Source organism: Symphalangus syndactylus, chromosome 6, assembly GCF_028878055.3.
Source record: "Symphalangus syndactylus isolate Jambi chromosome 6, NHGRI_mSymSyn1-v2.1_pri, whole genome shotgun sequence".
Classification (NCBI taxonomy): Eukaryota; Metazoa; Chordata; class Mammalia; order Primates; family Hylobatidae; genus Symphalangus; species Symphalangus syndactylus.
In genome coordinates this window covers 37,194,816-37,266,904 of record NC_072428.2, presented here as the reverse complement: position 1 = coordinate 37,266,904, position 72,089 = coordinate 37,194,816, and the positions used below count along the sequence as shown (strand labels likewise).

At 39.6% G+C, this 72,089-nt stretch overlaps 1 protein-coding gene across 4 annotated transcripts; it reads right to left on the bottom strand.

Moving 5' to 3' along the window:
• Positions 1 to 48,573: 48,573 nt before the first annotated feature.
• Positions 48,574 to 66,657, bottom strand: MRGPRX2 (MAS related GPR family member X2). Of its 4 annotated transcripts, none has more exons than XM_055281300.1 (4): positions 66,533 to 66,657; positions 54,710 to 54,876; positions 53,567 to 53,680; positions 49,533 to 50,544 (listed from the first exon to the last, which is right to left on the bottom strand). In XM_055281300.1, exon 4 carries the CDS (start codon positions 50,517 to 50,519, stop codon positions 49,533 to 49,535), a length of 987 nt encoding a protein of 328 aa, XP_055137275.1. In that variant the 5' UTR covers positions 50,520 to 50,544; positions 53,567 to 53,680; positions 54,710 to 54,876; positions 66,533 to 66,657. The 4 variants fall into 4 exon arrangements, with proteins under 4 accessions (XP_063497856.1, XP_055137276.1, XP_055137275.1 ...); XM_055281299.2 differs by lacking the exon at positions 66,533 to 66,657 and adding an exon at positions 66,018 to 66,064; XM_063641786.1 differs by lacking the exon at positions 53,567 to 53,680 and having other exon boundaries at positions 48,574 to 50,544.
• Between the last annotated feature and the right edge of the window lie 5,432 nt (positions 66,658 to 72,089).

The following is a 72,089-nucleotide window of genomic DNA, read 5'->3' as shown; positions in this document are numbered from 1 at the left end:
GAATTCCAAGCCATGGAGTCATTGATGAGTAAGTAGTGTCAGTAGCGGCTACATGGTTGCAAGATTAACCTTTGGCTGAGCAATGAGGAGTCATTGCCAATGTTGTCAAAGTCGTTGCAGAGAAAGAGTGGCCTGAAGATGAAGCAGAGCAGGTGTGCGAGAGAATGGCAAATGGTGTGATGGATTTCCTGGACACCGCTGATGTGAACTGAAACACCACAGACAAGACAGTTCAGGTAGGTGGCTGCATGCCATGTTATTGTATAAAAACCAATAGTGTTTCTATATACAAAACAAGCAGTAGGAAGAAATAAGAGAAAATGAACCCAACCACATCTTCTGAAAAAGAAGGGTAATGAGGATGGATGATTAAAACATAGTGTAAAGCCTGAATAAGCACAATATTGTAGTAGTCATTCATATATAGAAAAGCTAATCAATGGAAAAGTTGTAAAACTAACACATGCATATGGAAACATAGTACGGTCATATCTCTTATTTTTATAATTTTTTATTTTTGTAAATTTTTGTGGATACGTGGTAGATGTATATATTTATGGGGTACATGAGATGTTTTGATAGAGGCATGCCATGTGAAATAAGCATATCATGGAGAATGGTGTATCCATCCCTCAATAATTTATCATGAGTTACAAACAATCCCATTATATTCTTTAAGTTACTTAAAAATATACAATTCAGTTATTATTGACTACAGTAGCACTATTGTGCTATCAATGGTAGGTCTTATTCACTTTTTCTTTTAGTTTTTTTTTTTTAAGTTCTAGGGTACATTTGCACAACGTGAAGGTTTGGTAAATAGGTATACATATGCCATGTTGGTTTGTTTCACCCATCAACTCATTATTTACATTAGATATTTCTCCTAATGCTATCCCTCTCCCAGTGCCCCCACCCCCCACAGGCCCCTGTGTGTGATGTTCCCCACCCTGTGTCTAAGTGATCTCATTGTTCAGTTCCCACCTATGAATGAGAACATGCAGTGTTTGGTTTTCTGTCCTTGTGATAGTTTGCTGAGAATGATGGTTTCCAGCTTCATCCATGTCCCTGCAAAGGACATAAACTCATCCTTTTTTATGGCTGCATAGTATTCCATGGTGTGTATGTGCCACATTTTCTTAATCCAGTCTATCATTGATGGGCATTCAGGTTGGTTCCAAGTCTTTGCTATTGTGAATAGTGCCACAAGAAACATACGTGTCCGCCGGGCGCGGTGGCTCACGCTTGTAATCCCAGCACTTTGGGAGGCCGAGGCGGGCGGATCACGAGGTCAGGAGATCGAGACCATGGTGAAACCCCGTCTCTACTAAAAATACAAAAAATTAGCCGGGCGTGGTGGCGGGCGCCTGTAGTCCCAGCTACTCGGAGAGGCTGAGGCAGGAGAATGGCGTGAACCCAGGAGGCGGAGCTTGCAGTGAGCCGAGATCGCGCCACTGCACTCCAGCCTGGGTGACAGAGCAAGACTCTGTCTCAAAAAAAAAAAAAAAAAAAAAGAAACATACGTGTCCATGTGTCTTTATAGTAGCATGATTTATAATCCTTTGGGTATATACCCAGTAATGGGATGGCTGGGTCAAATGGTATTTCTAGTTCTAGATCCTTGAGGGATTGCCACACTGTCTTCCACAATGGTTGAACTAATTTGCACTCCCACCAGCATTGTAAAAGTGTTCCTATTTCTCCACATCCTCTCCAGCATCTGTTGTTTCCTGACTTTTTAATGATTGCCATTCTAACTGGTGTGAGATGGTATCTCACTGTGGTTTTGATTTGCATTTATCTGATGACCAGTGATGATGAGCATTTTTTCATGTGTCTGTTGGCTGCATAAATGTCTTCTTTTGAGAAGTGTCTGTTCATATCCTTTGCCCACTTTTTGATGAGGTTGTTTTTTTCTTGTAAATTTGCTTGAGTTCTTTGTAGATTCTGGATATTAGTCCTTTGTCAGATGTATAGACTGTGAAGATTTTCTCTGACTGAGGATTGTCTGTTTACTCTGCTTACTGTTCCTTTTGCTGTGCAGAAGCTCTTCAGTTTAATTAGGCCCCAGCAATTTATCTTTGTTTTTACTGCATTTTCTTTTGGGTTCTTGATCATGAAGTCCTTGCCTAAGCCAGTGTCTGGAAGGGCTTTTCCAATGTTATCTTTTAGAATTTTCATAGTTTCAGGTCTTAAGTTTGAGTCCTTAATCCATCTTGAGTTGATTTTTGTATAAGGTGAGAGACGGGGATCTAGTTTTTCTCCTACATGTGGCTAGCCAATTATCCCAGCACCATTTGTTGGAAAGGGTGTCTTTTCCTCACTTTATGTTTTTGCTTTGTCAAATATCAGTTGGCTGTAAGTATTTGGGTTTATTTCTGGGTTTTCTATTCTGTTCCATTGGTCTATATGCCTATTTTTATACCAGTACCACGATGTTTTGGTGACTATGGCCATACAGTTTGAAATCAGATATTGTGATACCTCCAGATTTGTTCTTTTTGCTTAGTCTTGCTTTGACCATGTGGGCTCTTTTTTGGTTCCATGTGAATTTTATAATTGTTTTTTCTAATTCTATGAGGAATGATGGTGGTATTTTGATGGGAATTGCACTGAATTTGTGGATTGCCTTTGGCAGTATAGTCATTTTCACAATATTGATTCTACACATCCCTGAGCATGGGATGTATTTCCATTTGTTCATGTCATCTATGATTACTTTCAGCAATGTTTTGTAGTTTTCCTTGCAGAGGTCTTTTAACTCCTTGGTTAGGTATATTCCTAAGCTTGCTTTTTTTTTTTTTTTTTTTTTTTTTTTTTTGCAGCTATTGTAATAGGAGTTGAGATCTTGATTTGATTCTCCACTTGGTCGCTGTCAGTGTATAGCAGAGCTACTAATTTGTGTACATTAATCTTGTATCCAGGAACTTTGCTGAATTCTTTTATCAGTTTTATGAGCTTTCTGGAGGAGTCCTTAGAGTTTTCAGGGACTGAAATTTTCTTCTGTAAACAGTGACAGTTTGACTTCCACTTTACTGATTTGGATGCCCTTTTCTTTTTCTTGTCTGATTGCTCTGGCTAGAACTTCCAGTACTATGTTGAAGAGGAGTGGTGAGAGTGGACATCTTTGTCTTGTTCCCATTCTCAGAGGGAATGCATTAAACTTTTCCTCATTCAGTATAATGTTGGCTGTGGGTTTGTCATAGATGGCTTTTATTACATTAAGGTATGTCCCTTGTATGCCAATTTTGCCGAGAGTTTTATTCATAAAGGGATGCTGGATTTTGTCAAATGCTTTTTCTGCATCTATTGAGATGATCGTGTGACTTTTGTTTTTAATTCTGTTTAGATGATGTATTACATTTATTGACATATACGTTGAACCATCCCTGCATCCCTGGTATGAAACCCACTTGATCATGGTGGATTATCTTTTTGATATATTGTTGGATTCAGTTAGCTAGTATTTTGTTAAGGATTTTAGCATCTATGTTTATCAAGGATATCAGTCTGTAGTTTTCTTTTTTGGTTGTGTCCTTTCCTGGTTTTGGTATTAGGGTGATGCTGGCTTCATAGAATGAATTAGGGAGGGTTCCTTTCTTTCTTTATCTTGTGAAATCCTGTCAAAAGGATTGATACCAATTCTTCTTTGAATGTCTAGTAGAATTCTGCTTGAATCTGTCTGGTCCTGGACTTTTTTTGTTGATAATTTTTAGATTACCATTTCAATCTTGCTGCTTGTTATTGGTCTGTTCAGGGTATCTAATTCTTCCTGATTTAAGCTAGGAGGGTTGTATTTTTTCAGGAATTTATCCATCTCTTCTAGGTTTTCTAGTTTATGTGTGTAAAGGTGTTCATAGTAGCCTGAATGATCTTTTGTATTTCAGTGGTGTCAGTTGTAATGTCTCCTGTTTCATTTCTTAGTGAGTTTATTTGAATTTTCTCTCTTCTTTTCTTGGTTCATCTTGCTAATGGTCTATCTATTTTATTTATCTTTTTGAGGCACCAGTTTTTTGTTTCATTTGTCTTTTGTATTTTTTATTGTTTCAATTTCATTTAGTTCTGCTCTGATCTTGGTTATTTCCTTTCTTCTGCTGGGTTTGGGTTTGGTTTGTTCTTGTTTCTCTAGTTCCTTGAGGTATGACCTCAGAATGTCAGTTTGTGCTCCTTCAGTCTTTCTGATGCAGGCGTTTAGGACTATGAACTTTCCTCTTAGCACTGCCTTTGCTCTATCCCAGATGTTTTGATAGGTTGTGTCATTGTCTTTCAGTTCGAAGAATTTTTAAATTTCCATCTTGATTTCGTTTTTTACCCAATGCTCATTTAGGAGCAGATTATTTAATTTCCATGTATTTTCATGGTTTTGAAGGTTCCTCTTGGTGTTGATTTCCAGTTTTATTCCACTATGGTCTGAGAGAGTGCTTGATATAATTTCAGTTTTCTTAAATTTATTGAGCCTCATTTTATGGCCTATCATATGGGCTATCTTGGAGAAAATTCCATGCCCTGTTGAAGAGAATGTATATTCTGTGGTTGTCAGATGAAATATTTCTATATATCTGTTAAGTCCATTTGTTTCAAGGTATAGTTTAAATCCATTGTTTCTTTATTGACTTTCTGTCTTGATGACATGTCTAGTCAGTGCTGTCAGTGGAGTATTGAAGTCCCCCACTATTCTTGCATTGCTGTCTATCTCATTTCTTAGGTCTACTAGAAATTGTTTTATAAATTTGGGAGCTCCAGTGTTAGGTGCATATATGTTTAGGATTATGATATTTTCCTATTGGACAAGGCCTTTTACCATTATATAATGTCCCTCTTTTTCTCTTTTAACCATTTTAAAGTGTGTTTTGTCTGATATAAGAATAGCTACCCCTGCTCACTTTTGATGTCCATTTGCATGAAATGCCTTTTTCCATCCTTTTACTTTAAGTTTATATGAGTCCTTATGTGTTAGGTGAGTCCCCTGAAGGGAGCACATTGTTGATTGGTGAGCTCTTATCCATTCTGTGGTTTTGTACCTTTTAAGTGGAATGTTTAGGCCATTTACATTCAATGTTAGTATTGAAATGTGAGATACAGTTGCATTCATCATGCTCTTTGTTGCCTGTATACTTTGTTTTTTTCTTTTTTGTTTTTGCTTTTTAACTTGTATTTTAGTTTTATAGGTCCTGTGTGATTTATTCTTTAAAGAGATTCTGTTTTGTTGTGTTTCTGGGATTTGTTTCAAGATTTAGTGCTCCTTTCAGCAGTTAGTAGTGGTGGTGGCTTGGTAATGGTGAATTTTGTCAGCATTTGTTTGTCTGAAAAAGACTATCTTTCCTTCATATATGATTCTTAGTTTGCTGAATACAAAATTCTTGGCTGATAATTGTTTTGTTTGAAGAGGCTGAAGATACGGCCCCAACCCTAAACCCTTGTAGCTTGTAGGGTTTCTGCTGAGAAATGTGCTGTTAATCTGATAGGTTTTCCTTTATAGGTTACCTGGTGCTTTTGTCTCACAGCTCTCAGGATTCTTTCCTTCATCTTAACTTTGGATAACCTGATGACAGTGTGCCTAGTGAAGATCTTTTTGTGATGAATTTCCCAGGTGTTCTTTGTGCTTCTTGGATTTGGATGTCTAGGTCTCTAGCAAGGCCAGGGAAGTTTTCCTCAATTAGTTCCCCAAATATGTTTTCCAAGCTTTTAGAATTGTCTTATTTCTCAGGAACATCAATTATTCTTAGGTTTGGTTGTTTAACATAACCCAGAATTCTTGGAGGCTTTGTTTCTGTTTTCTTCTTTTTTCTTTGTCTTTGTTGGATTGGGGTAATTCAAAGACCTTGTTTTCCATCTCTAAATTTCTTTCTTCTACTTGTTCAATTCTGTTGGTAAGACTTTCCAGAGCATTTCACTTTTTTTTTTTTTTTTCTTTTTTTTTTTGAGATGGAGTCTTGCTCTGTCGCCAGGCTGGAGTGCAGTGCCGTGATCTCGGTTCACTGCAACCTCCGCCTCCTGTGTTCAAGCAATTCTTCTGCCTCAGCCTCCCAAGTAGCTGGGACTACAGGTGTGTACCACCACACCCAGCTAATTTTTGTATTTTTAATAGAGACGGGGTTTCACCATGTTGGTCAGGATTGTCTCAATCTCTTGAACTTGTGATCCACCCACCTAGGCCTCCCAAAGTTCTGGGATTACAGGCATGAGACACCATGCCCAGCCTAGCATTTCACATTCCTAAAAGTGTGTTAAAGTTTCCTGAATTTTTTTTTCTTTCAGCTATCTATTTCCTTGAATACTTCTCCCTTTACTTCTTGTATCATTCTTTGGATTTCCTTGCATTTGGCTTTGCCTCTCTCTGGTTCCTCCCTGATTAGCTTAATAACTAACCTCCTGGATTCTTTTTCAGGTAATAACTAACCTCCTGATTTCTTTTTCAGGAATTTCTTCTTGGTTTGGATCCATTGCTGGTGAACTAGTGTGATTTTCTGAGGGTGTTGAAGAGCCTCACTTTGTCATATAACCAGCATTGGTCTTCTGATTCCTTCTCATTTGGGTAGGCTCTGTCAGAGGGAAGGTCTAGGGCTGAAGGCAGTTTTTCAGATTCTTTTGTTCCACAGGGTGTTTTCTTGATGTAGTACTCTCCCCCTTTTGCTATGGATGTGGCTTCCTGGAAACTGAACTGCTGTGATTGTTGTCTCTTCTGTGTCTAGCCACCCAGCTCTGGGCTGGTACTGGTGGTTGTCCGAATGTGATGTGAACCATCTATGGGTCTCTCAGCCTTGGATACCAGTGCCTGTTCCAGTGGAGGTGGCGGGGCTTGGGGTGCAATGGACTCCATAAGGGTTCTTAGCTTTGGTGGTTTATGCTCTATTTTTGTGCTGGTTGGTATCCTGCCAGGAGGTGGCGCTTTCCAGAGAACATCAGCTGTGGTAGTACGGTGAGGAACTTGTGGTGGGCAGCACTCTAGAACTCCCAAGATTATATGTCTTTTGTCTTCCACTGCCAGAGTGGGTAGGGAAGGACCATCAGGAGAGGGTGGGGTTAGGTGTGTCTGAGCTCAGACTCTCCTTGGGCAGGACTTGCTGTGGCTACTGTTGGGGATGTGGGTGAAATTCCCAGGTCACTGGAGTTGTGTACCTAGGAGGATTATGGCTGCCTCTGCTGAGTCATGCAGGTTGTCAGGGAAGTGGGGGAAAGTCAGCAAGCACAGGCCTCACCCAGCTCCCACACAAACCAAAGGGCCGGTTTCACTCCCACCATGCCCTACCCCTCCAATAGCCCTGAGTCCATTTCCAGGCAGAGGGTGAGATGGGCTTGAAAATCTGCCCCAGGCTACCTGTCCCCACCGGCTGGAAATGAAAAGGGCTTGGTTCTACCCCCAACTGTGGGGTCTGAACACTGGATTTGCACTCTCCCCCAAGTTCTGGCCAGGAGGTTTCTTACCCTGTTCAAATTGTTACAAAGTTCAGCTAGAGATTTCCTTCTCTCTGTGGTGTTTTATCCCCTGCTCCTCTGGCACCCTCTGGATGGATACCTGTGGTGCCAGGCAGGAATGGCCTGCTAGGGGACCCAGTGCACTCCCAGGGCCTTTCTGCTGCTTCCTCTACCCCTATATAACACTCAGCTCTCCAAATTGACTCAGCTCCCCAAATTGACTCAGCTCCAGGTAAAGTTGGAAACTTCTCCAGCAAACGGACCTTTTGCTTTAGCAGTGGGGGTGTGTATTCAGGAGAGGAGAGTCTCCCATTCCCACTTCTGCAGTTGGGGTACTCACAGTATTTGGGGTTTCTCCCAGGTCCTTCAGGAGTAGTCTGCTTCCTTCAAATGGTCTGTGGGTCCTCTTGGGATTGTCGGTTTGTTCTTGCCACTGATCTGGAGCTAAAATTCACAATGTGAGCCTCCACATGCTGCTCTGTCCAGAGCTGCAGTCTAGTCCTGCCTCCCTGTTTCCTTATTGTTTATTTTTAAGAGATTTTTTTAGTATCTTAGATAACTGTCCTTTGTCAGCTGTATCATACAAAATTTACTCCAAGTTGGTGAGTTGTTTTCTTGTCATCTTGATGTTGTCTTTTGCAGAACAGATATTTTTAATTTTAATGGGGTCCAACTTATTAATTATTTATTTCCTATATTATTTCTTTGGTGTTGTATCTAAAAACTCATCATACCCAAGATCACCTAGGGTTTCTCCTATGTTATCTTCTAGGGGTTTTATACTTTTGCATTTTTATATTTATGTCTATGATCTATTTTGACTGAATTTTTGTGAAGATTTTCTATTTTTGATTCAGTGTTGGTGGGTTGTATATTTCCAGGAATGTATTTATTTTTCTAGGTAATTCAACTTGGTGTAAAAATGTTTACAGTGGCCTCTTATGATTATTAGTATTACTGTGGTATTAGTTGTAATGTTTTCACTTTCATTTATGATATTTGGGTCTTCTCTCATTTTTTCTTAGTGTAGCTACAGGTTGTTGATTTCGTTTATCTTTCCAATAAACCAATTCTTCTTTATTGATCTTTTCTATTGTTTTTGTATACTCTATTTAGTTTGTTATTTTCTCTGGTATTGATTATTTCCCCCTTTCTGTGGATTTTGGGCTTAACTTTGTTTTTCTTTTCCTACTTCCTTGAGATGTAAAGTTAGGTTGTTTATCTAATATCTTTTTTCCTTTATTTTTTTAAATTTTAAATTCAGGAGTGCATGTGCAGATTTGTTATATAGGTAAACTCGTGTCATGGGGGTTGTTGTTCAGATGATTTCACCACCAGGTATTAAGTCTAGTACCCTTTAGTTATTTAACATCTTTTATCTTAATGTAGGTGTTTATCACTATAAACTTTCTTCTTTGCACTGCTTTAGCTGCATCCATTAAGTTTGTTTATTGTGTTTTCATTTTCCTTTTCTCATTTTGAAATGTCTTCATTTTCATTTGTCTCAAGACATTTTTTGGTTTCCTTTTTGATATCTCCTTTGACCCAATGGTTTTCAGGAATTTGCTGTAAAATTTCCACATATATTTGAGAATTTTCCAATTTTTGTCATCTCTTTGATTTCTTGCTTCATACAGTTGTGGTCAGAAATGATATTTGGTATGATCTCATTCATCTTCAATTTGTTAAGACCTTTTTTACAGCCTACCACATGATGTATCCTGGAGGCTGGTCCATGTGAGCTTGGCTGCTTTTGGATGGAATGTTCTGTATATATTTCCTAGGACCATTTGGTCTATAGCATTGTTCAAGTCTGCTATTTCCTTATTGATTTTTCTATCTGGATGGTCTATCTATTATTGAAACTGGGGTATTGAAGTTCCCTATTATTATATTGCTTTCTGTTTCTCCCTTCTGTTCTATTAACAGTGTTCCTATGTTGGGTGCATATATATTTACAATTGTTATATCATCTCGATGTATTGGCCTCTTTATCATTATATAATAACCTTCATCATCTCTTATGGCAATTTATGACAATCTATATTTTGTCTAACATAAATACAGCTACCTCTACTGTCTTGCTTCCCATGTGAGTGGAATATCATTTTCCATTCCTTTAATTTCAGTCTTTGTATGTACTTGAAGCTAAAGTAATTCTCTTGTAAGCAGCACATAGTTGGATCAGGGAAGAAACTTTAAAATACTGTGGATTTCCATTTTACCCACAACTTTGGGTGAAGAGAGAGATGCTCATACACATTTCAGGAGTAAAGCAAGGACTGTCAACTGGGTGTCAGCAGCAGTTGGCTGAAGAGTTAATTGATAGTACCTCTTTTAATCCTCTAATTAGTCATGTGAAGTAAGTACTATTATTATTCCTCTCCTTCATATGAGAAAACAGAGAAACAAGGATATTGGGTAATTTGTTCCAGTTCTCCCTCCAAATTGGTAGAGATTGGATTTGAGCCCACAGGTCTGGATTACAGTCCTCACCCATTACCTATTCTGCTGCACCACATTGAAGGAAAATAAACAATGAAACTTTTACTCTTGGGGATTGAAAAATAGCAACTCACACTTTTTTTTTTAGTAGAGTAGGCAAATTTTGTAAATAGCAAGGAAAAAAACTCTTGAAATATGGAACACACAAAAGGTAGGTGGATAACAATGGAAAACAAATCCTGTAACTTAGCAGAGCCTTCCTATCTTTAAAAAGACCCCAGTTCATTCAGACTGCCCAGTACTGGCACAGTACAGGATGACCTGAGTGGCAGAAAGCAGCAACCTCTGGACATCAAGGACTGACTGCATCTATCACGTGATTTCTTAGTCCTTCCAGCCCTGATTGGCCTCATAAGAATGTGGAGGAAAACCACAACTTTGTCATGTTCCTTTAGGGAACCTTAGGCTTTTTATTCATGGAAGAGAACACAGTTTGCAGCTCATTTTTTAAGTGTATAGTTCTAACTGTATATTTTAAAAATGTATAAGAAATGATTTCTGGAAGATCACAAACCAAGTGGATGACTGAACTGAAACCAAAGCTCAGGGCTTCCCAGATGTTCCCTTCCCAACCATTCCACTGTCTTTTAGGCTAGAAGGCACAAACCAGAAACCTGAGGCTGAATTCAGATTCCAACTGGGTTCTGTTTGGCCTGTAATTAATTCAAATTAGTTTTTGTCATTTTAAAACATTAGGGAATTTCATAGTTTTAAAAATAACAGAATATTTGGCAACCTCAGGCTAATATCCCTACATGACAGTGACTAAATAGAGATGGAGAGCAGTTGTCTCCTTGAGGCAGGGCATGTCCAGGTTGCCACAGTCCTTGCTCTTATCCCCATTACTAAAGGCATGTGTTCTTTGCCATTTATCAAATGTTTGCTCAGTTCTTTCTCTTAAAAGGGAAAGTCACAAATTTCCTGTAACATTTTAAAGTATTTCTTACCTGGCCCCAGCTTGCTTCATTTACCTGGAACCTGTAAGCATTTGAGTTATTATCCTATCCCTTCCCCTCTGAACCATGCATTTCTCATTTGCAAAGTGAGGAATATAAATGTGATGATTCCAAGGCCTCTTCTGGTTCTGGCTTCCAGGGCTTTCCAAGTCTACACTTAAGAAATGAGTTTTGTGGTGTTGACAATACTTAATTGTTCCGCAGATGGTTTTTGAGGGATTGCTCACCCTTGACTCTTTTGTCCTATAATTATGATTTATCTCAGTCCTTGAAAGAAAATTTCCTCTTGTTTTTTTGGGGGGTTTATTGTTAATCTTTGAATAAAATGAGTACTTCAAAAATGCAGCATAGCTGCAATTGCTAAGAAGATGGAACAGCAACAGAGGCTGCCTGGGAACAAGACCATCAGAAAACTCTTACTTTACTTCCTACCTCCTTTCCCCCTTCTCTCTTTCTTTCTGTCTCTCTCAAAGGTATCAACCTTTTCTACAAAGACAAGTCTTAGTCAACAACAGTTTAAGTTGTCTTTAATCCAAAAAAATTCAATTCTAAAGACAACTCCCAAGCAGCCAAACAAATAGTAAAATAATCTCCTTGGTTTTAATTTTGGCTCTGCCACTAGACAGTCATTTGACCTTGGGCAAGTAATTTATTTTTCTCTGGGCCTTAATTTCCCCTGTGTAAAATAGAAGAGTACCGGAATGGCTGGATGCTCTTGCAGCTCCTTCTAGCCCTAACATTTTATAAGGAAACTGCCAGAGATTTAGAGAGTGAGGTAGCACCACAGGGTAACTTCTCTACAACTCTGAAACAAGGTAAGCCAGGTCCTGGGACCCCTTCACCTGGTAGACATAATATGCAACTCTAGGTCTTTGGTTTTCTCTCCTCTGACTCTCTGCTGGCTATCTAATAAATGGTAAAGGAGGGGCTTGCTTTCTACCTTTCTCACTGTATGTGATGTTCCCTAAGTATCACCTTTGCTTGGTAATATTTCTTTTAAGTTAGTTCCTGTGTTGTAGAAAGAGCTAATGACAAGACCTAAATGTCTTTGACTATTTATTCTTCAAGTCCCAAATCACCTTCAGATTCTTCAGGTGCTCAGCTTCAGAGATGATGAAGTGATGATTTAAGCAACATGTTCACTCCCTGGTAACCTATGTAAAAATTACAGAAATGGCTCTGTCTTAGCCTAACCCTCAAGGTAGGATAAAATGTACCTAAATGTCTTACAAAGTAAAATAAAGTCTACCAATGGGAAAGCTGTTGTGTCTGAGCTTGTATTTTCTCTTTCACAGATGAATTTTGCCCATTTGTCATGGCACCCTTCTGCCACCCAAGTTCTTGACTTAGCAGGGTTAGGGGATATAGGGAGCTCAACACCACGCTCCTCTGCCTATCTCTCAATGAAACAATGGAGTGGGCTGTTTTGGGAGATAACTCTCAGTTTCTGGAGATGTAGAAGCAGATGTTCATGAGTCCTTCTTGAGAATGCTGGGAAACAGAGGCATAAGATTAGATTCAAATGAGTAAATTACTGAGTACCTGCTATGTTCCAGAAATTTTCCTACGTGACTTGTGAATAAAACGTAGTCCTTGTTTTAGGAGCTTATATTTTATATGGGAAAATAACCTCCAATGTTCTTTTCTAACCAGAGATTCCAAGATTCATCAGTTCCAAGTAATGATGGCAAAAATTTGCCAAGAATTTTAACAAAAAATATATAGAAATTTTGGCACAAATATTTAACAGTGATTTTTGGCCAGGGATTCAGGTCCCTAAGGATATTTGCACCTCACAGTGAAAGCAATAGGGGCCTCTGGATAGTACCTTGACAGGTAGAAACCCGACCACTGGGAGCTGTTCTGGGTCCTGAAAGTGGAGTCAGAGTCAGGAGAGGCTGATTCAAAGTTTGTATTTCCAAGGTACAAATGGTCCAGAGTGTAGCTTGTGAAAGAGAGAGTAGGAGAGGAACATGTACAGGCATCAGGTGTTGTATATATTCACAAATCACCAGGAATACATCTTAGAGATGATAACTTTTATATCTTTCTTTCAGAGATGGAGTAACTTAGACCTAGAGGGAAGTGCCTTGCATGAAATCACAATGATCAATAGCAAATTGCAATTAAAAATTAACTTTATTAAATATTGATAAGAACAAGCATCGTACATATAAGTGTAAATAGTGTGATTCCACTTTTGATTGAAAATCATATGTGGTTATCTTTTGGAGGTGAGATTGCAAGGATTTTTAATTTTCTTTGGTATACATTGATGTATTTAAAAATGTTCTACAGTGAGAATACATAACTGAAAAAGAAACATTATTCAAAAGAACTTCAAAGGAAGGAAACCAAATACCAACAGCAGTGGTGATGTGTGTGTGTATGCATGTGTATATATCTTTACTTTTTTTCTACTTTGATGAATTTCCACATTGTATTTAATAACTACTGACATTGCTAGTCTACCCAGTATGAAGTCATCCTTTCACTCGGGGCATACAGTAGAATTACCCCTCCTTGCTCTTGCACTTTTGGAGCAAGGAAGGGTAACATGACTAATTCTTGTCAATAGGTGTGGCCTGCATGATCAATAGAAGTAATCAAATTTGCCTCAGGGCCACAGCATTTAATTTCCAGTGCAAATCTTTCTAGAAACAGTAGACTTGAAGCCTCCTGTTGAGATGGGTATACCTCAAGATAGAAGCTGCTTGCACTGCTAAGCAGTGAACCTGAAGGACAGCTGCCCTGGAGAGGTTCCCAGACATGCTTTATAGTTTGTATGAATAGGAAATAAACATTTGCTGTGTTAATTCACCAAGATTTTGGTGTTGGTTTTTGCCACAGCCTAACCTAGTCTATTCTGACTAATGCAGTAACACATACATCTTTTGTACTAAAAAATTACTGCCATTTTATAAAAGGTAATCAACTAAAGATGTACCATATGCAGAAAACTTTGTTAGAATTTCAGAAAAAACACATTTGTAATTAATCATTATTCTAAGATTGCTTTATAATGAAGATCAACTGTTTCAGTTAAGAAATACTGATTTGTGATGCATAGATAACTGAATTATAGACTTGTAATATTGGAAGGGACCTCAAAATTTCTTTTTGCACACCCTATAAGTCCATATAGAGATATATATAAACCAGCCAATATGACTTGTCTAAACCAATGGATTCCAAAGCCTTGATCATCAGAAATACCAGAACTTGAAAAAAAGAGACTCCTAAGTCACACTTCTGGTGTTTTGGTTAAGGAGATCTAAGACAGGACCTGGGAAATGTCATTTAAAAAACTGCTCTGTGATTTCCATTCCAGGTAGGTCTGGGAACCACTGGTTGAGAGGAAGACTTTCAAATGTTCATTACTTCAATTTAAACTTCACTTAAACTTTGTGTCAATGTCGATGTTGAGATCACTTTTGTAATTTCAGGTCAGGTGCTCCAGAAGTAGAATCCAAGGTGAGGATTCATATGCATGTGACTTGTTAAGGAGTGCCCTCAGGGGAAGCCTGTAAGGGAGTGGGGAAAAGAGGACAGGGAAGGGGACAAAAACTGGGCAGGAATATGATTTCAGAAAAGTTTAGCTTCAGCTGGCTCCTGTAGGCAGCCCTGGAGTATAGACTGCACTGTAGATTTGTCCAGTTTGAGTGTGGTGAGCTGGGCTTCTGTACACTGCACATATTGGTCAGTCATTAGCTCTAGGCAGCCTGAGTTGGGGGTAATGTGAACTGTGAGATCTCTCCAACCACCCAAGGACAATTCACTGGTGAGGTTACAAGCATGAGTTGTTAGCAGGAATTCAGTTGGCAGCTGGGGGTAAGTGTACCAAATTGGAAAAAGGGAATCCCTGGGGAAGGGGGCACCAACAGCATCTAGCTGACATCTACTGGATTCTACTCATGTGATTGTTTCCTGCCTCTTCTGCAGTGGATGCTCTCTAGTGGATATTACTGTGATACAAAGGGCACAGTTCAGTGGTTCTTAAGATATTCACGGAGTTGTGCAAACATCATCACATTTTAATTTTAGAACATTTTCATTCTAGAAAGAAACTTTGTACCCTTTAGCAATTATTTCCAATACCTGCTTCTCTTCCCCTTGTTCTGCCTCAGCACAAAGCAACCACAAATTTACTTTCTGTCCTTATGGATTTGTCTACTCTGGGCATTTCATAGAATTGGAATCATGTAATATGTGGTGTCTGGTATCTTTCACTGAGCAAAATGCTCTCAAGATTTATTTATGTTGTAGCAAAATAATACCTCATTTTTATCCACATTTTGTTTATCCATTCATTAATTGATATATATTTAGGTTGCTTCCAGTTTTGTCTATTATGGATAATGCTGCTATGAACATTTCTGCACAAGATTTATGTACACATGTATTTTCACATTTCAGATATTTCTCTTGAATATCTGCTTAGGTGTGAAATTGCTGGGTCATATGGTAACTCTGTTTGGTATTTTGAGGAACTGACAAACGTTTCCACAGTGGTTGTACAATTTTGCATTCCTGCCAGGCATTTACGAGCGCTCCATATATCTTCTTTTTATACCCCAGATGCCTCTAGTACCATGGGATCTTTGGGTCATGTGGCTCAAGTGACAGAGTTGCTTGTACTGCAGACTAAACCTGCTACAGGGCCTTTTTCTTGCTTCGAGTTCCCCTCAAAACTGGCATCCTTGCACATCACTCAATAAATGAGTCATCTCAGTATTTTCCAGTGTGAACTACTCTGCCTTTGAACTCCAAAGAGACTGACCAAACCTTGAGTTTTTTTCTTGGCGGTAGGGGGTACAAGTTGCCATATCTTGTCTTTTACTTTGAAGAAGACCTCAAAGTAAAAGTAAACTGAAGCAAACTGCTTCTGAACCTCCTTCCTGATGTGTTTTTAAGCAATACATTTGCCAGATCAGAAGCAATACCATACACCCGAGGTCATGTTGCTATGGTTGTTACTATGGTCAGCAGCTGAGGTTGTTACTATGATTTGGTAGTTGTCAGTAGACCACTGTCATCTGCAATATCCATTTGCTTTTTACAAGAGTCAGACCAGTGAAAATAGCATGTCATTGAGACAACAACTGGTGCATCATTTAAATTGTTGCAGGTAGTACCAATCTCAGTCACTACCCCTGGAATGCAATGTTATTTTTTACTACTTTGACCACAAGAGGGTATAATTTCAGGGGCTTCCACTTAGTCTTTCACACTATAGTAGTTTTCATTTCATGGTCAAGGAACCAATATGAAGCTTTTGCTGACTGCTAAGTAAGTCCATTACTATGATACATTTCAGAACTGGAGAGATGACCACTAGTAGATTTGTGGACCCAGTGGACTCAGACAGATCTGGCCCAAGACTCCATTTGTTTCTCAATTCTATGTGCCACTTCACTAACGGGATGATGATGGTGCTTTTTGTCCCTAGGTTTCTGTGTCAGCTCAAATGAGAAATAATAGCCCTCATTAGATCTAGGTATTCTCCTTTATCCAAATACTGGCACTATAGTTACCAAAATACTGGCAATAGGTCTCTTCAGGGAAGGACTAGAGGAATCACTACTACACAATGGTATTTCAGGGCCCTTCCTTAAGTGGACTTAGCTTTTCTTTCTCCAAAATAAAATGTAGATTGTTTTAAACTTTTTTGTTTTGAAATGATTTCAAAGTTACAGAAAAGTTACAACAATAGTTCTAAAAAATCTTGTACACCTTTCTCTCAGAAACCCCATTCAGATTTCAAGAATATCCTTTATAACTTAAAGATCTAGTCCAGAATCACATATTGCATTCACTTTTTATGTCCCTACAGTCTTCTTCGATCTGCAGCAGCTCGTTGGCGTTTCCTTAGTTTTCATGACCTTGATATTTTGTTGAAGATTATAAGCCAGTCATTTTGTAGAATGTCCCTCAACCTGGTTTTGTCCAGTATTTCCTCGTGGCTAGACCTGGGCTATACATTTTGGCTAGAATACCACAAAAATGATGCTGTGTTCTCATTGCATGCTACATGATGTGAATTCATCCCATCATCAGTGGCATTAACTTCATCACTTGATCAAAATGGTATCTGCCATGTTTCTCCACTATTGTTATTTCCCTCCACCCCTACTTTGTAAGTAAGAATTTTGCGAGGAAGTACTTTGAGACTGTAATAGATAACATTCCTCACCCCCATTTCAACCCACTACTTTTAGTATGCATTGATTTTTCTTGCCTGAATTAACTGTTATTCTAATGGTTGCCAAATGTTGAAATCAGGGCATTCGAGTAATTGAGGTAATTGAGAAAAAGATGATTCTTCCCTTTTCATGGTTTACTGGGCTTCTTTATTTTGAAGGATGTAGTTCTTCATTTGATAATTTTTACATTTATTTTTGCATACACTGTATTCCTGTGTGTGTTCGGTGAAGGAATGCAGTTCAGTGAACACACACAGAGAATATAGTCTATGCAAAAATAAACAGTCTTGCTGTTCCTTTAGCTTGTACTTCAGCTAATCTTAAATGATAGAGATTTCTTTGAACGCAGGAGGTTAAAAAAAAAAAGCAACAAAATGGGAACAAAAGAAAGCAATGTCTCTCCCAACCCAACCCTGTGAAAAGAACACCTCTTCTAGTTTTTGCAGATTGGCTCTGTGTTGTGTTCTCCAACCTTTAGCAAGATTTGCACTGAGCCTATGGATTCAGACTGAAGGGAAAGCTTACAGTCTTCTCAGATGTTTTCTGAGCATGAATCTTGCCCTGAACATGCACATGACTTTTGAAATTTCTCTGTAAACCTGAGTGCTTTTGAATGTCCTAATTTCCCAAGGAATGTTCCCCCAGCTTTTCCTCCTGGGTTTTAGGTGATTTATTGCATGTCTTTTGACCCACAGTCCTTTGCTCCAAATGTCCTGGGATTACTAGTTCACCTTGCAGCATTTCTGAGCAATATCTGCAGCTTTTTTGGCTTGAGTTCAATGATGGGTAAGAAAGAGACGAGTAGCTTGCTTTGAGTAGCTCCTACACAAGTTAGATCACACATTCACATTAATTTTCAAATGGAGTCTGCACTGCTGTCTTTGAAACAGGGTCTTAGGTGCCGCAATGAAACAGGGGCTGCTGTCACTTCAAACTGTGCTGTGATGGGAAGGATGTTGAGCAGATGAGTAAGAAAGCCGCAAAGCGTTCCTAGCATTTTCATGTTTCCTTTTTCTTGATTCAGCATTCTCTTGGTTGCTGTAAACATTTGACTAGTTTCTAGAGTTCCGAAAAAGTTGTTTTGGACAGTTCCTGCTTGTTTTTTGATGCTTCTGTGAAGGTAAGCTTGGGGCTTCTACTCCCACATTTTACTGACATTACCCCCTGAATAAATCATTTATGTAAAAAAATTTAGGGAATTTTTTTAATAAAACAATAGATCTCTAGAATTTACCCCATCTTACTGAAACGTTTTACACTTTGACCAACATCTCCCCATTTCTTCCCCCAAGCCCCAACCTCTGGTATCCACAATTCTACTCTGTTTATAAGAGTTTGACTCTTTCTTTTAGTTCCAGAAAGTATAAACTGTATGATGGATATAAGAAGGTGATGGATGTTCTCCATTCACCCTTAAGGTCTATTTGCTATTCTTCTCTGGCACAATTAACAACCCAGTGGGACACATTTCCGTACCTTACCAATGGGCTTCCTTTCCCTGTGGCTCCTTGTAAAGTTCAGTTAAAGGCGAACACTGATGAGATTGGAGGGCAGGATGTGAGGGATGTGGGGATTGTTCATCTATCTCCTGGCTCTCTCTCTGCTAGGCTATGAGTTGACAGTGGCTGTGTTACTTTACCTCATGACATAGTCCCTGCCTGTTGACCATTTCTTTTTTTTTTTTTTTTTTTTGACCATTTCTATAGCTACATCTATATCTGTAGTCACAGCTACAGCCCTCTGAATTCTTGATAGCTGTTCCTTCTTATTTCTTCAGCCGTGTAGTAAAACTCCTCCCAATTAATTGCCTTTGGGTTTTTATCTCTCTTAAGAGTTGCTTGACCAGTCCATTTTTGTAAATGGTGCTTTAATTAAACTCTTTTCAATTATTTCAGTTTGAACCCTGCATTTCATGCCAGGGCACTGCCAGATATACAAAAAGGAAAACTTTTGGAAAGCAAGGAAATCAGTGAAATCTGGGTTATTAACAGCGTTTTAGCTTTGAGAAACATGCATGTGCCCCAGCTTGCCTCTTAAATTAACGAAAACATCAGATTCATCACCATGACAGCAAATTAGTGTGGTTTGATGAAGAGAATGGTGAGAGTGTGCAATAAGGGGGCAAGTCCTGTTTTTGAGCATTCAGCTCTCCCACTGTCAAGCCTGCCAGCTCCCAAAGTTGCCAGGAGGGAGTATCATGTCTCCTGTCTTTTCCTGCTGGAGCCCCTATTGCTCCCTGAATATGCCATACCAAGGTGGAGTTATGTGAATGTTCACTAAGAGGAAAAACATAATAATGGCTTTGGAAATAAGCTCAATAAATTCTAACATTTCCTTCATTCTCCTTGCTGGAGGTGGCAGGCTGATCTCTGCTCAAGACAGTGACAAACTGCAGTTGACAGTTGCTAGAGGGCACTTCTCTGACCTAGAGAGGTGCCTACAGTAGTTGAAGGGAAGCCTGGTGCTTATCAAAGTACTGGACAGCCCTGTGATTTCCTGTGCAGGGATCTGCTGGCAAATGAGAGTGCAGAGTCGTTTGAGTCATGACCTCTCACGAGATGTGTCTCACCATTTAGTCTCCCTCTACTCTTGTCTTTGAACTTCTACCTATCCCTGCCCACATCCAATTCCTGTCCCTGTAAATGATGGTTGTTTTGGAGTCTTTTGCTGCCAACTGTGTGCATGACCAGCAACGCCAAGCAATGTGAGCCTGTGCTGGGAGAGTTTATAACTAAGAATAAAGCACACCCTCCTCACTTGTCACCCAAGACTCTCTGTGGCCTGTCCCACCCTTTTTCTTTATCAAAGTAGTAACGTGTCCATGTTTACTCTTTCTTTCCAGAGCACAGAAATTGTATTAATTCATTCTTGCACTGCTATAAATAACTACCCGAGGGAGGTAATTTATAAAGAAAAGGGGTTTAATTGGTTTATGGTTCCTCAGGCTGTACAGGAAGCATGATTGAGGAAGCTTCAGGACATTTTCAATAATGGTGGAAGGTGAAGCAGGCACTTCTTTCATGGCTGGAGCAGGAGGAAGACGGGAGGGCTAGGTGCTACACACTTTTAAACAACCAGATCTTGTGATAACTCACTCACTATCAAGAGAACAGCTCCAAAGGGAAAATCTGCTCCTATGACATAATCAGTAGCCACCAGGTCCCACCTCCAACACTAGGGATTACAATTTGACATGAGATTTGATCAGGGACACACACCCAATCCATATCAGAAGTGTATCAAATACAAGGTCAAAGTCTTCCTAAATCCTGTTCTCTAGAAGCGACAACTTGTTAGAGTTTTTGTTCTTAAATCTTTCATTAGTTATGAATATAGCTTTGAACAGTAAATTTTATTACTCTGTTTAACATTTATCTGTGTTAACAATTGAATAAATTGTCTCCCCTTGTGAGATATAAAGAAGTTAACACACACACTAGTCACACTCAGCTCTCTAGGAACAAGCATAGAGTGAGTGAGAGATGAATTTAACCAGATGGAGTTTTGTCTGGCAAGTTGGCAGAGGAAAGTGTGGCAAGGAGGTGGAGGGTATGTGCAAGGTAGTGATTACAAAAATGGGGTGTGAAATCTAAAGTTAGCAACAGTGACAGTGGGGAAGCCATGGTCAATGAGTCATGTTGGATGAAGATACTGGAGGCTGAGATGGTGTGCAAGAGTTGAGGCATCAGGGAAAATAAGTTGTACAGATTAGAGTTGAGGGGAAGGCAGTGCAATTTTGAAACTGAGATTGTGGCGGTGATGCCGTTGGGGGTTATGACAAGATCTAAGGCTGGATGGTTAGAATGGGGTGGGTGACAAGATTAAAGGAAGGAGGTGTTTAGGAGACGGAAAGGTTCGGATGTTGGATTGCCATCCACAAGGCCATTGGAGTCATCATGAATGAGGACGGGTGATGCTGGAGAAATCTATAAACTGGCTACTTAGGACAGAAAATATAAACATTCACATACCCACCCTGCAAATTATTAAGCATATATTAAAATATGTCGTATTTGTCACCAATTTCTCTTTAAAAATGAATAAATAAAACTACGGATACAACAAATGCTCCAACCTTGCATTGCTTCTCTCTCTGTGGCTCTTCAAAGATTTTGAAACTGATGGGCATTTTTCTGCACATCAGAATAATGGAAGTTAACAATCCAATTTCATCTAAATAAGAAGATAGTGGAAGTTAATCCAGTTTTGATAACTGGAAGTTAACAATCCAATTTTATCTAATATGAAGATACTATCAAAAATATATTTCTAAAGCAGTGCTGTATGACATGTACAATTTTAAAATAAAGTTTCTAATTTATTTTAAAATTCTTACCTTAAAAATTCTTTTTAAAATTCTTATTTTAAAATTGGTTACCCAACTCTCAAGACATCATCTATATCAGGGTATAAAAAGATTAAGAGTTGAATTTTTATGGTAGGAGAAAAATGTTGTATTTAATATAAAATGAGTCATCTCCCCCTCTCTCATTTTGGCCTTGCATTACAGGATTCTTTATGATGGACAACATCTTCAGCCACAGCTGTACAATTGATGGTAGATTCCCAGGGCTGACTCATAATAATTCTTAGTCTGAACTGGTGACATCACATCAAGGCACCATGCCTACTGCATGGGCTACAAACACTGTCTTCCTGCTTCTTCCCTCCTGTAGGAAGCCCTCACCTATAGTCAAGACCTATGACAGCATTTGGAAGTCAAGGGTGTATGTATAGGATACAGAGTCAACAGAGTACTGAACCTGGAAGAATATCAAATCTGGAGTCAGAAAACTGATAATGTATTTTTTTTCTTTTTAGCCTGGCCTTGAAATCTCTCTCTGAAGAGAGTGCCAATGAACTCTAGTCCTGCCCTAATATGACTCAGGGACTGTGGTCATGGCTGTTTACAATGTGCCCTTCAAGTAATGCTTCTTTATCCTGGCAGATGGCCTAACGACTAAGTGTCTGACCCGCAACCAGGTAGTCCTCGCACAGGAAACTTGTTTATACTGGCAGACACTCTTGTAGCTTTTGTATTATCTGGGTCCAGTTTACTTTTTCCAAGATAGCCACTCTCTCTCTCTCTTTTTTTTGAGACAGAGTCTTGCTCTGTTGTCTAGGCTGGAGTACGGTGGCATGATCTCAGCTCACTGCAACCTCCGCCTCCTGGGCTCAAGCAATTCTTCTGCCTCAGCCTCCCAAGTAGCTGGGATTACAGGCATGTGCTACCACGCCCAGCTAATTTTTGTATTTTTAGTAGAGATGGGGTTTCACCATGTTGGCCAGGCTGGTCTCGAACTCCTGACCTCAGGTAATCCACCTGCCTCGGCCTCCCAAAGTGCTGGGATTACAGGCATGAGCCACCGCCCCCAGCCAAGATAGCCACTCTCTAGGACAGCCCTGACCAGGAAAGAGGTTAGGTTCAAGTGTATTGGTCAGGTGAGACAGAGGAGGTAATTCAACAAAACACCTACAATAACAGAGATCATTTATTACTTCCAGATCCCAGAGAGAAGAGGGCTGCATGCCCCACAGGGCCAACATAAAGTGGGGATCCATCTGGGACATGAGCATGCTATCAGTGGCAGCAGGGGCAGCGGGGAGGGAGAAGGCGTAGAATGATGATTACCAGAGGCTGGGAGGGATAGTGGGAAGTGGGCGATGAAGAGGGGTTGGCTAATGGGTATAAGTATATGGTTAGAAGGAATAAGATCTAGTGTTTGGTAGTACAATAGGGTGACTATAGTAAACAAAATTTTATTGTATTTTTCAAAATAACAGAGTGGAATTGGAATGTCCCTAACACAAAAAGTTAGGTGCTTGAGGTAGATACCTCAATTACCCCATTTGATCATAATACATTGTATGTTTATATTAAAATAACACATATACCCCATATATATGTACAACTCTTATGTAGCCAAAATAATTAAAATTTAAGTAGATTGAAAGTAAAAAGTGTTGAATAAGAAAAGATCCAGAGGAGATAATACAAGAAATTTATTTGTATCATAGAGATATTCTACTTTGGGACTAATGACTTCTCTGAGAAAAACTAGAAAAGCCATGTTAAATATATCTATTTGAAGACATTGAAGAATAACTGAGGCACTTTGGCGGCATGAGGCTGAGAGAAGAGCAGGTAATTGTCAAGTCTGGCAGGGCAGTGTTTACTGTCAAAATCACATCTGACTGACTAAGGCAGAGGCTTTTCCTCACTGCCTCAGTCTGCTTCACGATAGCTTCAGAGTTTCCTGAACCAGTCTGCCTCTACCTTCATCTACTTCAGCAGTATCCTGCAGAGCCCTCTGGAAAACCAGCTTGAGGGTCTTCCCATATTGATACTGCCTAAAGGAGCCAACAAAGAAAGCAAATAATAGGGTTGGTGCAGCTGCTAGCAGGTCAAGATAAACACAATGCAATCAAGACAAAAGAATGAATTATAGTCAATTTGAACCCACAACCCAAGAAACAACTGAATACCAGCAGGTAGGCTACAGAAGTGGAAGACTGGGACCGGAAGCAGGTTGTCACATAAGAGCCTGGTCAGCTGCAGCACCTGCAGCCACACAGGAGTCTGACAAGTAGGGACAGGCTGGACCCAGAGAGAACACATGGTAATGAAATAAAGTGCCAGAAACCAAGCAAAATTAGAGTACCCCAAAAGAAGCTATAGTAGTTCCTCTCAAGGATGCTCAGTAGCAGGGACAGGACCAAGATGACATATATGACAGCTGACTTCTGTCTCAGGTGATGGTAACAGTATACCAGATGCACCACGGTATGGACTGCAGTGCTTGGTGCTAATTGCACTGAGCATGCATAGACTCATAATGTAAAAATAAGTTATCATAGTGATACAGAAGTAGGGGATGGAGATGGAGATGGGGTGGAAGATGCTGATGAGTTTCAGCAGGGAATCTATAATCTGGCAGCAGGAAACAGGAAGTCTCTCTATGCTGGTTTTCATTTTCTTTCCAGCTGACACAGATGTGTGTCAAAAGGTGAAAGTCTTTTGGTTTATCTTTCCATAAGTTATTCGGGTACAGGTGGTATTTGGTTACATGAGTAAGTTCTTTAATGGTGATTTGTGAGATTCTGGTGCACCCATCACCAGAGCAGTATACACTGCACCATATTTGTTGTCTTTTATCCCTCGCCCCCACCGACTCTTCCCCGCAAGTCCCCAAAGTCTATTGTATCATTCTTATGCCTTGGCATCCTCATAGCTTAGCTCCCACATATCAGTGAGAACATACAATGTTTGGTTTTCCATTCCTGAGTTACTTCACTTAGGATAATAGTCTCATTCAGGTCACTGCAAATGCTGTTAATTCATTCACAAGGTGAAAGTCTTAATGAATTCTAGTCTCCAGAACCAACGACTTGCTTCAGTTGTTCTTTTATTAGTTATTATGTTAAACTGTTTTAATAATTCTGATTATAGATTAATAATGTTATATATTAATGTTGTATTATATGTTAATGTATAAATTTTACTAGTTAATATATTTGTGTAGATTGTTAATATAGGTTATGTAAACATAATTATAAATTTGAGCAGTAAACTTTTTATTTCTATTTTTAAAGTTTATCAGCATTAATAACAGGATAAACTGACTCCCTATATAAGATATAAAGTATTTAGGATATGATAGGGAATTTTGAATTTTCGGATTGGAAATTTAAAATAACCGATTAATGTGCTAAGGATGCTAAGGTAAAGTGAACATTATGCAAGAGCAGATGAATAATATAAGCAGAGTGAAGAAAATTCTAAGAAAGAGGAAATGCTAGAAATTAAAAAAAAACAACACTGTATCAGAAATGTAGAATGTCTTTGATGGGCTCATCAGTAGACTTGGACCTAACCTAGAAAAGAGTGAGCCTGAAGATAGGTCAATAGAAACGTCCTGAAAATGAAAAAGAGGAAAAAACAAAAAAACCGAAAGTGAAACAGAATGTTCACAAGTGGGGGACAAATATTAAAAAAGGATAGCAACACACATATAATAGAAATACTGAAGAAGAAAGAAAGAACAGATAAAATATATGAAGTAATAATGTCCAAGGATTTTCTAAAATTATTGACAGATACCAAACCACAGATCAGGAAGCTCAGAAAACACCAAGCAGGATAAATACTGAACAATCTATACCTCAGTATATGGTATTCAAACTGCAGAAAATCAAAGACAAATTTTTTTTTTATTATTATTATACTTTAAGTTCTGGGATGCATGTGCACAACGTGCAGGTTTGTTGCATATGTATACATGTGCCAAGTTGGTGGGCTGCACCCATTGACACGTCGTTTACATTAGGTATATCTCCTAATGCTATCCCTCCCCACTCTCCCCACCCATGACAGGCCCCGGTGTGTGATGTTCCCCACCCTGTGTCCAAGTGTTCTCATTGTTCAGTTCCCACCTATGAGTGAGAACATGTGGTGTTTGGTTTTCTGTCCTTGTGATAGTTTGCTGAGAATGATGGTTTCCAGCTTCATCCATGTCCCTACAAAGGACATGAACTCATCCTTTTTTATGGCTGTATAGTATTCCATGGTATATATGTGCCACATTTTCTTAATCCAGTCTATCATTGATGGACATTTGGGTTGGTTCCAATTCTTTGCTATTGTGAATAGTGCCGCAATAAACATACGTGTGCATGTGTCTTTATAGAAGCATGATTTATAATCCTTTGGGTATATACCCAGTAATGGGATGGCTGGGTCAAATGGTATTTCTAGTTCTAGATCCTCGAGGAATCGCCACACTGACTTCCACAATGGTTGAACTAGTTTACAGTCCCACCAACAGTGTAAAAGAGTTCCTATTTCTCCACATCCTCTCCAGCATGTGTTGTTTCCAGACTTTTTAATAATCTTCATTGTGGCTGGCATGAGATGGTGTCTCATTGTTTTTATTTGCATTTCTCTAATGATCAGTGATGATGAGCATTTTTTCATGTGTCTGCTGGCTGCATAAATGTCTTCTTTTGAGAAGTGTTTGTTCATATCCTTTGTCCACTTTTTTGTGGGGTTGTTTGATTTTTTCTTGTAAATTTGTAGTTCTTTCTAGATTCTGGATATTAGCCCTTTGTCAGATGGGTAGATTGTAAAACTTTTCTCCCATTCTGTAGGTTGCCTGTTCACTCTGATGGTAGTTTCTTTTGCTGTGCAGAAGCTCTTTAGTTTAATTAGATCTCATTGGTCAATTTTGGCTTTTGTTGCCATTGCTTTTGTTGTTTTAGTCATGAAGTCCTTGCCCATTCCTATGTCCTGAATGGTATTGCCTAGGTTTTCTTCTAGGGTTTTTGTGGTTTTAGGTCTAACATGTAAGTCTTTAATCCATCTTGAATTAATTTTTGTATAAGGTATAAGGAAGGGATCCAGTTTCAGCTTTCTACATATGGCTAGCCAGTTTTCCCAGCACCATTTATTAAATAGAGAATCCTTTTCCCATTTCTTAAGACAGAGAACATCTTGAATGAAGGCAGAGAGGAAATACCTTACCTACAGAGGAGCAAGGATAAGAATAACACTAGACTTCTCTTCAGAATTCTTGCATGCAAAAAGGGCATGGCATGAAATATTTAAAGTGTTGAAAGAAAACAACCACCAACTTAAGACTGTACCTAGTGAAATCATCCTTTAGAGGAATAAAAAGGGCTGTTTCAAACAAACAAAAATTGATGACATTTGTTTCAGTAGACCTTCCGTGCAAGAAAGGTTAAAGAAATTTTTCAGAGAAAAGGAAACTGATACTGATCAGAAACTCAGCCCTACATAAAGGAAGAACTTTCAAGAAGGAATAAATGAAGGTAAAATATTTTTTATATCTTGTTCTTGACTAGCAAGTAACAGTTTGTTCAAAATAATAATAGTAACAATATTGGATGATTGTAGTTTATATAGTATGTAAGTGAAAAATGTATGACAACAATGTTATAAAACAGCAGAGAGAGGAATTGAAAATATCATGTGGTACCCACACTATTCATGAAGTGAAAGTGGACTTAGAGTAGTTGTGAATGTATATTATAAATTCTAAGGCAATTACTAAAATAAACTTTGAAAAGAAGTGTAATTGATACACCGAGAGAAAAGAAAAAGGAATCATAAATTGCTCAGTTAAAACAAGAGGGCAAAAAAAGAAGTGAGGAGAGAAAGAGAGAACAGGGGCAATGAATAGAATTCGATTACATACATGGTAGATATCAATCCAACTGTATCAATAATCACTTTAAATGTGAATGATTTAAATATCAACTTAAAGAAAGAGTCTATAAGAGTAGAAAAAGGGCAATACCTAACTCTATGTTGTGTACAGAAACCCACTTCAAATATAATGACACAATGGATTGAAATAAAAGATGAAGAAAGTGATGTCATACTAATACTAATCAAAAGAAGGTTATAGTAGCTATATTTATTTCAGATGAAGACTTCGGAGCAAGGAAAACTATCAGGGATAAATAAGGGCAATGGTCCCATCATAAAGGGGTCAATTTTCCAATAAGATATAATAGTCCTAAATTCATATGTGCCTAACAGCATAGCAACAAAATATCTGTGGCAAAAAACCAATAGGAAGATAAGGGAAAATAGATAAGTCCACTATTAGCACTGGAGCCTTAACACCTCTCTTTCGGTAATTGAGAGATCCAGCAGGCAGAAAATCATTAAGTATATATATAATTGAATTGAACAGCACCATCAATCAACTGGATCTTGTTGATTTCCAACAGATTGATCCAGTAACAGTAGAATGCATAGTCTCAAGTTTACACGGAACATTCAAGATAAATCATATCCTAAGCCATGAAACACACCTTAACAAAATTAATATAAATATAAATCAGATAGCATATGTTTTCATACAATAATACAATTAACCCAGAGATCAATAACAGAAAGACAGAAAATCCTCAAATTTGAAGGATTTGAGATTAAACAACACACTTCTAAAAATCACATGGGTGGCCGGGCTCAGTGGCTCATGCCTGTAATCCCGGCACTTTGGGAGGCTAAGGCGGGCGGATCACCTGAGATGAGGAGTTTGAGACCACCCTGGCTAACATGGCAAAACCCTGTCTCTACTAAAAATACAAAAGTTAGCTGGGAGTAGTGGTGTGAGCCTGTAATCCCAGCTACTTGGGAAGCTGAGGCAGGAGAATCACTTGAACTCAGGAGGCAGAGGTTGCAGTGAGCTGAGATTGCACCACTGCACTCCAGCCTGGGGGACAGAGTGAGACTCTGTGTCAAAAAATAAAAATAATAAATAATAAAATAAAAATCACATGGGTTGAAGAAATCTCAAGAAAAATTTTAAAATATTAACTACATAAAAATAAAACATCAAAATGTGTGGAATGCAGCAAAAGCAGTTAATGAGTAAAATTAATAGCAGTGAAATCATGTAATTACAAAAGAAGACAGAACTAAAATCAATCAGGTTCTACCTTAGGAAACTTTAAAAAAAAAAAAGAGAACAAATTAAGTGCAAAGTAAGCAGATGAAGAAAAAACAGATCAGAAATTAGTGAAATTAAAAATAGGAAATTAATAAAATCAATGTAACCAAAAGCTTTTCTTTGAACATATCAATAAAATTGATGTACCTTTGGCCAGCATAACCAAAGGGGAAAAAAGACACAGATTATTAATATCAGAAACGAAAGATGGTGAGAGTAGAAACTCAAGAGTGGTGTTTTTGGGGGACAGTAAGAGCCATCATTCCTTTGAAGACCCAGCTGAAGGTATGAGATGGAACAGCACGTATAGCAGTGGGATTGTGCAGGCGTCTCGGAGGCAGACGTCCTGGGTTCAAGGCCAGTTCTACCGTTATTAGCTGTGTCATCTCGGGCAGGTTATTCAGCCTCCCTGTAACTCAGTATCTGTGGGTTCTCGTGAATATTAAAGGAAATAGCTTAGTACAGTGCTTGGCACATAATGAACCATTATTATTATAAATCCTCTTCATCTTCTTATCGAGGCAGTTAACACCAACAGTCTCTTTGATGTACAACTCAAAACCAGCTGGAGCAGAACTGAGGATTAGTTGAACTTGGCTGGATAACTGCTTAGTGACAGCGTATTTAAATTACTTATATGAGATTTGTTCTAACATTTATTATATTGTTGCAAGAAGAAACTGAGGTTAATAAAAAGGTTACATTATTTATTGAAAAAAAAAAAAGAAACGAAAGAAGAGAGTATCACAAGTGATCCCATGGACATTAAAAGGACAATAAAGGAATACTATGAATAACTTTATGCCCACAAATTTGATAACTTGGATGAAATATAATAATTCATGAAACATGCATCTACTAAAGTTCACACAGAAGAAATAGATACTGTGAGTAGACCTATATCTATTTTAAAAATTGACTCAATAATAACCTTCCAAAACATAAAGCCCCAGGCCCAGATGTTTTCACTGGTTAATTCTATCAAGTATTGAAAGAAGAAATGATACTATTCTCTACAATCTCTCCCAGAAAATAGAAACAGAGTATTTCCTATCTTATTCTGTGAGGCCAGCATTACCTGAATACCAAAACCCGAAAGAGACATTACTAGAAAGAGCATCTGGTTTTTCATCTTTATGTGTGATGTTAGTTGCTGATTAATCATGTTTTAAATTTTTTTCTTTATTATGCTTTGATATCTCAAAACCATGCTGACCTGGGAGATACTGCTCCTCCCCAGGTTAGGTAATTCTTACATATAGAAAACTACTCCCATGAGAGCATTATTTTTATTTGTAAACCAACCAATCGTAAGCCTGTATCCCCAACCATCTCCTTTAAGAAGCTCCCACCCCTCAAGCCAATATTCTCCTGCCCTAATCAACTAAGTCCAGATATTGGACAACATTACTAAAACTAAAATATTTGCTCTGCAAAAGACACTACACTCTTAACAGAATGAAAAGGTAAGCCATGAACTGGAGGAAAATGTTTGCAAAATACGTATCTGAAAAGGACTAGTATGCAGATATACGAATAACATTTAAAATTCAACAATAAGAAAATAGACAACACAATTAAAAATGGGCAAAAGATCTCAATAGACTTTTTACCAAACAAGTTACAAAGATGGCAAACAAGCATGTGAAAAAATAACTTACTGTGATATGTCATTAGAGAGTTATAAACAAACAAAAAAATGAGACACTACTACATACCTATTAGTGTTTGAACCTGAAATTTAAAATACTGACAACACTAAATTCTGGGGGAGATGTGGTGCAAGAGACATTTTTACACATAGCTGGCTGGAATACAAAATAGTAAAGCCATTTAGGAAAACAGTCTACAAGTTTTTAATAAAGACAAAGATAGGCTTGCTATAAGACCTAGCAATCATGCTCCTAGATATTTATTCAAATGAGTTGAAAACTTATATCCACACAAAAACCTACACAAAAATGTTTATGGCAACTTTAGTCATAATTACCAAAACTTAGGAGCAATCAAGATATCATTTAATAGTGAATAGAAAAACAAACTATGGAATATTTATAAATGAAGTATTATTCAATAGAAAGAAAAAAGATACCAAGCTATGAAAACATAAGGAAGCACTTTAAATGCCTATTGCTGAGTGAAAGAAGCTAGTTTGAAAGAGCTATATACTGTGTAATTCCAGCTATATGACATCTAGAAAAGGCAAAACTATGGAAATAGTAAATAGAACAATGATTGCCAGTGGTTTGAGGATGGGGTGGTGGGGAAGAATGAATAAGTGGAATAAAAGTTGTTTTTAGGGCAGTGAAACTATTATGTACATTACTGTAATAGTAAATGCATGACATTCTGGATTTGTCAAAACCCATCAAACTCTACAACATAATAATCCATAATGTAAACTATGGATTTTAATTTATAGTAATACATCAGTCTTGGTTTATCAATTTTGACAAAGGTACCACACTAATTCAAGATGTTAAATATAGAAGAATGTATGGGGGTGGGGATAGGAAGAGGGAGTTTATGGAAACCATTTGTATTTTATGTGCATTTTTTTGAAAACTTAAAAGTACTATAAAAAAATACTGCATTAAAAATAAAGGGTGGCCAGGTGCAATGGCTCACTGCTGTAATCCCAGCACTTTATGATGCCAACGCAGCCAGATCACTTGAGCTCAGGAGTTTGAGACCAGCCTGGGCAATGAGGTGAGACCCCATCTCTACAAAAAAAAAAAAAAAAGAAAAATTAACCTGGTGTGGTAGCATGCACCTGTAATCCTAGTAATCCCAGCTACTTGGGAGGCTGAGGTGGGAGGGTGGTTTGAGTCCAGGAGGCAGAGGTTGCATTGAGCCAAGATTGTGCCACTGCACTACAGCCTGGGCCACAGAGCTGGACCTTTTGGAAAAAAATAAAATAAAATAACAACATGCAGCATGGTGGAATAGGAGGCTCCTGACTATCCCTCCTCCCACTGACATACTGAGTAAACACTTACATATGGATCAGTTCAGTCCAAGAGAAAGATAGAGTTTAGTTGAAAGACTACTACGCACCAGAATACTGAGAAAATTCCCACATCAAATTTGGTAGGAGAAGCAGAGATACACTTGTACACTAGCCCCACCTTGAGCACAGCGCCTTACAATCAGGAAGGAATCTCCAACTCTTAGCTTCTTTCTGAGGGGCATGGGGTTGTACCACGCATACGATGTACAGCTTTTACAGTTCCTGCCTAAGGACTTGACCTTTAAATCACCTTGCTTGAGGAACAGCATGGAGAAAGATTTTCCTCAAACACAAAAAACAAAGCAGGGTTTTGAACCATTAAAACATTCCCAGCACCTATAGTCCCCAGGACCAACAAATTTTCCAAAATCCCCCTAGAAAGAGTTGACTTCACACTTTTCTGGTAGTTCCCTCTGGTTCTGGCCTCTAACAAGCCAGTATCTCGGGGGCTATGTAGCAAATAAAGAATAAACCTACTCCAGCCTAAATGGCAAGGATGGTACCTTGCGCCTTCTTCCCTGGCTTGCTTCAGTGATAATTCCCTGCAATTTCTCATTGCAAGGAGACAGAGGGAATGTCACCATGGCCTAAGGGGAAAGTGGGCACTCCCCACACCTTCTTCCCTGGATTACTCCAGCAATAATTCCAGCCCTGCAACCTCTCTATGGAAAGAGAGACTCTGCCAACAAGAATGGGAAGGACAGGTCTGCCTGTGCTTTCTTCCTCAGCTTGCTCCAGAAATATATCCCTTCAATCTCTCATTGGAAGCGGCTTGGGAACCTCCCCATGCCTAAATAGGAAAGTGTGCGCCCCTTGTGTCTTCTTCCTTGGCTTACTTCAGCAATAACTGCAATCCAGAAGTCTGTCTCTGAAAGGAGGGTGGGAGACTTCTGCTTGCTTAAACAGGAGAGTGGGCACTCCCTATGCCTTCTTCTCCAACTTGCTTCAGTGATAACTTCCGGCCCTACAGCCTCTTCCTAGAAAGAGGTTGAAGGTCTCTGCCAGCAGGAACAAGAGAGATGGCACTTTCCTGGCTTGCTCCAGCAAAATATCTAGATGTTCAGACTATCTCTGGTGGTATTTTCTGTGTGCATTGAGTGCCCCAAATTTTATAGCTCCTAACCAAGGGACTGGATCCTAAATCACCTAGCTCTGGGAGTTGATGAGGCTCACACTCAGTCTCCTAGGCCACAGAGAACAAAAACGTAATTTCTAAACTGCAAACGTTCAGCATCTGTCTCCCCATGTTCAAGGTGAGCATTTTGAACAAGAGTATTGCCACAGATCCTCTTTTTGGTGTACAGCAGAACAAGTGGAAGATAAACTGGCATTCAGCTTCTCCACAGGAAAGAAGGAACCGGAACACACATCTAACACTCCAACTTCTCCAGCTGCATCCTGAGGGACTGGATTTTAACCCACCTCTCTCAAGGCAATAGAATCATTGGCACTCTGTAGTCTCTTGGGGCTACTAAGAACAAAGAGTGTATTAGACAATCCCAAACAGTTTAGAGGCACTTAGATTCTCTGGCAGAGCTTACTGGGGAGCAACATCTACGTGAGACCAGTTTAACAAGTCTAAGGAAGGTTATTGTCTTATCTAAAGTGCAGACACCAACATAAAAAGTCAAGGAAAATGAAGAAACGTGAAAATAGGTTCCAAATAAAAGAACAAGATGAATCTCCAAAAACCAGCCCTAATGAAATGGAGATATATTCTTTACCTGGCAAGGAATTCCAAAAAGCAATCATAAAGATGTTTACTAAGGTAGAGCAATGCATGAACAAAGAGAAAATTTCAACAAAAAGAAAACCTAAAAGTACCAAACAGAAATCATCAAGCTAAAGAATACAATAACCAAATTCGAAACTTCAACACAAGGATTCAACAGCAGACTAGATTGAGCAGAAGAAAAGATTAACAAACTTGAAGACTGGTACTTATAAATCATCCAATCTGAGGGGCAGAAAGGAAAAAATGAAAAAGTCACTTGTTATGTACAAGGGAACATATGTGAGACTATCTGGATTTTTTCAGCAGAAACTGCAGGCCTGAAGGAAGTAGGATGATATATTTAAAAAGCTTAAAGAAAAAAATAACCCTGTCAATCAAAAATACTACACTCAGCAATTTTGTCATTAGAAAATGAAGAGGAGGTAAAAACTTCCTGAGGCAAATAAAAGCTGAGGGAATTTATCACCATGAGAACTACCTTATAAGAAATTTTGGGTGGAGCTGAGATGGCTGAATCAAGGCAGCTCCTCTCTGCTTCTCCCACCGAGAAGGACAAAAACTGGGAGTGAATGTTACATCTTCAACTGAGGTACCAATGTTCTCTTATTGGGACTGACTAGATGGTTGACATGACCCACGGAGAGCCAGCAAAAACAGGGTGGAGCAAGACCCTACCCAGGAGCTGCAGATGGCAAAGGGAACTCCCTCCCTCAGCCAAGGGAGATAGTGAGGGACTGTGTTTCCCCTCCCTAAAAACCAGGCTTTTCCCATGGATCCTTGCAACCTGCAGATTAGGAGGTCCCCTCCTGAGCCCCCGCTACCATAGCCTTGGGTCCCACGCATAAAGCTATGAAGAATCATGGTGGCTACTTGGGTGGGCGGCCACTTTGAGCAGACACTGAGACCCTAGAGTGTTTGCATACTCTGGCTCTGGGAACTCCCTTGAGGCAGGACATCCGTCCACTCTCGTGGGGAGGGGGTGGAAGCCAGGGAGCCAAGCGGCCTCACTCCCACGGAAGTCCACAAGCTTGGCATCACTGCCGGCCAGTGCACCCAGCTAGAAACTGGCTAAGAAGACTGAGTTACCGAGGGGAGGGGTGGCTGCCATCACTGCAGCTCCAGTCAGCCACTTTCTTTTGCCAGCGAGGTAGGGAGGGACCCAGATTCACTCCTTCTCACTGGGTGGGGACTCCCTGTGGGAATCTTAGCATCCCCAGCCAGGGGTTTGTGGATAGAACACTGATCCCCCTGAGAAGAGCCCCTAAGAGGAGGAGGACCAGCTGCAGTATTCTGGATCAGCGATCTTAGTCTTTTCTGCCTGCTGGCTCTGAAGAGCCAGGGGAGCCCAGGTGAGGGAGATTTCCCCTCAGCACAGCATGCCTGCCCTGCCAAGGGGCAGATAGACTGCTTATTTAAGTAGGTCTCTGAACCTCCTCCTCCAGACTGAGACCTCCCAACAGGAGTCTCCAGACACCTTATACAAGAGCGCTCCTCCCTGCATCAGGCCAGTGCCTCTCTGGGACAGAGCTCCCAGAGGAAGGAACAGGCTTCCATATTTGCTGGTCTGCAGCCTCCACTGGTGATATCTCCAGGGACAGGAGGGACCCAGGTGAATAGGGGCTGGAGTAGACCCCAAGCAAACCACAGCAGCCCTACAAGAAGAGAGGCCTGACTGCTAAAAGAAAATCAAACTGAATGCAACAACGTAATGAAAAATAAACCTCATCACAAAAAAACCCCATCCAAAAGTCAGCAGCCTCAAAGATTAATGGTAGATAACCCATGAAGATGAGAAAGAATCAATGCAAAAGTGCTGAAAACTCAAAAAGCCAGAGTGCCTCTTTTCCTGCAAAAGATCACAACATGTCTCCAGCAAGGACACAGAACTGGGCTGAGGCTGAGATGGATGAATTGACAGAAGTAGGCTTCAGAAGATGGGTAATAACAAACTTCACCAAGCTAAAGGATTATGTTCTAACCCACTGCAAAGAAGCTAAGAACCATGATAAAACATTACAGGAGCTGTTAACCAGAATAACCAGTTTAGAGAGGAACATAAATGACCTGATGGAGCTGAAAAACACAACACAAGAACTTCATAATGCAAACACAAGTATCTATAGCCAAATAGACCAAGTGGAAGAAAGGATATCAGAGCTTGAAGACTGTCTTGCTGAAATAAGGCAGGCAGACGAGATTAGAGAAAAAAAAGAATGAAAAGGAATGAACAAAACCTCCAAGAACTATGGGATTATGTTAAAAGACCAAACCTATGACTGACAGGGACACCTGAAAGAGATGGGGAGAATGGAACCAAGTTGGGAAACATATTTCAGGATATCATCCAGGATAACCTCCTTAACCTAGCAAGATAAGCCAATAGTCAAATTCAGGAAATCCAGAGAACCCCAGTAAAATACACCATGGGAAGATCAACCCCAAGACACATAATCATCAGATTTCCAAGGCCAAAATGAAAGAAAAAAATGTTAAGGGCAGCCAAAGAGAAAGGTCAGGTCACCTATAAAGGGAGCCCATCAGACTAACAGCAGACCTTCAAGCAAGAACTCTACAAGCCAGAAGAGATTGGGGGCCAATTTTCAACATTCTTAAAGAAAAGAATTTCCAACCTAGAATTTCATGTCTGGCCAAATTAAGCTTCATAAGTGAAGGAAACATAAAATATTTTAAGACAAGCAAATGCTGAGGGAATTCGGCACCACCAGGCCTGCCTTGCAAGAGCTCCTGAACAAAGCACTAAATATGCAAAGGAAAAACCGTTACCAGCCACTGCAAAAAATACACTGAAATACACAGACCACTGACACTGTGAAGCAAATACATAAACAAGTCTGCAAAATAACCTACTAGCATCATGATGTCAGGATCAAATTCACACATAACAATATTGACCTTAAATGTAAATGGGTTAAATGCCCCAATTGAAAGACATGGAGTGACAAGCTGGATAGAGTAAAAATCCATCAGTGTGCTGTATTCAGGAGACCCATCTCACATGCAAAGACACACATAGACTCAAAATAAAAGTATGGAAGAAAATTTACCAAGCAAATGGGAAGCAGAAAAAGCAGGAGATACAATCCTAGTTTCTGACAAAATAGACTTTAAACCAACAAAAATCAAACAAGACAAAGAAGGGCTTTATCTATCAATAAAGGGGTCAATTCAACAAGAATAGCTAACTATCCTAAATATATATGCACCCAATACACCCACACCCATATTCATAAGACAACTTGTTAGAGACCTACAAAGAGACTTAGAATCTCACACAACAATAGTGGGAGACTTTAACACCCCACTATCAATATTAGATCATTAAGACAAAAAATTAACAAAGATATTCAGGACTTGAACTCAGCCCTGGATCAAGTAGACCTGATAGATATCTACAGATATTTCCACCCCAAAGCAACAGAATATACGTTCTTCTCAGTGCCACATGTCACTTTAAAATTGATCACATAATTGAAAGTAAATCACACTTCAGCCTATGAAAAAACTAAAATCATAACAGTCTCTCAGACCACAGCGCAATCAAATTAAAACTCAGGAGTAAGAAACCAACTGAAAACTACACAACTATATGGAAATTGAACAATCTGCTTTTCAATGATTACTGGGTAAATAATGAAATTAAGGCAGATATCAAAAAGTTCTTTGAAACCAGTGAAAACAAAGAGATAACATACCAGAATCTCTGGGATGCAGCTAAAGCAGTGTTGAGAGGGAAATTTATAGCACTAAAATGCCCACATCAAAAAGCTAGAAAGCTCTCAAATTGACACCCTAGTCTTACAACTGAAAGAACTAGAGAACCAAGAGCAAACAAACCCCAAAGCTAGAAGAAGAGAAGAAATAATCAGAGTGGAACTGAAGGAGATAGAGACGTGAAAAATCCTTCAAAAAATCAATCCAGGAGCTGTTTTTTGAAAATATTAATAAAATAGACTATTTTATTAATAAATAGACCACTAGCTAGACTAATGAAGAAAAAGAATCAAATACACATCATAAAAAAATTACCCCAAAAATATGCAAACAACCATTACAGAATTCTATAAACAGCACTATGCAAACAAAGGAGAAAATCTAGAAGAAATGGATAAATTCCTGGACACATATACCCTCCCAAGAGTGAACCAGGAAGAAGTGGAATCCCTGAATAGATCAATAACAAGCTCCAAAATTGAAGCAGTAATAAATGGTCTACCAACCAAAAAAAGCCAATGACTAGAAGGTAGATTTACAGCTGAATTCTATCAGAAATACAAAGAGGGGCTGATTCCATTTCTTCTGAAACTATTCCAAACAATTGAAAAGGAGAGACTCCTCCCTAACCCATTCTATGAGGCCAGCGTTATCCTTCATCCAAAACCTGGTGGAGATACAAAAAAATAAGAAAAGAAAAGAAAGGAAAACTTTATGCCAGTATCCCTGATGAACATCAATGCAAAAATTCTCAATAAAATACTGGCAAACCAAATCCATCAGCACATCAAAAAGCTTATCCACCATGATCAAGTTGCCTTCATTCCTGGGATTCAAGGCTGGTTCAATATATGCAAATCAATAAGCGTAATCCATCACATATATAGATCTGAAGACAAAAACCCCATGACTATTTCAATAGACAAAGAAAAGATCTCGATAAAAATTCAACATCTCTTCATGTTAAAAACTCTCAATAAACTAGATATTGAAGTAACATCCCTCAAAATAATAAGAGCCATTTATGACAAACCCACAACCAATATTATACTGAATGAACAAAAGCTAGAACATTCCCCTTGAAAACCAGCACAAGACAAGGATGCCTTCTCTCACCACTCTGATTCAACATAGTATTGGAAGTTCTGGCCACGGCAATAGGGCAAGAGAAAGAAATAAAGGACATTCAAATAGGAAAGAATGAAGTCAAATTATCTTTGTTTGCAGATGACATGATCTTATATCTAGAAAACCCCATTGTCTCAGCCCCAAAACTCCTTAAGCCAATAAGCAACTTCAGCAAAGTCTCAGAATACAAAATCAATGTGCAGAAGTCACAAGCATTTGTATACAGCAACAACACGCAAGCAGAGAGCCAAATCATGAATGAACTCCCATTCACAATTGCTACAAAGAGAATAAAATACCTTGGAATACAGCTAACAAGAGAAGTGAAGGACCTCCTTAAAGAGAACTACAAACCACTGCTCAAGGAAACCAAAGAGGACATAAACAAATGGAAAAGTATTCCATGCTATGGATAGGAAGAATTAATATTGTGAAAATGGCCATACTGCTCAAAGTAATTTATAGATTCAATGCTATTCCCATCAAACTACCATTGACATTCTTCATATAATTAGAAAAAACTGTATTAAAATTCATATGGAGCCAAAAAAGAGCTTGTAAAGCTGACAATCCTAAGAAAAAAGAACAAAGCTGGAGGCATCATGCTACTGACTTCAAACTATACTATAAGGCTACAATAACAAAAACAGCATGGTATTGGTACAAAAACAGACACATAGGCCAATAGAACAGAATAGAGAACTCAGAAATCAGATTGCACATCTACAGCCATCCTATCTTCAACAAACCTGACAAAAACAAGCAATGAGGAAAGGATTCCCTATCTAATAAATAGTGCTGGTAGAACTTGCTATCCATTTGCAGAATATCGAAAGTGAGGCCTTTTCTCCCACCTTATACAAAAATTAAAGATGGATTAAGACTTAAATGCAAAGTATAAAAACCCAGAAGTATAAAAACCCTAGAAGAAAATCTGGGCAATACCATTCAGGACTTTGGCATGGATAAGGATGATAAAATCACTAAAAGCAATTGCAACAGAAGCAAAAATTGACAAATGGCATCTAATTAAAGAGCTTTTGCACAGCAAAGAAACTATCATCAGAGTGATATGTAAACCTACAGAGTCAGAGAAAAATTTTTCAGTCTATCCATCCAACAAAGGTCTAATATCCAGAATCTACAAGGAGCTCAAATTTACAAGAAAAAAAACCCAACAACCCCCTTAAAAAGTAGGCAAAGGACATGAACAGACACTTCTCAAAAGAATACATTCATGCAGCCAACAAACGTGAAAAAAAGCTCATTACTGATCATTATAGAAATGTAAATCAAAACCACAATGAGATACCATCTCACACCAGTCAGAACAGCCATTATTAAAGTAAAGAAACAACAGATACTGGTGAGGTTCTGGATAAATAGGAACATTTTTACACTATTGGTGGGAATGTAAATTAGTTCAACCATTGTGGAAGATGGTGTGGCAATTACTCAAAGATCTAGAACCAGAAATATCATTTGACCCAGCAATCCCAATACTGAGTATATACCCAAGGGAATATAAATCATTGTATTACAAAGATACATGCATGTGTATGTTCATTGCAGCACTATTCACAATAGCAAAGACATGGAATCAACCCAAATGCCCATCATTGTTAGACTGGATAGAGAAAATGTGGTACATATACACCATGGAATACTATGCGGCCAGAAAAAGGAATGAGATCATATCCTTTGCAGGGACATGGATGAAGCTGGAAACCATTATCTTCAGCCAACTAATGCAGGAACAGAAAATCAGACACCGCATGTTCTCACTTATGAGTGGGAGCTGAACAATAAGATCACATGGACACAGGGAGGGGAACAACACACACTGGGGCCTGTTGGGGGATGGAGTTGTGGAAGGGAGAGCATTAGGAAAACTAGCTAATGCATGCTGGGCTTAATACGTAGGTGATGGGTTGATAGGTGCAGCAAACCATCATGGCTTATGTTTACCTAGGTAACAAACCTACACATCCTACACATGTACCCCAGAAGTAAAACTTAAAAAAAGAAAAATTATTACATATAATATATAAAAAAACAGAATAAACCAAGCAAACAAAAAAAGAAATGTTAAAGAAATTTCTTCAAGCTGAAGGAAAATGATGCTAAATAGCCACATGAAAACACATAAAAACATAAAGCTCACTGGTAAAAGTAAAGAATCAAATTCAAAACATTCTAATATGGTAATGATGATGTGAAATCAATAATACTTCTACATATCAACTGTATCTAAGGTTGTAAGACAAAACAGTTAAGAACAATAGCTGCAATAATTTATTAAGAGACACAAATTATAAAAGTTGTAAAACTTGATATCAAAAACATAAATTGTGTGGTAGGAATAAAAGTGTACAGATTGTGCAAGTGATCAAAGTTAAGTAGTTATCAGGTTAAAATAACTTCTTATTAGTTAAGATGTTTTATGTAAGTCTCATGGTAACCAGTAAAGCAAAAATCTTTACTAGATACAAAAAAAGATAAAAAGAAAGAATTCAATGCATACAACTACAGAAAATCATCAAACTACAAAGGAAGTCAGCAAGAAAGAAAAAGAGAAACAAAGAATTTATAAATTAACTAAAAAATTAACAAAATGAAGCAATAAGTCCATATATATATATATATATATATATATATATATTTATTTATTTATTCAACATCAGCTCACCTAAATATATAAAGCAATGTAAAAGATCTTATTGGAAACATAGACTGTAATATAATAATAGAGAACTTCAATACCCCACTTTCAACACTGGACAGATCAAACAAAAAATCATTGGAAACAGCAGACTTGAACTATACTTTAGGTCAAATGGACCTAACATTAATTTACAGAACATTTCATACAACAGCAGCAGAATATACATTCCTCTCAAGCATACCAGGAATGTTCTCCCAGGATAAATGATGTATGTTAAGCCACAAAGAAAATCTTAGCAAATTTAAGAAGATTGAAATCATATTAAATATCTTTTCCAGTTACAATGGCATGAAACTAGAAATCTGTAACGGGAAGTACCTTGGAAAATCCACAAATATGTGGAAATTAACAGGCTTCTGAATGGTCAATGATTCAAAAGGAAAATTTAAAATATCTTGAGGCAAATGAAGATGAAAACACAATATTCCAAAACTTATGGGATGCAGCAAAAGTAGTCTTGAGAGAAAATTTTACAGAAATAAATACCTATCAAAAAAGAAGAACAATCTCACATAAACAAGCTAATGTTATACCTCAAATAACTGAAAAGAAGAAAGTAAGCTCCAACTTAGCAAAAGGAATGATATAACAAAGAGCAGTGCAGAAATAAATAAAATAGACTACAAAACAATAGAAAATATAAAAAACTAAAGTTTTTTGAAAAGATAAGCAAAATTGTCAGATTGTTACCAAGACTAAAAGAGAAAAGGAAAGAGTAATCAAAATAAATCACAAATAGAAGAGTAGACATTACAACAGATACCACAAAAATATAAAAGAGACGACTATAAACAATGATGTATCAACACATTGAATAACCTAAAAGAAATGGATGTATTTCTAGAAACATACATCTACCAAGACTGAATCAGGAAGACAGAAAAATCTGAACAAACCGATAATGAGTAAGAAAATTGAATCAGTAATCACCTAAACCTCTCAACAAAGCCCAAAGACTTCACTACTAAATTCTACTCACTATTTAAAGAACTAACACTAATCTTTCTCAAACTCTTGCAAAAAATTAAAGATGAGAGAATACTTCCAAACTCATTTTACAAGGCCTGCATTACTTGGATACAATAGCCAGACAAGGACAGTACAGGAAAACAAAACTACAAGCCAATATCTCTGATGGACATAGATTGAAAAATTCTCAGCAAAATACTAGCAAACCAAATTCAGCAACATATTAAAGAGATCATTCACCACGATCAAGTGGGATTTCTCCATAGGATGCAAGGATGCTTCAACATATGCAAATTTATAAATGTGATACCATATTAACAAAACGAAGGCCAAAACCTCACAATTACCTGAATAGATACAGAAAGGGTTTTTTTACAAAATTCAACATCTGTTCATGATTAAAATTCCCAGTCAGATAGGTATAGAAGGAATGCACCTCAATACAATAAAGTGCATAAAGTGCATATATGACAAGCCCACAGCTAACATCAAACTCAATGGTAAAAAATCGAAAGCTTGTCCTCTAAGTACAGGGACAAGACAATGATTTCTTTCTTGCCACTTCTATTCCATATAGTACAGCAAGTCCTAGCCAGAGCAGTTAGGCAAGAAAAAGAAATAAAAGGCCTCTAAATAGGAAAGGAAAGAGTGAAATTGTCTGTTTGCTGGTGAAATGTAGAAAACACTAAGGATTCCCCCAAAACTGACTAGAACTGATTCAAAAATCAATAAAGTTTCAGGTTACAAAATCAACATACTAAAATGAGTAGCAATGCTATGCGCTAATAATAAACTATCCGAAAAATAAGAAAACAATTTCAATTTACAACAGCATCAAAATTAAAATAATTAGAAATAAATTTAACCAAGGAGGTAAAAAATTTGTACACTGAAAATTATAAAACACTGATGAAAGAAACTGAAAACACACATAAATGGAATGACATCTCATGTTCATGGATTAGAAGAATTAATATTGTTAAAATGTCCATGTTACCCAAAGAGATCTACAAATTCAACACAATCTCTATCAAAATTCCAATGTTATTTGTTACATAAATAGAAAAAAAAACCTTAAAATTCTTATGAAACCACAAAAGCCCCAAATAGCCCAAGAAATCTTGAGAAAAAGAACAAAGCTGAAGGTATCAGACCATCTGATTTCAAAATATAATGCTTTTGTAATAAAAACAGCATGGTACTGGCATAAAAATAGACACATCAACCAATGAAACAGGATAGAAATTCCAGAAATAAACCCAAGTATTCATGGTCAATTGATTTTCAATAAAGGTGTGAATAATACACAATGGGGAAAAATAGTCTTTTCAATAAATTGGGAATACTGGATACCCACAGGCAGAAGATAAAATTAGACACTTATCTCTCACCACATACAAAAATTAACTCAAAATAGATTAAAGACTTAAATATAAGACCTGACTCTGTAAAACTACTGGAAGAAAACATAGGAGAAAGCTTCATGACGTTAGTCTGGACAACAGTTTATTGGATAGGACCCAAAAAACAGACAACAAAAGCAAAAATATACAAATGAGATTGCATCATACCAAAAAGCTGCTGCATAACAAGGGAAACAACAGAGTGAAAAGACAACCTATGAAATGGAAGCAAATATATGCAAACCTGTGTCTATTGCAGAGTAGGATAGAGTAAACAATAAAGTATTGTATATTTTAAAATAACTAGAAGATAGATTTTTGAATGTTTTCATCACAAATGTGTTTAAGGTGATGGATATGCCAATTATCCTGATTTGATCATTACACAATTTGTACAAGTATTGAAACATCATGTTGTATCCCATAAATGTGTACAATTATTATGTGTTAATCATATGTTGAAAAAAGAAAATGTTAAGAAACCATACATATGATAAGGGCTTTTTAGCCAAAATGTATAAGGAACTCAAACATCTCATTGGCAAGAAAATATATAACTATAAAAATGGGCAAAGGGCCTGAACAGGCATTTCTCAAAGGAGGACATACAAATGGCCAACAGATATATTTAAAAATGCTCAACATCTCTATCATCAGGGAAATGCAAATTAAAACCACAATAAGATGTCACCTCACATCTGTTAGAATGGCTACTATAAAAAAGATGAAACATAGTAACTGTTGACAAATATGTGGAGAAAAAGAACCCTTGCATACTGTTGGTGGGAATGTAAATTAGTATAACCAACCATTTTGGAAAATAAAATGGAGGTTTCTCAAAATACTAAAAATAGAATTGCCATATGATCCAGCAATCCCACTTCTGAGTTTATATCCAAAGGAATTGAAATCAATATGTTGAAGAGATGTCAGCAACCCCATGTTTATTTCAGCATTATTCACAATAGCTGATATATGAAACCAACCTAAGCATTTGTTAATGAAGGAATAGATAAAGAAAATGTAGGCTGGGTGCAGTGGCTCACACTTGTAATCCCAGCACTTTGGGAGGCCGAGGTGGGCGGATCACAAGATCAGGAGATCGAGACCACAGTGAAACCCCATCTCTACTAAAAAATGCAAAAAATTAGCTGGGCGTGGTGGCGGGCACCTGTAGTCCCAGCTACTCAGAGAGGCTGAGGCAGGAGAATGGCGTGAACCCAGGAGGCGGAGCTTGCAGTGAGCCGAGATTGTGCCACTGCACTCCAGCCTGGGCGACAGAGCGAGACTCCGTCTCAAAAAAAAAAAAAGAAAATGTAGTGTTATATATACAGTGGAATACTATACAGCCTTAAAAAGAAAGAAGTTTTGTCATTTGGACAACATAGATGAAACTGGAGGATATTATCCTAAGTGAAATAAGGCAGGCACAAAAAACCAAATACTGTATGATCCCACTTACATGTGGAATGTAAAAACATCAATCTCAGAGTAGAAAGTTGGTAACCAGAGGCTAGAGAGGGACAGAGAAATGGAAAAGGGAAGATGATTATCAAAGGGTACAAAATTGCAGTTAAACTGGGGGAATAAGCTTTTGTGATCTATTGCATTACATTGTGACCACAGTTGATAACAATGTATTGTGTATTTCAACATTGCTATAAGAATAGATTTTTTGCTATTCTTATCAAACTACCAATGACATTCTTCATAGAACTAGAAAAAACTGTTGAAAAATTCATGTGGAACCAAAAAAGAGCCCAAATAGTCAAGGCAATCCTAAGCAAAAAGAACAAAGCTGGAGGAAACACATTACCTGACTTCAAACTATACTACAAGATTACAGTAACCAAAACAGCATGATACTGGTACAAAAACAAGCACATAGACCAATGGAACAGAATAGGCAGCCCAGAAACAAGGCCATACATCTACAGCCCATCTGATCTTTGACAAAGCTGACCAAAACAAGTGATGGGGAAAAGACTTCCTATTAAATGCATGGTGCTGGGATTACTGACTAGCCATATGCAGAAGATTGAAGCTGGACCCTGTTCTTACACCACATACAAAAGTCAACTCAAGATGAATTAAAGACTTAAGTGTAAAACACAAAACTATAAAAACTCTGGAAGACAGCCTAAGCAATACCATCCTGGACCTAGGAATGGGCAAAGATTTCATGATGAAGACATCAAAAGCAATTGCAACAAAAGCAAAAATTTACAAATAGAATCTAATTAAGCTTTTGCACAACGAAAGAAACTACTAACAGAGTAAACAGACAACCTACAAAATGGGAGACAATATTTGCAAATTATGTATCTCAAAAAGGTCTAATATCCAGCTTCTGTAAAAAACTTAGACAAATTTACAAGAGAAAAGCAACCTCATTAAAAAGTGTGCAAAGGACATTTACAGACACTTCTCAAAAGAAGACATATATGCTGCCAACAAGCATATGAAAAAAGCTCAATATCACTGATCATTAAGGAAATTCAAATCAAAACCATAATGAGATACCATCTCACACCCATCTGAATGGTTACTATTAAAAAGTCAAAAAAGAACAGATGCTAGCGAGGTTGCAGAGAAAAGAAAATACTTGTACACTCTTGGTGGGAGTGTAAATTAGTTCAACCATTGTGGAAAGCAGTATGGTGAATACTCAGCTAAAAGCAGAACTACCATTCAGCTGAGCAGTCCCATTACTGGGTATATACCCAGAGGAATATAAAGCATTCTACCATAAAGACACATGCTCGTAAATGTTCATTGCAGCACTATTCACAACAGCAAAGACATAGAATCAACCTAAATGCCCATCAATGACATTGGATAAAGAAAATGTGGTACCTATACACAATGAAATACTATGCAGCCATAAAAAAGAATGAGGTCATGTCTTTTGTGGGAACATGAATTAAGCTGGAGGCTATCATCCTTAGCAAATGAACACAGGAGGAGATAACAAATACCACATGTTCTCACTTAGAAGTGAAAGCTAACTGATGAGAACTTATGAACACAAAGAAGGAAATGAGATACCAGGGTCTACTTGAGGGGGAGTGGGAGGGGAGAGGGGAGCAGAAAAGATAACAACTGGGTACTGGTCTTAATACCTGGGTGATGAAATAATCTGTACAGCAAATCCCCATGACACGTGTTTACCTATGTAACAAATCTTCACATGTACCAACAAACCTAAAATAAAAGTTAAAAAAATGCAGAACATATGCACCATGGAATACTATTCAACCATAGAATGAGATCATGTCTTTTGTGGGAATATGGATGGAGCTGGAGACTATTATCCTTAGCTAACTAATGCAGGAACAGAAAACTGAATACCACATCTTCTCACTTATAAGTGGAAGCTAAATGATGAGAACTCACAACACAAAGAAGGGAACAACAGACACTAGGGTCTACTCGAGGGCCTTGGGTGGAAGGAGGGAGAGGAGCAGAAAAGATAGCTATTGGGTACTGAGCTTAATACCTTGGTGTTGAAATAATTTGTACAATAAACCCCCATGACATGAATTTACCTATGTAACAAACCTTCACATGTACCCCCCGAACCTAAAATAAAAGTTTTAAAAAAGAAAAAAAAAAGATTCATCCATGTGCAGTGGCTTATGCCTGTAATCCCAGCACTTTGGGAGGCTGAGGCAGGTGGAACACTTGAGGCCAGTAGTTCAAGGCCAACCAGGTCAACAAGGTGAAACCCCATCTCTACTAAAAATTTAAAAAAAATTAGCCAGGCGTGTTGGTGCACGCCTGTAATCCCAGCTACTTAGGAGGCTGAGTCATGAGAATCGCTGGAACCCAGGAGGCAGAAGTTGCAGTGAGCCAAGATTGTACCACTGCATTCCAGCCTGGGTGACAGAGTGAGAATATATCTCAAAAAAAAATAGATGTTAAAATTTATTTTTATTTTAAGTTATGGGGTACATGTACAGGATATGCAGGTTTGTTACACAGGTAAATATGTGCCATGGTGGTTTGCTGTACCTCTCAACCCATCACCTAGGTATTAAGCCGAGCATGCATTACTTAGTTTTCCTAATGCTCTCCCTCCCCTCACCCCAGCCCCCGACAGGCCCCAGTGTGTGTTCTTCCCCTCCCTGTATTCATGTGTTCTCATTGTTCAGTTCCCACTTATAAGTGAGAACATGTGGTGTTTGGTTTAAATAATAGATTTTTAACATTCACGTTACACACACAAACAAGTTGGTAAGGTGTGGGATATGTTAATTAGCTTGATTTAGTCTTTCTACAAGGTATACATTGATCAAAACATCACATCCTGCCCCATAAATATATGTAATTGTTAAATAAATATGTAAAAATGAATAGGCAAACCACCAACTGGGTAAGTATAATACACATAACTACCAAAGGAATCATTCAGCATATGAAAAAATGTATACAAATTAATAACGAAAAAGACAAATAATAAAAATAGGCAAAACTTAAGCAGACACTGCCAAAAAAAGTAGCTAAAAAGCACTTAAAAGATGCTCAATTTAATAAGTCATTATGGAAATGCAAATTAAAACACAATGAGATACTACTTAACACTCATTACAATGACTAAAATTCAAAGACTGGCAATACCATGTTTGTTGGGAGCATGTGGAGCAACTGGAACTCTCAGACATTGCTGGTGGGAATGTGAAATGGTACAACCCTTCTAGAAAATAGCTTGGTAATTTCTTATAGAATTAAGCATACATCTTTCCATGATCCTGCAATTTCATTCCAGGTTGTCTATACAAAGAAATGAAAACATATATCTACAAAAAGACTTGAATAAGAATGTACACAGCAACTTTATTTGTAATAGCCAAAAAATTCATAATACATTACACATATATCTGTCAGTATGAAAATAGTTACACCATAGTACACTCACACAATTAAATAGTACTCAGCTTTATGAAAGGAACAAACTACTGATACATGCGATGCAATAACATAGGTAAATCTTCAAAATATTATGTTGAGTGCAAGAGCTAGAAACAAAAAATACACATATTATGATTCTAAAAAGATACAGTTAAAGGTCAGGCAAAGCTAATATTTGTTGATTGAAATAGAAACAATGGTTGCCTCTGGGGGCAGGAAGAATGGGGGGAGCACAGGGGAACTTTTAGAGATGATGAAAATATTTTGTCTTGAATAAAGTTTGAGTCACATAGGTGTATTCATTTAACAAAACTCATTAAGCTGTACATTTATGATCTGTGCATATCATTCTCTTAATTATACCTTAATTAAAAATAATAAATTATTAAAAGATGCAGCATTTACAATTAGTATTTTATTTTGTGGAACACATAACTTTTAAAAATATGTGCAATTTAATTAACAAAATAAATGCTCTGAGTTCTTTGGAATAAGAGGTAAATCTGACATAGAGCCTGTCCTCCAAGAACATAGAGTGTATAAGACCATTGGAAACTTCCAGGACGAATTAGAGAGCCCCCAGAGAGGGAAGATTAGAGCAAAGGCAAAGGGGAAGGAATGGGATGGCCTGTAGGTAGCTGGGATTTTATGGGATGGCATGTGAAAGGAAACCACAGGAAGACAGTGTACCTCAAACTTTAAATATGTGTTGAAATTGATTTATCTAATTATAAAACTTAATTTCATGTTTGCAAAATTCAAAAGTAGTGAAAGCAATAAATTTAGTGACTCAGATCTGGTAAATGGAGACTTTTCAGAGGTTTAACTTAAAAATTAACCAGTTTATTCATTCATTAAGCCATTCAACAAAGATTTATTAAGCTAGGGGGATATTCTAAGGTCTGCCAAAATGAAAGACGACTGCTCTTTTGGAGCTAGATTTAAGTTTGATTTTTCTAATTTTGTTGAGACAGAAATTGTACGGAAGAGAAAAAGAAATTAATTAAAAATATAATATTCTTTGAGTCCCTATCAAGTGCAGTGACCAAAGAAATGCAGACCTTTTCTGCACTGCTTTCAGCCTTCTGCAAAAGGTAGGATTCATTAAAAGTGGGAACAACCCTGGACCCCAGAGTTGGCAAAGCTCTCATGGGGCTGTCGTGGAAGCCTGTGAGTAAGGCAGTTCGAGAGACACTGCACTTAGTGTTTGTTTCATAGGCACTGTCTCACTTAATCCTCACAAGGACTCTCTTAACTGTTTTAAGATCAGGGCTGAGAAAGTTTAGCAAATCAGACAGACAGGGGCAAAGTTGCCTCTCAAAGCCACATATATCTGATGGAAGTAGAGGCTGTCCATCTCTACACCAGACTGCTTCTTGACATCTCGGAGGTGCCCTGAGGGAAGCATCCTTCACTGTGATCCACCTCAGCAGTGTCCTGCAGAGCCCTCTGGAGAACCAGCTTGAGGATCGGCTGCTGCAGCCGCCACTGCTTCCTAAAGGAGCCCACGAAGAAGTAAATGATGGGGTTGGCACTGCTGTTAAGAGATGACAGGACAACTGAAACTGGATGAATATGACAAAATAAGACATCAGACTTCCAGATCCATAATAGGAACCACTGAATGCCAAAGGGCAGGCCGCAGAGGAGGAAGACCAGCACTGTGAGCAGGATGGTCAGGTACAGCCTGGTCAGTGGCAGACCCCGAAAGCCACAGAGGATCCTGACCAGCAGGGCCAGGCTGGACGCACAGAGAACCACGAATAAAAAAATCAGCCATGCTGCAGTAATGAAATCAAATGTCCGACACCAACCAAAGTCACCATCACTAAATAAGAAGCCACAGAACTTCCCTTCCAAGATGCTCAGCAGTAGGGACAGGGCCCAGAGCAGGACACACACGACCGCTGACAGGTGTCTGGGGCGGCGGCAGCGATACCAGATGGGCCACAGGACGGACAGGCAGCGCTCGGTGCTGATGGTGCTCAGCATGCTCAGGCCTGCAAGGTAGGCACAGGTCATCACAGTGGTGAAGAAGCTAGGAAAATTGATGGAGATGGAACAGAAGAAGTTACTGAGGTACACCAGGCAATTTATAATCTGGAAGCAGAGGAAGAGGAAGTCGGCCCCGGCCAGGCTGAGGACGTAGACAGAGAAGGCGTTCCTGCGCATGCGGAAGCCCAGGAGCCAGAGCACAAACCCGTTTCCTACCAGCCCGACCAGGGCAATGAAGAGGATCAGGAAGACCGGGATCAGGGCCTCCTTGCCACAAAGCAGAGGAAGGGCTTGGTCATTTCCATCCATTGTTGTACTTTCGGTTCCCCAGGCCGGGGTGGTTGGATCCATGCTCAGAAAACCTCCACTGGTGCCCCTGGGAACAAAAACAAGACTTGAGCACCTGCTGCATGTTCACTGATTCTCATGACCAGCCTGTTACGTGGTAATTACCGCCCCTGTTTTACAGGAGAGGAAATTAGAGGCTTGAAGAGATTAAGTCATTTATTAAGGGCCAGGGAGTCCTAGCACCTGGATTCAAACTCATTTCTTGCTGACTGTGAATCCTGGGCTCTTTCTATTACAAGGTAGACCCTCTACTGTTATGGGAATATTCTAAGGCCCAAACACCCCCATTCACTGTCACTGTGTCATGTCTCCTGGAGGCAGGAAGAGAAAAGTCTAGGCAGAATATGTGGGACAGCAAGAGACAGGACTCTGAGTTCAGCATTCTTTTTATCCTGGCATACAGATTTCCTCTCAGGGGCCAGAAGAAATGACCCAGGCCATGACCCATGGCCACCCTTAATGACTGAGAGGGGTCCATCAACAGTCAGAATGGAGATCATGATTTAGGATCATAACGGAGATGTGACTTCTTGCTAGGACAGGTCTGAGGACAGCCAGGCCTGTCAGGCTAGAAATTGCTCAGTGAGTCAGCTTTATGAAAACAGGAAGAATTTTTCTCTTATCCATTTCTGTGTCCTCAGTGCCTAGCTCAATGTGAGGGCATAGTGGAGAGTCAAGAAGTTTGTACCACATATGAATGAATGAATGAATGGGGAGCCGAGTAGTTGAAAATTTGGGCTAAGTGGAACATCGACATTTTAAAATGAAATTGGTCACTAAAAAACACACATGGAAAGAAATGAAGAAAACATCGTTCCTCATGTTTCCTTCTGGGAAAGCTCTGGTGTATTTGAAGGGATTGCTTCTGCCTACACAGATAATGAATAATGGCCACTGTCATATCTTCAATCCTGGAAGGGCTAATATATGGCTTTTGCTCAGCACCCAAAAGAGTTTAAACTTCCAATTTATGGAGAGGATTCAGGGTTTATCTGAATTTCTCTGCATCTTGGAGGAAAAGGGGGCAATTTGGGAAAAGGAGAGGTGGCAATTGAGAGTGTCTAGTGTCTAGAGGTGACTAGAGGGTGTTGCGGTATGAATACATCTAAGGTGGACCCATTACTTCCCCCAGATGATTTTGAGATTTCTTTGCAAATTAAAGCATTTGTGAACAGGATTATTTGGGGAAAGGAGTGGGAAATTAGAAAAAAGAACCATGTCTACGCTGTGCAGGGCTTTGGGGGAAAAGGCAGATGCTTATGTAAATTACACTTGAGAAGGAGCCCTTACTCACAATGGGGTGAACAATAGCAGCTGGCTGAGTGCTCTTCAGGTATAGCCTCTTTAAATCCTCTTCAGAGCCCGGTGAGGGCAGTACTATTATTAGTCCAATTTTACAGATAAGGAGATTAAAGCACAAATATATTGAGTCATGTGCTTCAGGTCTCACAAACAAGTGGTAGAGCCTGCATTTGAACCCACAGGTCTGTGTCAGAGGGCTTGTTCTTAACCAGCCTTGCAGCCCCACTGCAAGGGTTCAATGCCAACTACACATGAAGAAAGGAGAAAAGCAACAAGTAATGCTCATATCAAATCCAAAATGGAATGTCAAAATTGCAGTTTTTTAAGCCTAGATTAAGCAACTTTAAGAAACAGTAAGGAAGAGAAATTAATCAAATAAGGAGAAGAGATGTGAATAGAAGCCAACTGAGAATAAGCAACTGAATGTAAGAGCTCTTTCTTGCTTCAGAAAAACAGCTGTCAATCACTCCACACTGCAGAAAACTCTCATGGGTTGGAGGCCTCCAAGGGCAAAGTGAATGTGTCCTCCGTGGGGGTGCAGAATTGGCATCAAGGACTGAATGCATCCATCACATGCTGTCTTAGTTCCTGTAGCCCTGGTTGGCCTATTGAAGATATGGAAGAAAACCACTTCTGTTGTCCTCCCTCGGGGCAGGTTGGCCTTTTTATTCATGGCATTGAACACAGTTTGCACCTGTATTTTTTTTTTTTTGAGACGGAGTCTTGCTCTGTCGCCCAGGCTGGAGTGCAGTGGCGTGATCTCAGCTCACTGCAAGCTCCGCCTCCCCGGTTCACGCCATTCTCATGCCTCAGCCTCCCGAGTAGCTGGGACTACAGGTGCCCACCACCATGCCTGGCTAATTTTTTGTATGTTTTTTTAGTAGAGACGGGGTTTCACCATGTTAGCCAGGATGATCTTGATCTCCTGACCTCGTGATCTGCCCACCTCGGCCTCCCAAAGTGCTGGGATTATAGGCATGAGCCACCGCGCCCGGCCCTGCACCTGTATTTTTAAGTGTCTGTCTGTTTTATCTTTTATCTCCCTCATTAAACTCAACATTTTTGTTGTGGTTGTTCACTATTATATCCCCAGCCTCCAACACATGTCCCTTGGAGGCCATCTATTGTAATATGCTCATTTAACAAAGAAAGACAGGCTTGACGTGTACAAAAGAGTTTCCTGAATCACCTGGTGAAAAGCAGGTCCAATACCAGCTCCAGTCTCCTGGGGCCCTGTCCTAGGTTTATTTCTGTTCCATGTCTACATCATTCACTATTTGTGAGGCAGTCTTGAGAAAAATCTCCATGTGAGTACAGATGCTAAAAGAGAATCAGGGGCTATAGGGACTGCTTGTTGCCCCAAAAGCCATTCTCCTTTTCTCACACATAATAATTCTGAGTCTTAGATCAGAAAAAGGCCCATTTCTCAGCTTCCCTTTATGCTAATGGCACCATGTAACCATATGTGATGGTCAAGGGGAGGTGAGACAAAGTGATATAGCCAGCTCCTCCTGTACTCTTTCTTTTTTTCTCTTCTCTCTGGCTGGAATGCTGATGTGTTTGGGAGCCATGTAGGACCATGAGGGTAAGGGTACCGCTTTGGGGATGGGGAAATAGAAATTGGAAGGAGCCTTGGTGTTTGATGTCTTGGAGTCATCAGCCCAAGTCTAATAAACATTCTTTTTGATTATCACTATAATAGGTTTCTTTTTAGAGAAGCCAAAATCATAAACTTACATTACGCATACCTGTGTACTTATACCTGGGAGTACCTATGTACTCCCGGTCCCTTTTTTTCCCAACCGCATTCCATTCTCAAGGCACTTATGATGACAGTGAGAGACTAGTCCAAAGAAGTGACACTAGATGGGAAAGTCAAACAATTAAAAAAAAGGAAGGTGATAGAATGAGAAGTTGATTCAATCACATTAATAGAGAAAGTCTCAGGAAATACAAACTGAGAAGAGGCTATGGGAAGAAATGGACTTTTCCTATTTGCCATTAGTATCTCATGTCCATCCTTCTCTACCTGCCTTTGCATCCTGGGAAGAGACATGTCTGTGCCTCGTCAATGGGCTGTCTTTCACTCAGGCTCCAAAGGGTACACATTGACAGGAGATTGGAGGGTGATTTTTTTTTCAGCCAAAGGGACACATTGACAGGAGATTGGGGGATGATATTTAAAAAATTTCCTGCTCTCTCCCTGCTCCCTGAAGGGCTGTGAGTTGGCAGTGGCAGTGTTTTTCTACCTAAGGACATAGCCCTGTCTGGTGGCCCTTTCCTGTAGCCGCAGCTACAGTTACAGTTACAGCTACTGCTACAGCACATTCTGAGTTCTCAGAACTTCTCTTTCTTCTTATCACTTCAGACCTAGCAATGGTAACAGCCCTCCACTATCACTTGCCTTTGAAGGCTTCATCATTCCTTAATCCCTGTTCACACCTTTGTAAACAGTCTCTTCACTAAACTCTTCTAAACTACCCCTTTAAAGTGTGTGATGTGTGTTTTCTGCTGGGACAATGACAGATATGAAGAAAAAACCTTTTGAATAACAAGAAAATCAGTGCAACCTGAGGTTTTAAGTAACAATTTAGCTTAGGGAAGTAATGCCTTCATTCTAGCCTGCCCCTAAATTAAAATTAGCAAAATCTTTCTCTCCATAGTTGTAGATTTGAATGGTTGAAGAGAAGGGGAGAATATAGGTAGATAGAAGAAAAGTAGGATGAATCTGCTTGACCCCATTTGGATCTCCCACCATCCAAGCTGCCAGGATCCAAAGCTCCCTCAAAGTAGCTTCCTGTCTCCTTTTCCTGATGAATTCATCAGGATGTGGACTAAGGTAAAAACCAAAACTGCCTTTGAAAGAAGATGGTTCTTGAACAAACTCTTACCTTAACACCCTTCTTTCTACTGGAGTTGGTGAGTTGAGAAGTGCTTTCCTGGGACTGGCAAACAGCTGAGGATGGGGAGATGCCTGCAGGAGCTGGAGTGAAACCTGATGACTGAGTAAAGCTTATCAAGATGCTCAACAACCCTGTGATTTCCTGTACAGAGGGTGCTGGAAAATAAGAGTATGACACATGAAACCGCATGAGATGTTTCTCAGCATTTGCTCTGACTCCAATCACTTATCTTGGTTTCTCCCCTACCCTCTCCGGCCCCACTCCCTGCAAGGAATCACCATCCTGAAGTCTTTCGTTGCCACAATGAGCCTCTGCAGGAAGCAGAACAATCAAGCAACGTGAGCTTTCATAGCTAAAGAATAGTCTGCCCTCTTCTGCTTGGCATTCAAGGCCCTGGCTTACTTGATCTTTTAAAATCGGGTTTATTTCAAATGACACTAAGGTGTTTAAAATGAAATGCAAAGTCTCTCCAAGTCTCTTTCCCCAAAAGCAACCACTGCATACAGTTTCCATTCTTTTTTTAAAAAAAGCATTGCATAATAAAACAACATTTCTATTTTTGATTTACCAATGTTAACAACTAGATATATTGAGTCTCCTTATAAAATATAGGGGACTTAGCACATCACATGTACCATCTGTCACGTTTCTCCCTCTACATCATGGTATTTATTAGCTAGATTATTTTTAGATCATCTAGAGCCAACCAATATTTTCAGCCTTATCTCCTATGACTTCCTTTCATGTGCCTATGCTGCAGCCAAATTGAGTTATAAGTAACAATTATGAAGCATTTAAGACAATCAGAAGAAATTATTCACTCATTTATTCATTCATTCAACACTGTTTATTGTTTGCCTATGATATGTCAGGTACCATTCCAGGCAATGAAGACACAATGATGAACACCATACAAGATCATGCCCCTTTGCATTCCAGAGCAGCTGGGTGACCTTAGACAGGGAACATGTGTTGACTGAGGCGAGTTCTGAGACTCAGCATTTTCTTGTATTATACTTTGGCGCAGTGGGTAAACCATGCATTTGTCCCCAGAAATCTGCTTTCCTCACGAGCAACACCAGGACCTTAGAAAGTTTTGACCTCTGTTACCGTCTAACCTACTGTGCTCTATTATTTTATTTTGAGTCTGTTTCCCTCCAACAAATGAAACACTTATTATTGTTTTAAATAGTCAGTGTTTGTTCAGATTTATCCACATAGTCACCAATGCTCTTGCTCATCCTCCCATTTTACATCTCATTTCTTCCATTTCTCAAAACGCATTCTTCAGGAGTTCCTTTTGTGAGAGTCTCTGCATGGTAAATGCCTCCTTTTATCTGTCTGAAAATGTCATTGTTTCACCCTTGTCTTCTAAAGATGGTTTTTCCAGGCATGGCATTGTAGGGTGATAGTGACTTTCTTCCAGCACACTGAAGATCCACCTTCTGACTGCCAATGTTACTGTTGCGGCCATCAGTATGGTTACTGTTGCAGCCATCAGTCAGGTTGCCATTTGCTTGTGGTGATCTGCCTTGTTTTCTCTAAGAGCTTTTATTTTTCTCTGCTATGATACATTCTCACCAAATTGCATCTGGTGACTCTTTTTCAAATCATGTTTGGGATTTGTGGAGTTTCCTAGATTTTAAAATTATCATCATTTAATATTTTTAAACAATTTAATGCTATAATCTCTTAAAATATTAACATAACGGTGAAGAACACAAGACCAGGCTACTTGGCATTTCTCCTATGGGACCTTAGCCAGATTTTGTAACTCTGTTGTGTTTGTTTCCTCATCAGTAGAATGGGGATAACATTATTAGTCTGTAGGTTTGCTGTGAAGATGAATAATTTAATGTATATAAATGATTTCCAACAGGAGCACATAGTAAGTACTATAAAATTATTAGCCCTTATTATCACTTTTAGTATTATCTCTTTCTGGACGTCTAATTCAACATATGTTAGACCTCTTCTTCTACCATCCTTATTTCTTAACCTTTTCCTTATGTCTCATCTCTTTGTCTCTGAGGCTGCTTTCTGGGTAATTTCTTCAGATGTATCTTACAGTTAACTAGATTCTTTCCATTGTGCCTAATCATCTGTTTAATCTATCCACTGAAGTTTAAATCCAATTTTTATATTACTAATTTCTAGAAGTTCTATTTTATTTTTTCAAAATTATACTTTAAGTTCTGGGATACACGGGCAGAACATGCGGGTTTGTTACCTACGTATCATATGCCATGGTGGTTTGCTGCATCCATCAACCCGTCATCTACATTAGGTATTTCTCCTAGTGCTATCCTTCTCCTAGCTCCCCACCCCCTGATAGGCCCCAGTGTGTGATGTTCCCCTCCCTGTATCCATGTGTTCTCACTGTTCAACTCCCACATATGAGTGAGAACATGCAGTGTTTGGTTTTCTGTTCCTGTGTTAGTTTGCTGAGAATGATGGTTTCCAGCTTCATCCATGTCCCCGCAAAGAACATGAACTCATCCTTTTCTACAACTGCATATAATTCCATGGTATATATGTACCACATTTTCTTTATCCAGTCTATCGTTGATGGGCATTTGCGTTGGTTCCAGGTCTTTGCTATTGTGAATAGTGCTGCAATAAACATACGTGTGCATGTGTCTTTATAGTAGAATGATTCATAATCCTCTGGGTATATACCCAGTAATGGGATTGCTGGGTCAAATGGTATTTCTGGTTCTAGATCCTTGAGGAATCGCCACACTGTCTTCCACAATGGTTGAACTAATTTACACTCCTACCAACCGTGTAAAAGCGTTCCTATTGCTCCACATCCTCTCCAGCATCTGTTGTTTCCTGACTTTTTAATGATCGCCATTCTAACTGGTGTGAGATGGTATCTCATTGTGGTTTTAATTTGCATTTCTCTAATGACCAGTGATGATGAGCATTTTTTCATGTTTGTCGGCCACATAAATATCTTCTTTTGAGAAGTGTCTGTTCATATTTTTCACCCACTTTTTGATGGTGTTATTTATTTTTTCTCGTAAATTTGTTTAAGTTTCTTGTAAATTCTGGATATTAGCCCTTTGTCAGATGGATAGACTGCAAAAATTTTCTCCCATTCTGTAGGTTGCCTGTTCACTCTGATGATAGTTTCTTTTGCTGCACAGAAGCTCTTTAGTTTAATTAGATCCCATTTGTCAATTTTGGCTTTTGTTGCCATTGCTTTTGGTGTTTTATTCATGAAGTCTTTGCCCATGCCTATGTCCTGAGTGGTACTGTCTAGGTTTTCTTCTAGGGTTTTATGGTTTTAGGTCTTACGTTTAAGTCTTTAATCCATTTTGAGTTAATTTTTGTATAAGGTGTAAGGAAGGGGTCCAGTTTCAGTTTTCTGCATATGGCTAGCCAGTTTTCCCAACACTATTTATTAAATAAGGAATACTTTCCCCATTGCTTGTTTTTGTCAGGTTTGTCAAAGATCAGATGGTTGTACATGTGTGGCATCATTTCTGAGTCCTCTGTTCTGTTCCACTGGTCGATACATATGTTTTAGTACCAGCACCATGTTGTTTTGGTTACTGTAGCCTTGTAGTATAGTTTGAAGTCAGGTAGCGTGTTGCCTCCAGCTTTATTCTTTTTGCTTAGGATTGTCTTGGCTATACAGGATCTTTTTTGTTTCCATATGAAATTTAAAGTAGTTTTTTTCTACTTCTGTGAGGAAAGTCAATGGTAGCCTGATGTGGATAGCATTACAACTATAAATTACTTTGGGCAGTATGGCCATTTTCATGACATCGATTCTTCCTATCCATGAGCATGGAATGTTTTTCCATTTGTTTATATCCTCTCTTATTTCCTTGAGCAGTGGTTTGTAGTTCTCCTTGAAGAGGTCCTTCACATCCTTTGTAAGTTGTATTCCTAGGTATTTTATTCTCTTTGTAGCAATTGTAAATGAGAGTTCACTCATGACTTGGCTCTCTGTTTGTCTATTATTGGTGTATAGGAATGCTTGTGATTTTTGCACATTGATTTTGTATCCTGAGACTTTGCTGAAGTTGCTTATCAGCTTAAGGAGATTTTGGGCTGAGACGATGGGGTTTTCTAAGTATAGAATCATGTCATCCGCAAACAGACAATTTGACTTCCTCTCTTCCTATTTGAATACCCCTTATTTCTTTCTCTTGTCTGATTTCTCTGCGCAGAACTTCCAATACTATGTTGAATAGGAGTGGTGAGAGAGGGCATCCTTGTCTTGTGCCAATTTTCAAAGGGAATGCTTCCAGCTTTTGCCCATTCAGTGTGATATTTGCTGTGGGTTTGTAAAAAATAGCTCTTATTATTTTGAGGTACGTTCCATCAGTACCTAGTTTATTGAGAGTTTTTCGCATGAAGCGGTGTTGAATTTTATCGACAGCCTTTTCTGCATCTATTGGGATAATCATGTGGTTTTTGTCATTGGTTCTGCTTATGTGATGGATTACGTTTATTGATTTGCGTATTTTGAGGCAGACTTGCATCCCAGAGATGAAGCCGACTTGATCATGGTGGATAAGCTTTTGGATGTGCTGCTGGATTTGGTTTGACAGTATTTTATTGAGGATTTTTGCATCAATGTTCATCAGGGATATTGGCCTGAAATTTTCTTTTTTTGTTTTGTCTCTGCCAGGTTTTGGTATAAGGATGAGGCTGGCCTCATAAAATGAGTTAGGGAGAAGTCCCTCTTTCTCTATCATTTGGAATAGTTTCAGGAGGAATGGTATTAGCTCCTCTTTGTACCTCTGGTAGAATTTGGCTGTGAATCCATCTGGTCCTGGGCTTTTTTTGATTGGTAGGCTATTAATTACTGCCTCAATTTCAGAAGTTGTTATTGGTTTATTCAGGGATTCGGCTTCTTCCTGGTTTAGTCTTGGGAGAGTGTATGTGTCCAGGAATTTACGCATTTCTTCTAGATTTTCTAGTTTATTTGCATAGAGGTATTTATAGAATTATCTGATGGTAGTTTGTATTTCTGTGGGCTCAGTGGTGATATCCCTTTTATCGTTTTTTATTGTGTCTATTTGATTCTTCTCTTTTTTCTTCTTTATTACTCTTGCTAGCAGTCTATGTATTTTGTTAATCTTTTCCAAAAACCAGCTCCTGGATTTATTGATTTTTTGAAGGGTTTTTCATGTCTCTATCTCCTTCAGTTCTGCTCTGATCTTAGTTATTTCTTGTCTTCTGCTAGCTTTTCCATTTGTTTGCTCTTGCTTTTCTAGTTATTTTCATTGTGATGTTAGGGTGTTGATTTTAGATCTTTCCTGCTTTCTCCTGTGGGAATTTAGTGCTATAAATTTCCCTCTAAACACTCCTTTAGCTGGGTCCCAGAGATTCTGGCATGTTGTGTCTTTGTTCTTATTGGTTTCAAAGAACTTATTTATTTCTGCCTTAATTTCATTATTTACCCAGTAGTCATTCAGGAGCAAGTTGTTCAGTTTCCATGTAGTTGTGTAGTTTTGAGTGAGCTTTTTAATCATGAGTTCTAATTTGATTGCACTGTGGTCTGAGAGACTGTTTGTTATTATTTCCATTCTTTTGCTTTTGCTGAAGAGTGTTTTACTTTTAATTATGTGATCAATTTTAGAATAAGTGCAATGTGGTGCTGAGAAGAATGTATATTCTATTGATGTGGGGTGGAGAGTTCTGTAGATGTCTATTAGATCTGCTTGGTCCAGAGCTGAGCTCAAGTCCTGAATATCCTTGTTAATTTTCTGTCTCACTGATCTGTCTTTTATCGACAGTGGGGTGTTAAGGTCTCCCACTATTATTGTGTGGGAGTCTAAGTCTCTTTGTAGGTCTCTAAGGACTTGCTTTATGAATCTGGGTGCTCCTGTATTGGGTGCATATATATTTAGGATAGTTAGCTCTTCTTGTTGAATTGATCCCTTTACCATTATGTAATGTCCTTCTTTGTCTCTTTTGATCTTTGTTGGTTTAAAGTCTGTTTTATCAGAGACTAGGATTGCAACCCCTGCTCTTTTTTTGCTTTCCATTTCCTTGGTAAATATTCTATTCCTTCATCCCTTTATTTTGAGCCTATGTGTGTCTTTGCATATGAGATGGGTCTCCTGAATACAGCACATCTGTATACATCTCCTGATGGGTCTTGACTCTTTATCCAATTTGCCAGTCTGTATCTTTTAATTGGGACATTTAGCCTATTTACATTTAAGGTTAATCTATTTGATATTTTGTTTTTCTACTTTCTTAGTCATTTTTTCATTTCTTGATGCTGACTTGTGTTGCCAATTCTTTCTTTTATGTCTTTAATCCTATTAAGCATGGCAATATTATGATTATCTGATAATTCTAGTGCTAAAGTCTATGTGTGTCTGACTTTACTGTCTGTAATTTCTTCTGGCACTTTCATGTGATTTGTTTGTGATTTTTGACTGTGAGTTGCCACTTGCCTTGGGAGCTTATTTGTGGAAATTCTGTAAGGCCTGAATTGTAGTTGAGTTCTTTTAGAGAGGTCTTCTGTTTTCTTTTTCTAATTGACTGGAGGAACTTCCCAATATGCTTTCATGTATCAGGTTGTCCTCAGAAACCTCATTTGTCATTTGAAATTTTAGGAAGACCACAGGTTGTATGAATTTGGATCACAATGTGATACTGACTTATGGTTATAAATTCTCAAGAAAAGCGTTTTGTTTTGGTTTTGTTTGGTTTGTGTTTTTTTTTTTTTTTTCCCCAGAGCCAAGTGTGCATCAGGCAGTTTCTTGGCAGTTGTATTTCTCATGAATGAGAACACACTAAAGGTTCGGTCTTTTGAAATCCTGCATTTTCATGAGGTTTTCCTGTTAGACTTCCCACCATGAGTTGTTCTAAACTCTTTCATTCCTTTTGGGCTTGTAGCCATAATACAAAATGAGAATCTCCTTCTGAGAGGAAAAGATAACCATTTAGGAAATGAATTGATCATGCCTGTGCTTCAGAGAAGTCTTGTCAGTCTGCTGAATGTACAAGATACAGAATATAGATGAAAACATAAATCACTGGTTATACTTCTACATGGAAACAACTGCATAAATACTTTGGTATATGCATACAAAATATATAATTGATACTGTTTTATAATATGTGGTTTATTTCTAATTTGATAATTATTGATTGTGGGACCTCCAACATAAATGATAACTCTTTTGATCTCAGTTCCCCATCTGTAAAATGGGATGCCTTACAGTTGTGATGAATCTGAAACTAAGAACTCTGGTGCCTATGGAGGTTTCTCTCCTCCAAGTACCAAAGAGAGTAGAGACCTCAAATAGGCCTCTCTCTGAGGCTAAAACTTGGGTTCCAGGATGACTCTCATCTTTTAGATCCTTATTGGCTTCCAGGGTTTTCATAACTATGATAAATCATCAACCTAGGCCCCCTCCATGGCTTACAATATGATATTTCAATATATGTATACAATGGATAATGATCAAATTGGGTTCATTAACATATCCATCACCACAAGCATTTATCATTTCTTTGTGTTGGGAATATTCAAAATATATTCTTCTAGCTATTTAAAAATATACAGTAAATTGTCATTAATTATAATCACCCTACAATGCTGTAGAACTCTAGAACTTATTTCTCCTATCTAGCTGTAATTTTGTATCTGTTAACCAAAATTAGGCTATCCATCTCTTCATCATTCCCAGCTTCTAGTAACTTCTATTCTACTCTCTATTTCTATGACATCAACATTTTTAGCTTTCACATGTGTGAGAACATGTGGTATCTGTCCTTCTGTGCCTGAATTATTCCACTTAAAATAATGTCCTCCAGACTCATCCACGTTGCTGCAAATGATAAGATTCTTTCTTTTTTGTGGCTGAATAGTACTCCCTTGTGTATATGTACCATATTGTCTTTATCCATTCATCTGTTCATGGACACAGGTTGAGTCCATATCTTGGCTATTGTGAATAGTGCTGCAATAAGCATGAGAGTGCAGACATCTCATCAACATACTGATTTCCTTCCTTTCAGATATATATCCAGTAGTGGGATTGCTGGATAATGTGGTAGTTCGATTTGTAGCTTTCTGAGGATGCACCATACTGTTTTCCATAATGGCTGCACTAATTTGCATTCCCACCAACTGTGTATGAGTTCCCTTTCTCTGCATCCCCACCAGCATTTATTTACTTTTTGTCTTTTTGATAACAATCATTCTAACTGTATTAAGATGATATCTCATTGTTTTTATTTGCATTTCTCTGACGATTAGGGATTTCGAGCATTTTTTTTCACATACCTGTTGTCTATTCCTATGTATTCTTTTAAGAGACGCCTATTTAGCTCATTTGCTCATTTTTAAATTGGATTGTTGGTGGGTTTTTTTGTTTGTTTGGTTGGTTTTTGCTTTTGAGTTGTTTGAGTGCCTTGTATATTCCAGATAGTAATCCCTTGTTGAATAGTTTGCAAATGTTTTCTCCCATTCTGCTAGTTGTCTCTTCACTCTGATGATTGTTTCCTTCACTGTGCAGGAATTTTTTAGTTTGATACAATCCTATTTGTCTAGTTTTGCTTTTGATCCATGTGCTTTTGAGGTCCTCTTTGCAAAGTCTTTGCCCACGCCAATGTTCTGATACAATGTTTTTGTTTTCTTCCAATAGTTTCGTAGTTTCAGGTCTTATATTTGAGTCATTAATTCATTCAGAGTTGACTTTGTATGTAAGAGATAGGGATCTAGTTTAATTCTACTGCATGTGGATATCCAGTGTTTCCAGCACCATACTATGAATATTTGTTCATTTAATGGTGTTCCATAAGTCTTATAGGCTTTCTTCACTATTTTTCATTCTTTTTTTTCCCCCAGACTGGATAATTTCAAATGATCTGTCTTTGAACTTAGAGTTCTTTCTTCTGCTTGATCAAGCCTATCATTGAATCTCTCTGTTGTATTATTTATTTTATTCATTGAATTCTTCAGCTTCAGGGTTTGTTTATTTTTAAAAATAATATCCACCTTTTGTTAAATTTCTCATTCATATCATGAATTGTTTTCCTGATTTTGTTAAATTGTCTATCTGTATTTTTTTGTATCTCATCGAGTTTCCTTAAAATCATCATTTGAACTCCTTTTCCAGAAATTTTTAAATTTCATTTTTAGCAGTGTCTGTTACTAGAGAGTTATTGTATTCCTTTAGTGGTGTCATATTTCCTTGCTTGTTTATGTTTCTTCTGTCTCTGCATGATGTTTCTTGTATCTGTCCATCTGATGGAACATCTACCTCTTCCAAACTTTCTAGAATCATCTTTGTAGAGAAAGACTTTCACCTGCAGTTTGGTCTTAGTATGCTGGTTGGTCAGGACAACTCTGTTTTTGTGTAAGTTGAGTGATATAATCGCTATGCAACTTCCTCAGCTGTATTCATTGTTGGCTCATTGAATAACTGTGGGTGCCTCAATGACTTAGACTGTAGAAGTTTGTGGCGGTGGCAGTAGTGGTGGAGGTTGTTAAAGTCTTCATGGGCAAGGGCTTTTGCTGTCCTCTTATTCTTATTTCCCCCACAGTGTGGAGACTTAGCTGAGAGAATTCTTCTTGGTATCAGGTCGGACATGGCCTACATGCAGCTGCAGTGGTACTAGGTTCTAGGTGAAGGTGCTTAGAGCATTTGTGGGGCTGGGGTCCTAGGCTCAGGGGCATCACAAACCTATTGTGGCACCTGGGTCTTGTGGTGCAGGTTTGCTCTCTGTGTTTATTGGATGTAGGTTGTCCAGAGAGCACCTTTAGCAGTTTGGGCTCAGGGGCTGTGTTGTAGCTGCAATTCTACTTCTAGGGGCCAGGGCAAGAACTGGTCTGACTAAGGAGAAGAAGGAGTGCTCTGGAGGTTTCGGCCTGGGGAGCAGAATATGGCTGCAATTCAGGAACCTGAGCCAATAGGGCTTGGTGGCAACTCCGGTGTCAGGGATAAGGAACCACGTGGCGACTCTAGACCTTGGGGATGGTGGGGTGGGGGTATATTTTAGACTCTGTGAGGCCAGGTACAATGGCAGCAAGGACCCTAAAATGTCAGAGCACAACTGTTGTCTCGGCCCTGGGGAGCAAGGAGCAGCACAGGAAAGACTCCACTTCCTGGGGAGTGAAGTCTGACACTTAACTTTTTGCAATACTCATTGTGTGACCTTTAAGAAGCTCCTTAACTTTCCTGGATCTCTATTCCTCATTCCTAAAATAGGACTAATCCTGTAGTTCTCCAAGGGTGTTTTGAGGGTCATTTGGTTAACTTTTGCATGCTTCATAAATGAAGGTATTGGTTAGTCCTGAGTCTTCTGCATAATAACTGTTTGATATTGAATAAGCTATTTTCCCTCTCAGAGCCCCAATTTGGAAATCTGTTAAGTATAAGATATGCCTCATAGAGGTATCAAATTAAATTGTAAATTAAACAGTATAAATCAACTGGTACAACGCCTAGCTTATAGATGCTTGATAAATAATACCTGTTATTCTAGTTCAAATTTCACTGCCAAGTTTTGAGTTAAATTTAGATCTTCAACTTCGTCAAAATTTACTGTTATATACTTTAATGAGGAATTTTTTTAGGGATTCTGAAGCAGGGAGCGCAAACAGCAAACTCTTAACATTTTGGCTTCTGGTTACTGAAATATTTAATATCATCAGATTAAGGAGGGATGGAAAAGAAATGTAACATTACGACATTACGCCACTAGGTGGTAGTCAAGGATCATTGCTTTGTTAGCATGAGGTAACCCTTCACTGGCCAGCAGGGGGCCCATGTCAATGACATGGCTGGAAAAAGCCTGGGATCTCAAGCCGAGGTGTATTTGTGCGTGGTGTGTGTGCCTTCGTGCAAGAGGGAATGGGGAGGGAGGGTGAGGACAGAGGGAGGGGAGAGGGAGATGAATCCAAGTGAGACGAATGCCCTGTGAAGTTTGGGAACCAGTCTCTACCCACTGTCTACTTACCCACCCCAATTTTCTTTTTTCTCTTTTGCTTTTCCCTTTTTTTTTTTGACAAAGACTTCCCCTGCACCCAGGCTGAAGTGCAGTGGCAGGATCGTAGCTCGCATCTCCAAACTCCCGGGCTCAAGCCGTCCTCCCACTCCAGCCTCCTGAGTAGCCAAGATTGTCTATCCCAATTTAAAGTAGAGCAATGAAGGGGACCCATGTAATTTTTGCAACCTGAGCATTCATGGATGGCAGCATGTGCAGCAGCTCCTGTGAGTGTCTATGAAATCAACCACTGAAATACTGGTCCCAAATCCTGATCTACTAAGTCTATGAACCCAGGTTAGGATTACTAATTTAATCTTACTGTCATGTTGCTTAACCTCACTAGTCAGTCATTGGCTTCCTCATCAGTAAGATGGCTGTTGTGAGGTATTCAAGGTGCACACGTGAGTGCTTAGTACATGCTTAAAGCCCTGTGACATCAGAATGTGCTCTCTGTCATCGTCAGGACCATCTTTATTATTTCACCGACTTTCCCAGTCTTCCACAGGGTTTCTGAAGCTTGCTCCTAAAATCCCAATCCCCAAGGCCAGCAGGGTCTGAAACTGCTCAGCACGTGTCTGCCACATTAGGCTTTGGGGCAGGGCAATAGCCTGAGGACAGCAGATGGAAGCACTGGGCAAAGATGCGGTGCCTGCACCTGCTGCTATGCGACGGAGGGAGGGATGCCCCAGGTTCCCTTCTGTTCCTGCTTCTCTGTTAGAGTGGATACCTCATGTGAACATGGGCTGGAGGCTGGATGGCCCTATAGAGATGGAAAGGGTTATTACCTCTGGTATAATTCTCTCATTTGTTGGGAAACAAAAGAGTAAGACTTACTGCCCATTAGGTCTCAGTGACAACAACTCATCTCCACATCTTTCTGACTTTCAGGGAGCCCCAGTGACCTTCACGTCACCCTCTTCTCCCCAGGTTCCTTCAGGCCTGGCTGCCATCTGGCAAGGCCTGCCTATCTGGTTTTCCCGGGCTTCCCTCTGCCAGTGTTTGGCCAGGGCGGGCCAGGGAGAGGCTGTAGGGACCAGCTGCCAGGGGTGGGCAGGGTGTGTCTGACCCCACAGTGGAGGGTTGGGCAGCCAGGGAGGAGGGCAGAGTGTGGAGCTCTGGGTCAGTGAAGACTTGGGTCCAGTGAAGGCCTATAGCTCAGGAGGCTGAGGGCGACTCCCTGAAGGTTGGGCTGGTCCCAGGCTTTGCTTGTTGGGTGGAGGAGACCTGTGGGGCCTCTGTGTCAAACCAGCTCCTGTGTCCAGCCCAACTTTAGAAAATCAGTGTGGGGGAGCCAAGCTTACCCCAATCCACAGATAACTGCCCAGTTTGGAGTTACGCTTTGAGAGAGTGAAGGGAAGGGATCGTCGGGGCAGGATGTGTTCCAGAATATAAGGATCCGAACAGTGCGAGCCGTTTCTCGCATCCCTGTCAAGTGCTAACCTGCTCAGCCTCCAAGTCCATGCTCCGCAGGCCTCTGTGCCCTGCACTCCTCTCTCCTCTTTGCCTTCTGTAGTCCCCTTTACCTGTTAGGTCCCAGAAGGCTCCCCTTTTGGGGGTATAACCCAGCTCCTAGGGCACTCCCCTCATCTGAACTCTGTAGCTGCTGCACTTGTCTCCTCTGCTCCTCTAGGCTGAAAGCTCCCTGAGAGCAGGGCCTATGTTATTCATTCATGGATTCACTCATCCATTTCTTCAATGAATATTGATTGTGCACTCCTTGCTACTTGATAGGCCTTGTTTTAGGTGCTGGAACTGGCACACTGGGCGAGTTCTGAAATTCAGCTCCTGACTCCTGGCCCAGTGCTCTTCCCAACAGATTCCCATCCCACCTACCTCACCCAGAGCCCAGCCTCCTGGATGTAGGTCAGGGAAGCAGTGCCCAGAGCACCAACTTCCCCTCAGGGCCCTGAAAGGATATTGCCTGCAGCATTGTCCAGCAGGCACAAAGGGCTGAGAGGTACATCTTTGCAGTTTCCTTCTTCCCCTAGGACATTCTGGGAACCACAGGGATATGCACTACCCTTTCCTTCCTTTCGCAGGGTGGCGACAGGGACCAGGGCCACACTCACTGGGCCTAGGGGCAACCCTGGTTCAGACATTCCAGGCTACATGACCTCAGATGACTCCTGTAACCCCTTTAAGCCTTGGTTTCCTCATCTCTGAAAAGGTGATAGTGATACAGGAACTAGAAATAAATTATTTAGGCAGATAGTGAGGATAAGAGAGTCCTCAGTAAGGTTTCCTTTTAATAAAAAGCAGCCCCTAACTCGTTTCTTTTCTAAGAAAAGGCAACCTGAAAAATCAAGCTGCAAGAATAGATAAGCAAGCTAAAAGCTTACATAGGTAAATACTGGCAGCTGTGGCAATAGAAAAGAGATATCTGGAAGCCAGGTATATTCAACGCGGAAGTTCCCTCTTCCCTTTTCTTTGTCACCACATGTGCAGTAAAAAGCAGGCAACATGGCGCCAGCCAGGTAGAGACCCCATCTGCATAATAAAAGATTAGGGTGGGATGACCAGCTTCTTTGCATGTTATGCAAACAGCACACCTGGTTCAACCAATCTCTCATGCCCTGTGTCAATCAGACACTGCCTCCTCAAGCTCCTCTGTAAAATGCCTCCATGCATTTCACCGAAAGACAACTCTTGATCAGCCTACTATTGCCCAACCATTAAGGGGCTCCAGCCTGGGCAGGAAGCTCAACTGGGGCAGCCTCTTCCCATGAGACTGACCCTCTTCAAACAGGAGTGGCCAGCTAGGTCTCCACATACAGGGGTGAAATAGCTTGAGAATGTCCTTATTCTTCTCCGGAGTGGAAGACCACTCCGGAGCCCCTCTCTCTGCAGGAGAGAGTTTTTCTCTTTTCTCTTTCTTTCACCTATTAAACCTCTGCTCTTAAACTCACTCCTTGTGTGTGTCCACGTCCTCGATTTCCTTGGAATGAGGCAATGAACCTCGGGTATTACCCCAGACAAATGGCACCACTTCGATACCAAGAGTATCTTCTCCCTAAGGTGTTTTGAGAATTCTTTGATTCTGTGCCTTCAATAAATGGTAGCTCCTATCCTCCCTGCCCCCACCCCACAAGCCTGAGGACTGAAGTCAACTCCCATCCATGGCAAATCAGGCTCCAGCTTAGCAGACTCGGAGCTATAGGAAGCCCCGTCTCCCTCTTCTAGCGCTCAGCCCTAGCGAGAGTAACAACAATAATAATAGTTATTGTAACAACGTTGATCTTTTTGATAGCACTTGCTTTGTGTCAGGCACTGCTGTGAGCACTTTACATTTATTAACTCATGTACTCTTTGGTACAATCACATGAAGTGGTATCATTATCATCCCCCTTTTTCAGATGATGAGACCTAGAGAGGTTAAGCAACTTGCCCAAGATCACACAGCTGATAAGTAGCCATTAGAAATCAAGAGACATGGTCGGGTACGGAGGTTCACGCCTGTAATCCCAGCACTTTGGAAGGCCGAGGCAGGCGGACCACCTGAGGTCAGGAGTTTGAGACCAGCCTGGCCAACATGGTGAAACCCCATTTCTACTAAAAATACAAAAATTAGCCAGGCATGGTAGCACATACCTGTAGCTGTAATCCCAGCTACTCAGGAGGCTGAGGCAGGAGAATCGCTTGAACCCGGCAGGCAGAGGCTGCAGTGAGCCGGATCATGCTGTTGCATTCCAGCCTAGGCGACAGAGCGAAACTCTGTCTTAAAAAAACAAACAAACAAAAAAACCCAGAAATCAAGAGACATTCTGGACAGCTGTCAGGCTACATTTGCATATAGTTGGTTGCCACATCAATGGCCAAGGTAAAAAGGTGAGTTGAGAATACACGAACTGGGTCATAAATAATGTGAATACAGCTAAGGACCTTCTCAGGACACCTGGACACCAGGCCTCTGCCGACTCACCCTCTTTTTGTGCCCACTGAGTTGTGCTGCCTGGCACCTGAAGGGGTGCATCAATGTTCTGGAGAAGGAACAGGGTGGCAGGAGAGTAACTGGTCTCTGCTCCCTCCTTGGGGCACACAGGGTTTCCAGAAATTTTCGCAAATGTGCCTGAGTCCACATAGGTGCTCTGAAGTAAAAACCACAGAGCTCATTCATACCTCAGAAGTGTTCCCAAATACATTCCCCCATGAAAATTTTCTCTAATACATTTAACTCTATCCACCCCCCAAATTGCTGAGGACAATTTAAAATGTTATTTTTTCCATTCTGCCTCTGTTCTCATTTGTAAAAGAGAGGAAGCCAGAGAAACATGGGCTGAGGGTAAATTCATGAGGACTCAGCCACCTGGGAGGTGTTTCTCAAGAGCTGCCAGCATCGTTGGCTCAGTCAGGGCTCTTGGCGACACGGAGACAGAGCCAGGAGGGCAGGGCTCACGTCTGCTGTGTCTTGCTTCATTCTTAGGTTCTGTGTAAGAGTCCATTTGGAAACAGCTTCTGTGCTAAAAACAGAATTTGAGGGCTGTTGGGCTAGATAATTCCTAGATTCCATCTTGACTGCTACCTCCTAGGGCTCATTCATTCATTCCTCAAATATCATGCAAATGCCAGGAGCTCTGCAGGCACTGAGGATCCAGTAGTGAATAAGAGTTATGGTCCCTGCCCTCATGGACCTCAAATCCAATGTGAAAAAAGATGAAAAGTAAGAAAATAATGAATACATGGAATAACAACGCATTATCATAGCTGCCATGAAGGAAATCAATAGGACAAGTGATGGAGAGTCACCTGGGGGCTCCTTTGGATAGAGTGGTCAAGGAAGGATTCCCTGAGAAGTTTAAGCTGAGCCCAGAAGGATGAAAAGGAACCAGATTTGTCAAAAACCAAGGAAAAAACATTCCTGGTATAGGGAACTGCGAGTGCAAGTGTCCTGAGGCAGGAAAGAGATTAGAGTTTAATGTGGCTGGAGCAGAGGGAGGGAGAAGTCAGACCTAAGAGGAGGTTTATTCTAAGTGCAAAGCCATTGAAGAGTTGTAAGCAAGGAAGAGGCACCATCTGATTTTCTCATTTACATTAAGCAGATCACTTTTCTGTGGAGAGGAGAATGCCTTGCAAGGGGCAAGGAGATCCACTAGGAAGCTATTACAGAAGAGGGTGATAACTCGGGCTGGGGACGGCCATGGGGATGAGGGAAGTGGATGGTTTGAAGCAGAGCCAGCTGGATTTGCTGAAGAACTGGCTGTGGGAGGTGGGTGCAGGGGTGAGAATTAAGTTTCCTGAAAGTGTGAAACAGACCCCGTTTTCCCACTTGGATGATATGGGTGCTCCCAGAGGTGCCTCACCCTCCATCCTCACTCACTGGAATACTTGTTTGTTTTTGCCACTTGTCACATTGGCTTCTCTGTGCTCGACACCCCGAACTCATTCCTACCTCAAGGCCTTGGCACTGCCTGGGCTGGTTGTCCTGACCTTCCCGTGGTTGGTAACTTCCTGACACTTGGGGCTCAGCTCAGCCACCTCCTCTCCCCTGCTCCAGCTGGCCTTTCTTGAACACACAACTTGTAGCCTGACCCACACCCTCCTCTACTCACTCTATTACATTACCCTGTTTCATGCTCTTTACTTTAATGATCTAGAAAGATTTTGTTCATTTATCTTCTTGGGATTTCCCCATCTGCTTCCACTAGAATGTAAATCCCATGGGCAGGCGGCCTTTCCTCTGTCTCATTCAGCAACTCTGAAGGGCAAGGCTGGCTGGGGGTGGCCCTGCAGTGCTAGGTCTCCCCCACAAGAGGGCGCCCACAAAGTTCCTTTTCTGCATTTGACTAGAAAATCTCCCCAGGAGTAAAATGAACAGAAAACAGACTCAAATTGCACACTTTACCTAGCTGGGTACACATGCTCTCATTTTTTTGTAGGCTTTTAATGTTTTGTTTGAGAGTTTAAAAAATGTTTTTCTGCGGAACTTCAGGTGTTACCCTGAGACAGTGGGAGGGGCGAATTATAGGGACTCTGTTCCCCTGGGGTACCTCTCCATCCTGTGCTATGCTTAGGCTGGCTTTTGCCTGAAAGAACCTGTACTTACATCTCCACTAACTGTAGCCAGTGATCTCCAAACAATTGGGACATAAAGTAACATTTCCTTGATCCTAAGACCGTACTTGGCAATGACCCAAAGATTTCTCAACCAACTGGGTAGCTCTGAGAAGGTTTCAGTTCAGTTTGATGAAAACAGATGAGGGTTTAACCTATGTAATAATAAAGAACAGACAGTGCTGGTTGGTTATTCATCATCGCTCTAATTGGAGGTAGCTTGAATTAGTGGAAAGAGCACTGGGAGATGCCAGATGTGGGTGTGAGTCTTCTTTTGAGTCTTGGCTCTGTCCATTTCTAGCTGAATGACTATAACTCTGTAAGCCTGTCTCCTTCATTTATG

What these genes read in the sequence shown, in the direction of transcription:
- MRGPRX2 (XM_063641786.1), bottom strand. Translation starts at nt 50,519, where the DNA reads ATGGATCCAACCACCCCGGCCTGGGGAACCGAAAGTACAACAATGGAT.